The following is a 60,948-nucleotide window of genomic DNA, read 5'->3' as shown; positions in this document are numbered from 1 at the left end:
TTGCACTTGTAAATGTGGCTGACAAAGCATTTATAAATAGAAGAGGTATGTAGACATATTGTTTAAAATATCTCTATTTTCGAACTGTTGCCCGGCAGCAAACATTTTGTTTCCATTGGTTTTAAGATTTTAAACTGAATGGATTTTAGGATGCCACATTAACACGTATGATGCCATCAATCAAAAAGCTGTTTACCCTTCAGAGTTTCTCCACACCCTATCCGCATGACTGCCTGCTTCAATAACCTCTCCTCTGTCCTGTTTGAATTTGGTCAATCTCATGAAGTCATGCCACTGTCTGTAAATTCTGTATGAACTATGGAAGCCCCCTCCCCAAAAAAAACTGAACTCAGTTTAGGGCGTCCATAGCATAAAGAATTTATCCATTAAAAAAAGAATGCATTTGGAAACAGTGGTTTCTTGAGGAGAACGCTGAAACAATTCTCTATAGGAAGTTAGTCACTGACCTCACACCTTGTAAACACAATCTAGCTATGCTGTGTTCATGATCAATGTTTGTCTCAAATATTTTCTTTCCAACACAATAGTGATTACTGCACAAAAAATAAATCTTTAAAATAACAAAAGAAAGGGGATATGGCTGGGGATCAAGTCATCTCTCTTCACTAAAGGTCAACCTATGTATTAAATAAAGGCCCTTGTAGTAGGCTATATATTATTATCTGGTACCCTTAAAAATAGTTTAATTGGCTTTATTTTATACAAAGATAGATTGGGCAGTTTATTAAACCCTGAGGAAAATTGGTTACGATTCTTGAGAACAAATTTTGTAGGCTAACAAGTTTAAAGAAAAATACATTTAGTGGAGTATCATCGAAGTAGGCTATAGGCTATTGAATTATTGCATCTTTAGAAACATAACCTATTGTAACCTAATATTAAAGATGTAGGCTACAGTAAAACACCTGTATCCCAAACCTCACTTCAGTTAAAGTAGGCTGCAACATGATATTATAAACGTTAAGACATCCGGCATATTGCAAATGTAATTAAATGCTGTAGGCCTATGTAAAACTATTTTGAGATTAATGTCAAAACCTCGTCCGCCTAATGGAGTAGAAATAGGAAACCTAAAGCCGGTAAAAAAAAAAAAAAAAAAAAAAAAAAAAATCTAGAAAATAAAGGTATATGTACCTTAGAATTGTACATTAAATGTACTTTTCATAACCGGTAACTGGGCTTTGTATGCTTGTGTTTATCCGAGAAAGACTTACCTGTCAATATAACGGTGACGACGGTGATTCCAGTACGAGTTGCCTTCACGGTCCGAGAAGCTGTAATCTCTGAGTTCTGCGGTGTCCTTAAAGGCGTCGTCGGTCCTCGGGATGTTTTGTACCCTCCCTACCCCTTGCTGCCTGCTGCCCAGGCTGCCTGCTCGGGGCTCGGGGATGACGCCACCTCTCGCTCCGCCCCGGCGCAAAAACTCGCTCTTTGCGTTCATTTCATTCCTCTTCTCATTCCGAGCATTCTTCGCATCTCTTGTCAGTGCGCGAAGCGATTCACCTACACCTTCCTGGCTGGCCCAGAAACACCAGAATAACTTGACATAGTATTAAAAAATACCCTGTAACATCCCATTACCAAAAGAAAGGGACATTTTTTATATGAGATATCAATAACGAGGTAAGTTTCAATGGTAGTTGCAGGTATCCAAACTGGTTGTAGACTTCTGTTCACTGGTTTAGTTTACAAATATTGGACAATTTATTAAAAAAAATGTTGGTTTATTTAGGTGTTTTACTCTTTATCCCATGGCGGGAAGTAGCGTTAGGTCGTCTGTTTCCATCGCAGAGGTAGATGGCCGATTCTGATCGCTGTTGCAACAGGGTGCTCACTTTGAACACTCACGGTTGTAGCCTATGGCTCTGACATAGCAGCGAAAATCTTTGACATTTTTCACATTTTTTGAAAAGAAGCCCGATCCTACGCCCCTAATGAAAAGCCTCAGATGCCGTGTTGCCCCCCGTGTTAGATCCGCAGAAACTCCGAGAAGGATTCAGGAGGAACTAACAACATTACTGCACGAATATCATTTTTTTTTTGACAAGATGACGGTTCTAAGCGCTGCTGTTTTGCTCTCCGTAGTTGGCTCAGCCGGGACTTGTTGGACCATTTTCGGACCACCTCGAAGGGGAACACCGTGGAGAGACTTGTTGCTTTAACACGTTTTGACGGTGCCTTTTTTTTTGAAAACGCCGTCGAAGTTAAGAGTAAGTAAAGGTTTTTGCATGTTTCTCTCAGCGGTTCGTGTTGTGTTCTCCATGTTGTTACTGTAACTCTTATCGACTGAACCGGAGGGAAAGGTTAGCCCCAAAAAGACTCCTGCTCCTCCTCAGTGTTCCTTCCAAATTAAAGTCCAAAATAATGCACTTATCATCGTTTTTAACCTACGTTTTTCTTTTAAATTGATACTAAAAGATTCTAGCGTCATCCTGTTTAAACCTAAGTCATTTTAAAATAAAGTAAAATGCATATTTGATGTTTATGGAGCTGCTGTTTTGGGGTGTAGGCTACTTCATTGTTTTTCCTTTACCTTACTCTACTTTGGGAAATGCATGGTCAGCTAAAACTAAACTCCCCCCCTCAACTGTCTGTCCAGCTGTGTGTGTGGGTTTGTGTGTGTGTGTGTGCGTGTGTAGCAGAGTTTCTGCTCCTTACAATGGATTCAGTCACATAACTTTTTTTAGTGAGAAAAAAATAGCAACAGTTAGCAATAGTAAAGTTTGTTTTAAAAGTGGATGCACACCCTGTTGCACCAAAAACTTCAGCATCTGCTCTCTGTGGCAGTCAGTCTTTTGTTGCTCCACTGAATATTTACCTCTGTGATTGTCAGATTTGGTTTGCTCTAGCCCAGCCAGGTCATCAGGCCACAGTTTACAGATCAGATATGCTGCTGTGATTCAATCAAGGTGTCCTTATACTTCACTAATTAAGCAAGGAATTACAAAATAAATCTTGATTCAGCCACGTTCATACTCCTGTGAGCTCTCCAGTCAGCTGCAGTCTCACACTGATCCTGACATGGCATGCTATCAACTGTTTTTCATATTCAGTTTAAGGAAAATAAGTATTCACCTCTCTCTGAAAATGAATTTGGTGAAAGTTGCTGTATTGTAATCAGCTTAGTAGAGGCTCGACATGACTGAGTGGCTCCTAGACCTGAACTTGCTTCAGAAGGAGGCTCTTGAACAAAAATCAATTTTCCGTCCATAATTCTTCAACAATTTTCTTTTTGACTGCAGCTTTTTTTTTTTTTTTTTTTAATGTAAAAGGCACCTGGTTCTGGATTCTTCACAAATGTATCTTACAGTCAAGTGCTGTTTAACATTTGATGTAATTCCCAAGAAAGAATAGACAAAAAAGACGTATGAGACACAACATCTTTGATTCAATTAACATGAAAAGGGATGTTATCATTTCCAGGAAACCGTTTGAATGCAGTCAGGCGTAACTCCAGACAAGTCCCGGTGTAAATCAGCTTGCTGGGAATGAATAACACTTCATAAAAGAATATTGAGCCATTATTTTTTCCAGGTTATGGACCTGTTGGAGGGAAGCCTGCATAACATTTTTGCAAGGATTATGTTGTGTTTGTTAAACTGAATGAGACTTTACCTCTTAAACTAGGAGTCCCCAAACTCCCATGGGCTATAATGCAGCACATTTAGCATGTAGTTTATTAAGAAGACTTCAGCATTGACATGTTTGCAGCTATGATGATACTGAGCATTTGTCTGCCTGTTTAATGATCATTCTTCATACTTCAGTTGAAGTTAATCGTGAGCAAAAGAGAGGGATTGAAATGAAAGCAGAAGCAGTTGAGTATGAGAAAGTGTAGTGCTGGGGTGGATATATTTAACCACAGTCGAAACTTTAAAACATTGTTCCTTCAGGTTCCGTCTCTTGTTAAGGTCAGAGGGCAGCACTACAGAGAGTGAAGTCTATCTGTGGTGAAGTGTAGAAAGAATAATGTGCTTTTGTGAAGCACAGAGTGGACCGTGTTACTTCTTGGAGCGAAGTGAGACTGTTCTTTTCTCCGGTTGTCCACACTGGACGTTGTTCGAGGGGTTGTCAACTCTCAGCAGACCAGGTGATTTTGAAGAAACATTTGTTGGATGTCTTTGCGCGTTATTCTGCGCAACGAAACACGACAAAAATATTGATTCGTTTTGTGTTTGCAAATTCCCCTGTAGCTACAGAGTGTATTGAGCTTGGTATAGGAAAGGACAGTGCATACAACGACACCTTTCAGCACCAAGGCAATTCAAAGTGCTTCATGCAAGACATCAAAAGCATCATGACAAAGAGAGAAAGAAACATGAAGAAAGAAAACTTAAAAATCACATCACATAATTTCACATCACTTTTTTTTAACCAAAGTTATTCATACTGCCCACTGGCTATTTTTGCAGTCACCAATAGCTTAAATGTAAGAATAACGTCAAATAGCAATCATTAATAGGACAGTGAGAATGCACTCTTTGTTTGAGATTTATAACCCACTGCTGGTGTGAGGTACCTGTGTAGTCTGTGTGCGTGTGCAACAGGTGCCATAGAGCAGTGGTGTATTTATTTTCCCTTTTAGAAGAAGCTTGTTCACAAAAACAGAATTTTAATTTACACTTGCATTAATACTATAGTAGTTCATATTATACGTCTGAAACCGATCCAGTCATGCATTCAAATGTAGTTTAAACTGTTACTAAGGTTATCTGAGATAATAGTTCTCAGGTTTACTGACGACTGACTTATTCAGACTCACTGGGAATTTAGAGAAGACCTTTTTTTCAGCAGTAGAATGCTTTCATATAATCCCTTTTTTTTGATCACTAAATGGACAAGACATTCACTTCACAGGGAAAACAGATCTTTAGAATCCTCTGTCTTGAGTTTTGTGTGTAAATTTTACCTTTGTTAACTCTTTTGATTAGTTTCTAGATCTTTAATCAGAAATGTTTTCATTGCTGGATTACATTTTTTTTATTTTGAGGTAAAAGCTGTGGTATCTTTTAGAAAAATTGCTGTATGCGTGTAATCCATTACGCATGGATTACCAGAAAATTGATGTTAAAAATAAAAGCTTTATTTGCCTGAAATAAAGCAAATGTACCGCACGCATATTACAAAGAATGTTTTCTATTTGTAGTACGGGCCTGTGACATTCCTCTTGGGAATGTGAACACATTATGTCCCGTATATAATTAAAATGGTAATTCCCAATAATATTTTTTTGTTATGAAAATCCTGGGCTAGAAAAAGATCTGTGATCTGTAATTGAATCTGGCCGCAGAGTCATTAATCGTGTAACTAGATGTGATGTGTGGCAGAGGGAGAATCACATCAAAACATCAGTGTTCTCCTCGGTCAAAGCCTGCTTTAAAAAAGAGGACACTCCTGCAGGCTTCCAGACTGTGTGTGCCCTGAGGTAAACCCTGGTGTAGAAAGGGAATTTTAGAGTATGCGCTGCTGCTCAGCAGTTTGAGCAGGGCCCACTGAGGCCAGCCGAGAGTGCCACCAAAAAGGAAAAGCTGGCTCAAAGCCACTGACGTCATCTAAGTAAATCTGCTTCAGTGCTGCAGCCATAAAATGACTGCCAGCTACCAAATGCACTTTGGCCCTGTCAACCACCTTAGTCAGAGCAACACATTTCTTTTTTTCCCTCCTTGTGCATATTTTTGGAAGACAGACTGAGTTCAAGTCCCATTTTGCCTGAGAGCGGTAGTAGACATTGTGGTTCAAAAGAAACAAGTCATGTTTGATCCTCTTTACTTTTATTTAAAGCACCATTGATAGAACTTCTCCAATCCCTTGAAGTCATACTACTGTATTATTACAGCCTTATAATTTTTTACCATGTGGCAGTCATGTGGGCTGGGAAAAAAAGCATTTAGACAGCATAATGCCTTAACCACTCATCATTGACATAAACTGCTTCAGAAGTTATTTTGACACTCGGATATGCACTTCTTCTTCCTACTCTTATCTGAATAAAAAGACAAATGAATAAGCTGCTTGTGATCACACAGATGAAATGCAACATGTACACCATGAATCATTTGATGAGTCAGTTTCTGAAACCACTATAAACAATTTGAGTTCTAAACCACAATGAAAGCAGGAAATCTCAGCTTCAACAACTTCCCCTCTCAGTGCTGCCCGGGCCATAGTAGTCGTAGTGATGTTCAGCTTCCCACTAGTGAAAGGAAACCCATGGAACAAAAGGCACACAGTCACTTCATTTACTGAAACTGTGTATAATTTGTGGCTTGTATTCAAATGCGGGTTATTCAGTCTGTCTGGCACCGTGTTCCCCAGTCGTTGCTTGTAATAAATTCCCACAAGACCTTTCATCAATGGTCGCTGTATTGTTATCATGGGCGACACAGATCAGGCAGGCTCTCTCTGCCCTGAAGGTGCCCTGGATTCAGTGGAGGCACAGATAAACTGGAGGGTGAGCTCCCAACATTAATATGCAGGCTGTTCCTGCTAAATTAGTTTGGAATCTGAGCCCAGGACACAGCAATGGAGCATTGTCCAGACTGTTTTTGTCTCTGTTTAGTCTGTTTAATGGACCCAAATAGTACGCATCTTCAACAAGGAGTCTTGTTGGTTTATAATTAAATCATTGGCATGGATTAGCTGTGCTGCCAACCAACAATACATCTTTTATCTTTCCAGTTTTCAGAGTGTCTGTTTTTTTTTTGTTTGTTAAAAAAAGTGTAAGATGTGTTCAATTTGTATTTCTTTAATGTCTCTCAGGGAACTTTAGCTACATACATTTCGGTTACTAAAGTTACGGTGGCCGACCTCTGATTCAAGTGGTGGGCAGTTCTATGCGAACAGAAAAATGTCTTAATTAACTTATGCACCATTAAATATATACTCTTCGTTACAAGTTAAACTATGTAGCAGATCTGTGAATGTACATTTCAGATTTTTCAGTCTCTATAAAGTCACAGTTGAAGACTGTTCAAACAAACTACAGAGCGGTGGCCATGTTGGTGCAAACAGCTGGGATCTGATACATTTGTCAGTCATCTTTGGAATCTTATGTTTTAACACATTCAAGTATTTAAATGTGTAATGCAGCACTCTTGTACCTCAGAATAAATTATTCTTTGATCGTAGTTTGCCACTACAGATCAACCATCCATATTACTGAAGTACTGGCTTAGCTCGCTTGGAACCTGGAAATCAACATGTCAGAAATGCGCATCGATGTAAATATGCTGGAATTAGCATCAAAAATGGCATCCATCTAACTAAGGCAGGTGCTAACAGAAAAAAAACATCAAACAAATTTACAATATATAGTTTTTTTTCAAATGTCCAGTCTACAGGACAGCACACAAAAGAATGCAGCGAGTTTCACATCCAAAATGAACACATTTGTAACACAAGTAATAACAGAAATAACAGGCAGAAACCTCCAGCTAAACTAGACTTGTGTTGAACTGCCGTCTGACGAAACTTATTGAGGTTGAAAGGCGAGAGAGGGAGAGGCAGAAAGAGAGAGACGGAACATAAATGAGTAAAATAGACTTATTACTGTGATGCCAGTAATACTGGTTAAAGTATGTGTCGTATTAGCAGTAACAGCTAAGTAAGGCTGTGGCTCGGTTGGTAGAGTCGTCTCGATCACCAGCTCCTTAAACAACATGACCGATGTGTCCTTGGGCGAGACACTTAACCCCTAATTGCTCCCGCTGCTTTCGTCATCGGCGTATGAATGGGATTAGTAACTTCTGATGGACTCAATACATAGCTACCTCTGCCATCAGTGTGTGAATGTGTGTGAATGGGTAGGTGTGACATGCGGTGTAAAAGTGCTTTTAGTAGTCAGAAGACTAGAAAAGGTCAAGTAATTTACCATTTATTATAATAAACGGATCAGTCTGACATAAGTATTCATCTATAATGTTAATGAAATAGGGAGGACTGATTATGTTAATTATAGAAGTAAAAGTCAAGCAGTTCTAAGATTCACTTAACCATTTTAATAAAAGAAGTAGAAGGAGTAGGGCTGATATTAATAGTTGAAGCTGTTAGATTCACTTAATCATATAATAATGATGATAGACATCAGGCTTACATTAATAGTTGTAGCAGTTGTAGTTGAGGGGGGTGGGGGGGGGGTTGTGTGGACAGAAGCAGGCTGTCCACACCAATGATCCAGAGGCACTTAAGAGAGAGAGAGGAGCTCCATGTGCCAGGTCACCCAGCAGTCTGAGTCAATAGCAGCACACACTTAAACATTTCTTTAAATGTTGTACTTTGCGAACACAAAGTACAACATTTGTTGGGTTCTATTTTCAGCTTCAGTTGAATACACATTTGCTCCCCTTGTGAGTATTAAAGGTCCCATATAATGCTTTTTCTGGTTTTATATGCTCTTTAGTGTGTTTTCCATGTATGCTGTGCATGTTTAGGCACATCTATGTGCAAAAATTCAAAGTCCGCGGAAACGCAGCTTCTCCTACGTCCTCCTGTTAGCTGCAGCATTAGCTGCATGTAACGCTCAGTTCTAGCCCCCCTCGAAATAAATGTGTCAGTGTGACGTCATTGTCAGTGTGAGATCACTGATCTAAGCCCATTGGCTCGTTGTGGCAAGCCCTGCAGCTCATGTTGTATGCCCGTTAACTTCTGTGGCATGCCCACGATATGCCGTAGCCTGCGGTGGCACAGTAGTGCTAAGGTGCTAATGTTTTTGCTCACCGGCCCTCGGAGCCAGAGTGGCTGAGCGACTGACCAATTACGGCAGAGCCGACAGGCCGACCAATCAGATCAGACTTGGCACACGTGGGGACTCTGAACGTGGGCACTTCAGAGCCTTAGAGAGAGTCAGAAGCGAGCCGGTGCATGGAACGGCAGTACATGAAAACAGACACTTTTTTCAAACTTTAGCTATTGTGAACATACTTTAGTTGGTACATAGATTAAATATATGGACCCCAAAAAGGGCATAATGTGGGCTCTTTAAACCTCAGTACTGTGCGTGTGTACGACTTAAAATGAAAGTGCCCATGTTCATCATACAAAAGGAGCATGTCCAGTCCAACTGAGAGGCTGTCACCTATGTCTTAAAGGTGTGTCTTTTACAGTGGAGCTCTATGTAGCACAACAGTCAATGAAAGCTGTCTTAGTGTGTCACAAGAATAGCCAACCTTGGCTTTTCCCTCATTCTTTGACAACCAGAAAATTCCAATAACAGCAGGCTATAGAGGTCAAAATAACGTCACAGCTTGTGTTTGATTTCTTAGTGCACTTATCTAAGCTGATATTGTTTGTGATGGACTAGAGGTGAAACAAAACTGTAAATGTGTAGGGGCTTTGGTTGGGTCAGGCGCCCCATGTACGGAGGCTGTGGTCCTCGAGGCGGGTTCGGATCCGACCTGTGTCTCCTTTCCCGCGTGTCGTTCCCTGATTTCCAACTCTGTCCACTGTCCTGTCTCTGCAATAATGGCATTAAAAAAAGCCCAACAATAAATCTTTAAAAATAAAAGAAATTGTTAATGTGTTACAATTGTGTAATCTTTGTATTCTCTCATCTGTGTTTACTGCTTTCATATGGAGAGACTGTGTCCTAAATTCACCTCCTTCACTTTCCTCTCTTTGCTTCATCTTTAAATTTAAAAGTTTTTTTCTTCAACCAAGAACAACTTAATGACTATAAAAGTAAAACATATTTCCATTCCTGTCTTAATTGCCTAAAAGGAGCAAATTAAGAGAAAGACTAGACAAGAAATGGACGTAGGTTCAATTGAAAAGTCAATATATTTAGCTGTATGGAATCAAAATTATGTTACCAATAATATTATCTGAAAATCATTTGTAAAAATATTTTGTTAATGCAGCCAAATTCCTCCTAAAAACTCACATTATACAGAAATGGTAAGTACTAACAAAAAGACACTATTCATTTTGTCAGTTTCACCAGCTGCTCAGTACGTCTTTAGAGGCAGTTTTATTTATATTAGTGTAGTTCGGTGTGAAATGCAGCGGTTTTCTAAGAGGAAAAGAAAAGCAGAGGCAAAAAAGTACATAAGGGGATAAGATATGGCTGGTGAGGAAGAAGAAAAGAGATGAGCGTCAGTTTGAATTGGCAGAGCTAAATGCAAATGGTGGCCTTCATGCTCATCACTGTGATTTGTTTTTTCATGCCCATCCGCACGCGTCCTGAATGAGCCAGCGGCCAACCCTCGGCCTGCGCTGCTCTCATAACTGTCAGGAGATCCTTTATCTGACGGACCTTTATTTACAGCTTTAATTTCCTGAGCTTTATGTGTTCCGCTCACACTCCACACCACTGTGACAGACTGGCACACGCTGTCTGGAATGCACTGCACATTTTTGATAGGCAAATGTCTCCTGAGCTTTCATTACATTTCATGTTTGAATGGTACACTGTTTTATTTATATTTTTGTATTACCTGCAGGATACGGGCACATTTTTTGTCGCTTAGATACACAGTTAATCTTCCTCTGTTGTTCGGAGTGAAATACCTTTTTAGACATGCATCTTTCTGACCTGCCCACATATCTGACGCTGTCCAGGTCATGTTGTTGCTACCTGTTTCTCAGTCTGCGGCAGGTGGAGAGGGCTGCTTTGACAGAACCTGTAAATCAGTCCCATTCTCTGGTAAACAAAGATTGATCCCACAGTGGTCTGATGGTTACAGGGCACTGGGATCCAGGCCTCACGTTTGAGTGGGATGATATCAGACAGATTCATGGCACCTAAGCCTGTCGGTTCAAAGAGGCATGAAATAAACACCGGGCCATTGCCAATAACAGAGACAGCATAAGTGAGATTTCTAGCCTCTGCAGTGGACCTTAGGAAATTGGTATTGAAAACCTTGTTTATTCATTCGTCTGTACTCCGTATTATTCATGAAACCTAAAGGAAAATTCAATACACAATCAATAGTTTTGTCCTGACATTCTGCCCAAGTTTAATAGTGACTTACTGTGTGAAGTCTATTTGAAAGTGACTGTGGTAATTAAAAATGTTCCTATTACGCTTTTTTATTTTTAAAATGAAATTGCAGTATTTTTTAATAAACTCTGGGCCTCATATTCACTGCTGCACCTGTTTAGTTGTTTTCGATTTATTCTAAACACTGGGCGCATGCATCAACTTTACCTTGAGTGTTAATTTCTTCTAAACAAATTAATTTCAAATAGTTTTTCTATTCCAGATTTTTTCGTTCAATTATATTTTGCACGCTCCCAGCAACCGCCTCTCAAGGCCCTCAAAGACCTGCTGTCAAACACTTCATTCCATAAACATGCTCCTCCAAGGTGATTAATTTGTTTGTGACAGAAACTAAATGGAATTTCAGCAATGTCTGTCATTTTGAATGACCTTAGTTACTTGTTGCTCAAAATGGAATACTTCTGACATCGCTGTTGTAATTATGCAAAGGCCAGAATATGTCTTTACAACATGTGAATGTTGAGTTTTGAAATCACATGGTAATTATAGTTTTACACACTGTGGCCTTAACTACTGTGGGCCATTATGGGGTGCACAAAAGTCATTCACAGAATCATTATTGCACCCTCTGAGATAACGGCACAAAAGAACTCCACATGGAAAATTACATTTGAGACCTCTCATCTGCTATTTCATTACCTTGCTCTGTCTGATGGGTGAAATGGGTTCTCTTAATTTAAGGAGCTGGATTCCAGCTTGGTGAGTGGTTTATGTAATCTCACGGTAAGAGTGATTTCCTATAATGCCATGTAACAGCTACTCTGCTTAGCTACCATATTCACTAATTGCATTGCAGGCCATCTTCATCCTGCATCTCACAAATAAGACCATTTCTATGGTGCCAACCTGCAAAGACAGAAGTATGCACTTATCTTTGAGCCACAAGTGTTTCTACGGGTGACATTCATACCTTCTTTTGACAGACATAATTAGTCCGTAGATTCTACAGTGCTAAGAGACCGTCTTCATTGAAAACACTGCCAGGCCGTCCACATGTTGCACGAGGCAGAAATATCCAAGAGATGTCACAGGCTGCAAAAAAAATCTATTGAGGAAGGGGATGAATTCAATCTTGTGTTATTTACGCAGTCGGAAAATTACAATAGACATATATTCATATTTCAATAATTGAGTAGTTTTTTTTGTCTACCTGTACTTTTTAAGGAGTTTTTAAAATAAGTAATTTTACTTTACTTATGTATATTAAGGGGGAAATATTGTACTTCGATACATTTTGAATAGCATCCCTTACTGAGTAAAAAAGTCAAATGTAAAAAGGCAAAAAAGGAAATCCAAGCATTGTGTCAATTACATACTGTATGAGCCTTCCCACACACAAGGACAATACCAGTATAATCTTTCTTTTTAAACACTGGAATCAAAGCGAGAGTAGTGATGCCACAAAACGTTCAAAATATACCGGTATGTATTATTGCATTACACTTTTTATGAATGGGTTCCTTTAATTAAACAACCTTTTGGAGAGTCATATTGTCTTTTCATATGTGCACTACACCTCCTCAGGTATAAAACTCAGTACTTTAAGTCAAATAAAAAAGAATTATTTTTGACTTTTACTTCTTTAGATTTGTAGACCAGTCATTTTACGTCTACTTAAATCATACTTAATTTGGGTAACTGTACTTTAACTTAAATACAATCGTCTTATATTCTATCTATCCCCTGGTTATTCCAGTGGTTAATTGAGGACAAGTCAACAAATCCCATCTTCAAAATAGGTTTAAGATATCCATTCAAAGACCATTATCATGGATGATATTCTGTTTAGTAATTTGGGTATGTAAGAGTCAAAGATTAGTAGTCACTGTTTACTGTGCACACATGAGTAACCCAACCCCTCACCCTTTTCCTCCGTCTGTCCCAACATTCATTTCCTCCTTTTTTTCCATCACATCCCACATCATAGTGGTAATAATTGGACATGTCATAAACCTTAAGGTAGTTTTTTTTATAGTGCAGCATTTAGGAACACGGATTAGAGGAATGAAAATCAGGGGAATAATAATCACACATACTGTATATTCCAAACAATAAAAGATTTGGACCATTACCGGTACAATATCAATTCTGACATACAATATGTAGCAGGTCAATTCATGACGCACAAGAACTAAAAGTATTTGGACGTCATCAATCAGAACACTGATACATATAATCTATTAAAGAGACAAAGTTAACAATGTATGGTTATTGTATTTGTATTGTTATAACAAAGAAATGTATAAATCTCTCAATAGATTATTTATGAATGCTGGATTGATGCTAGTCTGCAGCCATGATTTATTCACGTTCATATGACTCGTCTGCACATTCTCCACACATCTGTTCTTTGCATCATTTTATTTCTGCACATTGCATCTCAATTTGTTGAAAACGTATCACAAAGTATCCAGTAAAGGTCAAGGATGAAAACACAGTAAAAAATATTCTTATTTATTTTGTTCTTCTTGACTTTACATTTTTTCAACTACTTCTTGAGTATTTTCAGTAATTTTTCCTGTGTTTTTCAAACAAGCCTCAAAATTTTTTACAAGTGATTTAAGAAATCCATAGGTACGAATATGAAGACTTTAAGTAAAAAAAAAACATAGCTGTTTGAGAAATTTCCAGGAGTTTTGTGCAAGTCTAAAAGCTCCAAAATTATCAATCAATTAATCAATCAGTCTTTATTTGTATAGTGCCAATTCATAACAAATGTTATCTCAAGACACTTTGTAAAAAGCAGGTAGAAGACCTTATGCATTGCTTTATTACAAAGTCCCAACATTAATCCATCATGAACACTAAGAAACATTTAGCAAAATTAAAGTGGCAGGGAAACCCTTCCTTTAAGAGGCAGAAATCTTGAGCAAAACCAAGACTTTTTCTATTTTATGAAAGAAAAGCCCCAGGAGAAACATCGTTTATGCTTGTGCTTTTAAAAGTCTTCTTGAGTAGATTATATTTTTAAAGCTTTATTGAATCATACTTTCCCCAACGCTGTTAGAGAAAAAAAATATATAGTTTTTAAGCTTTTAAAAATAGAACTTAAACTCAGCATTTGACTTGAAAAGAATGGAAACAAATAACTTCTTCATCCTCCATCTTGGTATGAAAATGAAAGCTGGAAGTGATCCCAGTTCAGCACAGTTCATCATTTGGTTGGGATGAGAGGAGCACATCTAGAAAGAGTCCCGAGTTGAAATGGAAATTCCCTCCCCTCCCTCATCAGTTTGTGAGTTCATTCTGCAGTGTCAGCAGTCAGCACACAAAAACGGGATTCAGTAAAAGCTCTCTCTGCTCTCTGGGAGTTTTTTCCCCCCCTCCAACAGCTTGCTCCCATCCCCCCCCTTCCCCCCTCACAAACTGACATGCAGGAAGAAACATATGCTGCTATTCCCACTTCCTGACAGCCTGTGCTGCTTGAATGGGATCTTGCTCATGGAGGAAGCAGTTGTCTGGAAAGAGTGCAGAGCTTCAGAAAAAAAAATAAGTGGATGGTTACAAGCGGAAGACAGAAACTTCTCAATCTGTTAAACATACACAGCAGGCATTTTAATAAATGCTGGAGCTACTTAGATATACGTAAGCAAAACATCGTCCTTTGTCATTATGTTAACAGGACGCGTGCAGACAGAGTATACAGTAGCCATGTATTCAGACATATTTGACTGAGATTGCAGAAAGTTACATGTCATGTATTGCAAAATACCGTGACAACTAATACTTTGGGTCGCATGGTACAAGTTACTCAGGAGCAATTCTAATTTCTTGTAGATGTGTGAAACAATATAAAACGCATCTTAAATAATCTAGTATAGATCCACTTGTTGCTTTGTCTCTTCTCAATGAACTGCTCGGAGAACTGGCCTTCAGAAGATGTTCCTTTGCTGTATTCTTCTTTGTTGTTTTGCCTTAGAGAAGGCTTTTTAAAACATCCACCCCCCTGCATAAATTGTTTTTTTTTTTTACCCATAATTAAGACTTTTTTGTCTTACATGCTTTGATGTATCTGTTGTGTCCATTTCCCATGAATGGTAGAAATCAAAACATTAAAGGAGTAATATGTAACTCTGACCCGTAGCATTTAAGTCTTGCTTGCTGAGTTACACCAGTAACACCTGGAAGCTGCCCACTTAAACCATAGTCTGACCTATTGGTCATTAAAAAATGAAGGATCAAAATATTTTGTGAAAGGGCACCTTAGTAGCGGTGTTAGTAGAACACACTTCCCATGGTTGTTTAAATAGCTATTAAAATAAAGCTTAAAGCAACATTACAGGTGATGAGTAATGGTACTGTAGAATACCAGCTTCAAAATGTCAGAGGAGGCTTCAAACCAATATAACCTTAACGTCCACCATGGGTTTGCTTCATAACTTTTTAAACCTGTGCAGTGTTTTGTGGACTCACCTCATTTTTTCAGGCATGGACTTCATACCCCATCTGAGTCCAAAATACCCAGCTTTTCTCAAACAAGTAAAAAATGAAACCATTTATCCTGTGTTCTGTCATTTAATAAGAAGGATGTGCTACAAGTCCATGAGAGAAACTGTGCAATTGTTAAACCCCATAACATCCACTGTAAATCAAGTCAACAACATTCTTGGCAATGTCCAAGCTTGTTTGGCGGCTTCTACTCCATATTGTGCTCTCAACTAACCATGTGTACTGTGTTGTTTTGGAAGCAGATGTCCACTGTTCTGCTGTGTAGAGTAACTGTTTGGTTGTGTTTGTTTATTTGGGAATTCCAGGTCTCTCCCTAGTCTGCTCCAGGCTTCAGCTTGGAGAGCCCAACCGCCACGATTGATCCCAGCAGCTGGAGCGGCAGCGAGAGCCCTGCCGAGGACATGGAGAGGATGAGCGACTCGGCAGACAAGCCTGTAGACAATGATGCAGAAGGGGTGTGGAGCCCTGATATTGAGCAGAGCTTCCAGGAGGCCTTGGCCATCTATCCTCCTTGTGGACGCAGAAAGATCATCCTGTCTGATGAGGGAAAGATGTATGGTGAGTGTAGATGTGTGTCTGTCTAAGCAATATCTGTCTTTCATTAAATATGAAGCTTCAGCCAGGAAGCTGGGTAGCATAGCTTAGCAAAAAACAGAAGGAAACGGCTAGTCTGGCTCTGTCCTAATGGTACAAAGTCGGCCTACCAGCAGATCCAAAGCTTATGAATGAACATTTTTAATCAACGCTGTTTAATAAGCTCGTTGTGTGACTTATTTTTTGCCACTAAAAGTAGCTCTACCTCGCCAAGAAATAAACTTAACATAACTCTACCTGTTATTTTTTTAAATTAGAAGTCTATACAGTATGTCGTCACTGCTGGCTGGACTATGGATCAGTCATTAAAAACAGTGAATACACATGAAAAAAAACTACCAGAACATGGCTCTGCCGGGTAATACAATATTAAATGAAGTGCTCTCTGAGTCTAACTGTACAGCGTTTACTCTGGTTCAAAGTAGTGCAAGTTTGTAAGTAAAGCAGCATGAAGTATAAGTCAGTAGCAGATGGTACTGCGGCTTCCACCAGCTGTGCCCCCTCTCCTCCCTCCATTTCCCCCCAGTTCCTGGCTGGATGATATCATGGAAAGAGGGAAATTTTTTTCTCTCTGTGGTGTTGGACTGTCTCACAGCCTGTCAGTGTCAAGTGAAAGCAGAAAGCCCCTCAGAGCATTCGCCTGCAGCTGTCATGTGACCCCGCCGGCCAAACGAAATGTAAATTCTAGGAGTTGCAGTGAATCCCCTCAGCTGCCACTACAAAGATGTGGGCTCAGACAACAGGACCCTCCCCACTGTCTCTCCCTCCAACTCCCCCCCTCCAAATACAGAGCGAGGCTGCCAGAGGCTGTCCCTCTACTGTGGACTAAAGCATGACAATTCAGTTTTACTAGAGTTATAAATGGGCAGAGCTAAGTGCAGGCTGCAGTGTTACAGACATTAGTAATATGATGCAAATGCTCAGCTTACTGGTTCACTATTGCATTAAGAAATGAAAAATATTCTTTTGAATTTAGTCTTTTTGACAAATTCCAGAGCAAGCAGGAATTCAGTGAGACTTAATCTATTTGATTTATAGCATCAAAAATCACAATGCCAAAAACTCTCTAAATATAGGTTGTAGGTGCTTCTCTGCAAATCTTCGACTCAAACAACATGGCTACATATATTGTGATTAACATGTTTAGCATTAATAGAGGGAAGAAAACCAAAACGACGTCTACCGCATTGCTGTAAGAAATAGGATTTAATACTCAAGTCTGTCAAGACTTGAGTATTAATCAAATTGATTAAGTCTCACTGAATTCCTGCTTGCTCTTTTCCTGAACTCTAAAATATAAAAACCGAAAAATGTAAAGCAGAGAGAATGGTTTACTTTTTTTGGTCTTGTATAAACCTAAAATATCTGCTGAAGAGACAAATGTGGTGTTGAATAAGACTTCATCCTGCCAGATGTGCTCTGTATCTTGTTACATATTGTCTCAATAGCAGACAAATCGCTCTTTTTTAACATATCAGAGTAAGCTAGGTCTGTTTAGCAGAAGACATGATTGTTTTATCATGACAGGACGTTCGTCCTTGCAACCTCACCGTAAATGGATGCTATGGCTTATTACAATGTTTTATGTAAACTCTTGTGTATTGTATGGCACTCAGTTTGGTACTTAATGTATGCATAGGAACCAGGACAATCTAGAAGTACAGTGTAGATATAATAACCCATGCTTTGTTTGAACGCCTGAGTATTATCAATGGACTCTGTGTTGTGAATATTTTGAAGAATGCTTTGAATAGAGTAATTTGATGTTGAGTGTGTTGCCTAAGGACACTGAGACATGTGACTGATCTTCCGACTAAAACACAACCGACTCTACTCCTGAGCCCCAGCCACAACAATGCAAAATATTTAGGTCAGTCCGATGAAACGATAATGATAATTATTGTGATATAACTAATCATTGTGATAGAATTTTTCTCAACATAACAAATGTTTGATAGATTTAAACCTTTAGTTTACACCAGAAGACGTGAGGCTAAAACGTGCAACACCACAAAACCTTTCCACCATTTGAAACAATATCGATGTTAGAACACACTGAAGGGAAAAAATTACCAAACGCTACAAGAGAGTGTTAGTGGACCCTCAGCCTCGGAATCATTATCGATGTTGACTGATATGACATTTCTATCGTCATAACATTTTTTTGTCATGTCTCCCAGCCCTACTAATATTTTTTTATGTTATTATTATTTTGTTTGCACTTCAATGCTCATACCTGTAGATTGAAGTATTTTGCCTCATCTGAGCCACCATGTCCAAAAGGTGGAAAAATACAAACCACATCTTGTACAGTCGTGTGCATAACTGTTAAATATATCATTTTACATGAGTTATATTTCTAATAGGTAGCTTTTTAAGAGAATGACACGATGAATGCCATCAGAAATGATCATTAAAAAAATAAAGTGGTCCTCAATGCTGCTACAAGAGAATAATTTGTCCAGGGGGGAAAAAACAGGGATTTTTCTTTTAGGGGGGGAAGGGTTCATCTTAGCATGCGGAAGCTGATACTGCACTGTAATCCAGGTTCCATAGGGTTTATAACATGCAGATGCACACACACACACATACACACCACACAAAACCTCCTGTGGCATCTGAGATGAAAGTTGGCTACAAGGAGGACAGGTATTTTGTAGTTGAGAGACCCTGGGGATGGCATAGTGTTCCATCCACAGAGCTCAACACAAGAGGAGCCGCCCTGAGTGCCCTTAAGCCCTTTGTTATCCTGGGGTAGAGTGCAGTTAATTAGCAACAGTCTCTATAGCAACTGTGCTGCAGCACAAAACAATTTCTAATTTCTGCTTCTTAGCTTATTGTGGTGTTTACCTGAAGTGTTTCGGATGTGCTGAGACCAGCGTTGGCTGGCATTGTGCCCCTCCTCTCAGGCGAAGGAAGACACCACATCTGCATAGGCTGCATCACTGGCCACTTTCCACGGCCCCGGAGTTTACTTAGAAGAATATTTTAAAAACTAAAGTGAGATGGAGGCCACTGGCCCCCAACTAAAGGCCTAAGCCTCTGGACTTGCATAATTCACCTGCTGTGCAAGGCTGCATTCATTTAACCCAGAAATAGAGTTGATAAATGAAACAACACGCTTCACCCAAATTGTATGTTTATTCATTGAGTTATGTATTTGCACTTGCCCTGCAAGCTAAGTGACTTGGGTGAATTTTTCTCAGTTGCTGCTGAAAAAAGAGAAAATTTAAAATGTATTACATTTACTCACAAATAAATATGTAAATACATGCTTTACTTGTAGGCTATACCACAACCATTATATTGTCTTGTTACTGTGGCAGAAAGGGCAAGGCGCCAGGTGTGTAATTTAACATTTTCTTTAAATATTTTTTGTGGTAACACAGTCACCTTTCAAGATAATTCTACAGTACTTTTTCTGCCTTTGTTAGTGTGTATATTTTATATTTGGTTACTCCAAACAGTATTAACTAAAATAAGCTTTGATTGCTGGCTTTTATCCCAAAAGCAAGTGTGACTTAACTGCCATCATAAACAGGTGAACTATCCCCATATGTTGTGAAATTCACCTGCTGGTAAAACCATACCTCTGTCTACATTTGTCTTTTGATATAAAGCTTTTCCTATTACCACACTGCTGTTTGCTCTGCCACCTCGTCAGTGATCTAGCTCAGACCCCTCCTGCGGGAACTAAGTGGCACTTGGTTTGCAGAGATGCCAAGGATGAGTTAGATATAATGAGCAGACCTGGCTTGCCCCCAATGGCCCAGCGCTGTGCTCCTCTGGGGCTCGTCTCACCGGGCCGAGCATGCTCCGAGACAGAGCGAGCGGACCTGATCCTCCCTGCTGGGTGGATAATGAGGAATTCTGGGATCAGCTCAGGCTCCCTGAGTCACCTACATTCACTCAGAATGGAGTGTGAGGAACTTCAATGCAGGAGAGGCATCACACACCTCCAGAATAATCCCTCATTTGTTCCCCTGCCATTGTCAGTGTAAGACTACCGTGTTTTCACACACATGGTAGTGAAAAAAGTCCAATTATTTTATGTCTTCTTCAAAAGGAGTAAGTGTCGAGGGTGTAAATTGTATTGATGCAGGTATGATGAGGGAAAGAGGAAGTCATTTTGAATTAAGAGTGAAGAGTTTAGGGTTGTGACAAACTGGTTATATAGTCATTGTAGGTAGCTATGGAGATATCTCGCAATTTATCCAGAGCCAGGGGTCAAACATGTGAACGGATCAGCGAGTGCAAATTAGGGGCAGACCGATACGGGATGTTTGGGGCTAATATGGGATGTTTTGGGCCGATACCTTTATTGATATTGGAAAAAAAATATATTGGCACATATCTGCGATAAGATTGGCTGAGACTAATAACCACTGGATAAGCTAATATCAACTGATATAATCGGCTGGCCGATTAATCGGTCAGGCTGTTGTGCAAATTGTTCTGTCCTTTTGTTAAGTCTCATTTAGTTTAGTTTTAATCTGTGTTGGTAGTGAGCTATGTGACCTGATCACAGTAAATTTATTTTTGCTTATTGGGACAACACCATTATATCGCGTGATTACGGTATCATAAGTGATTGCGAATATGAACGCATTAACCCCTATGACCCCCTTCTCCCCCTCAAAGAAGCCTGCAATGTGATACTCACTCATTTCTTTTGTAAGTAGGTGTGTGTGGCAGCTGTTGGCGTGGGCTCAATCTGAGCCGTCGTCTGTAACAAATAGCTATTTAACTCTACATTTATTTACCTGCCACTGTGGCTAGGAGGCTAAACAATTGGTGTTGCCTCATGTGTCCACTTGAGCCAAATGCCATCTGATGATGACATTATTGCAAAATTTCATGTCGAGCTTGAACGCAATACCGGTGCTGGTTTACCGCCCACTCCTATGTAAGTCTTCCAATTACAAGAGATGGGTATGGAGTAGCCTCGCATTAATGGTGTATCAGTTTATAAACCATCCCTGCCTTAAATTTAGTTTCTTCAGCTGATGACCCGTGTGTGTTTCTGTGGCTCTGAATTTGAAATGAATGAGACTCAGCCCCAAAATGGATTCACATTTTTACTCTGTTGCTGAGCAGCAGAATTGATTTCGAAGTGCATATTATTTCATGACACTCTGTTCAGGGGGCAAATTTCAGCTCTGACTTGTTCCCATGTTGTGGTAAACAAGGATGGCATATTGTGTTGTGACTCGTGCTTGTGATATTCCTGTCTCCTGCCCACTGCCTCATGTTTTATGGGGGTTTACATTGACAGGGCTTCTTACCAGAAAAACAGTAGGGATGGGGCTCAAAACCCGGTTCTGCATTTTTTTAGAACCTGAAAATCCATAGCGTTTTCAGCTTATTGATACTGCTATTGAGTCTTGTGGGTCCTGTAATGTTGAGTAATGACCTTAATGTAACATAATCCTAGGTAAAGTCACGTCATTTAAATCAAAGGAAGAAGAGAAATGCAATTTCTATTTCAAAATAATATCTTGCAAGGGGGGGGTTACACAACCTCCACGGTCGAGTCCACCAAATTCAGGTTGAAGCGAGAAACTTGAATAAATATTGTTTTTTGGAGGAAATGTGTTTTTTTCCCCTCCAACCAGTGGTCATAGATGTGTTAGCAGTAGTAATACCAACTGTACTGTGATGGGATGTTAAAGGGAAAGGATCAAAAGAGTATCTGTATTTAGTTTATGTATTGGATATCAATCAAAGACCAGTAGCAGAAATTACTTTTTCAATTAAACAGTTTACTCTAACACACTAAAAACGTTACTGAGTGTAAATCTGTTGCCCAAATTGAAATTCAAAATTATAATTTAGAATTTAGAAATGTTTTTGCAGCTTGTATTTCCAGCAGCTAGAGAAAATGCTCAGTGTGATTTCCTGTCTCTCAGTTTGGAAGTGTTTGCACTGCCTTGTTGGAAAGCAGGCTGTGGCTCTCTGCCTGCCTGAATCAGGAGCACATGGGGTGTGTCCCTGCTCTGAGGTCTGTGTGAGGCCCTCTGAGGCGGGCCTTTGGTTTCAGGTTGCATGTTCCCAATTGGCTGCTTTTGTTTGACTAAAACACAGCGGTGACTCTCTGTGCTTCTTAAAGATGCAGTGTCACTTTCACGCTCTCGTCAAGAAATCATCTGTTTGATGCTGATTACATCATACTCTATTGATGAAACACTTTTATTCTGATGAGATCATCTCACACTGATGGGACCATTCTGTGTAATCAACATGAATGGAATCTGAATGCCAGTGTTATTCTCCCACTGCACTCCACTGCAAGTAGAGACGCTCATCTGTTCCTCTGCTGTTTGTGAAATACGGAAAGGTCTCTCAACACTGAACAGCTACCCTGGAAACAAAGGGGCACTGTTTCCACAGCCACACAATTATCATACTCATTGCTGTGTTATGGTCTGACCCCGATATCATATGTGACCAATCCTATATCTCTATAACTATCTTTGTTTTGTTTTTCCCCTACAAATACCTTAAAGTTCCCGTGAGGAAGCTTTAAGTAATGAAAATCTAAGCCTGCTTTCTCTTAAAGGTCAAACTAACGCTTGTAAAATAGCATGTACCTTTTTATTATGTCTGGACTATCAGGGGTAATTACATGCATTTTGAATCCTTCTGGACCTCTTTCCTAACTTGGATTAATTTACAACTTTGTGTCGAGCCTCCCAAAGCTTATCAATTGAAAATAATGTGAGACAGAAGAGCAACTGATGACACAAAAGTTAACTTTTTATTTATTCATATTTGTCATAGCCAGCATGTCTTTCTTTGTACTCACATGCTGAATTGATCCAGAGAGATTGAAAATATTGATTTGACTCAGTGTCTTACTTTGTTGTTGAAATGGGTGGGGGTGTGTGGAGGGGGGGGGGGGGGGGGGCACCTGCCTGACTGTTAGTGCCATGTTCACACATTGGACTTGCCACACAGTCGGTTCCTCGAGAGACTCATAATTACAGCTGTCCTTTCAGATTAGTCCAGAAGCCTGTCCAACTGTGGCTTCCCTCCCTGGTCATTTATTTCATCCCTTTCTCTCTCCAGAGAGGCACACCTCAGCACAATGACCAGGCCAGCCTCTACAATAATGTATGTGATGATAAACACAGTGGCTCCTAATTGATAGAATGATTCAGACAAGGGCTGCCTGTGCAAATTGGTCCCCTGTGAGTTCCATGCACAGAGTTGGGACTCGCAGGTTTCAGTTCGAGCGGAGAGAGAGAGAGAGAGAGGAAATAGAAAAGGCTGGACCTGCTGAGTGATAAAGAGGCTGTCTTTGCCTCCTCAGCCCCTGTCTGAATACAGGCACAGTTCAGCAGAGGTTGGCTGCTGTAATCCTCTCAGTGTCTCCAGGAAGGCTCAGGTTAGTGACCTGCTGCTTTGTGATGTCTTGTAAGATTTTCAGAGAACACCTCACCTTTAATCCCCCACTGTTCAACTAACACATTAGCTCAACCGCTCCTGACCCAGCCCCTGCAATAAAGCCTTTTATCCAGCTCAATAAGGTCATTTCAAGTTAAGTATTGATTTCCTTGGTGTCCAGAGAAAAAATGGATTTTTAAAGAGCTGTTAATTACAGCTGCACACTGCATTATATAGAGAACTGAATTTCTGATTTGGCTGGACGTTTAAACCTGGGCTCGTGGTCACAGGTAGGTTTTACATCTACCTGTTTTCATGCACATTTTTAGTTGTGCATAAAAACATACAGAGTTGAAACAACACTTAAGAGAAGTTTTAAAATTTGCAAAGATGGAAATGTTATCAGCAAGGAAAGTATGAGAAAACAACACAAGTCATTTAGTACAAAGAGAATGTGATGCAAGATGTCCACTGGCATTTCTCTGCCCTGAAATCAAAAAAGAAAAGATTTGGGTGAACTATAAAGACACTTTAAAAGTTCTTGCAAAATCGGGCCGCCTGTGGCGTGGTGGTTGGTGCGGACGCCATTTGTACGGAGGTTATAGTGCTCCGGGCGGACACCCCGGGTTCGAGTACGACCTGTGGCTCCTTTCCTGCGGAACGTTCCCCGCTCTCTCTCTCTGCCTGGTTTCTGACTCTGTCCACTGTCCTGTCTTTTGGGACACAAAAAAATAATAATAATAATAATTTGTAGTTTCTTTTGATACAATTTCTGTAATATCTTCCTAATTTTGATACATATATTTATACTTCAAGATGGATGTTTCAAAATTAGAGAAAGCTCTTTCTCCACTTCTGCTGCCTTTACAAGATTGTCATGTTTGACCAAAAACCATTGCCCTCTTGTCTAAATTAAAGGACACATGATAAAGAAGAAATACTAAGCAGCAGTGTCATTGTCCTAATTTCAAGACAGGTTTTAAGATCACAGTGTGTGGCATATGTTTTCGTCAAAGTGATTAAAGAGTCACACCAAGTACTTAAGTACTTATAAACAAACTGACTGAGAGCCTTGTTAACAGGTTTGGGTGCAGATATTAATGTGCAACTAGCCTTCACTAAAGTAGCCTAAATCTGCCAATTGGGCCTTTTTCAATATTTGTTCAAGACAGCACTTGGTCATTCTGTAACAAATGACTACAGGTTGCCACTCCTGACTGTAAAATATTTGCTATCTAAAGTATCAGGAGTAACTTCCTTTTTGTTTTTGTTCTGTTGGTTTGTTTCTTTTTTGGAGGTGTGTTTTAGTTTGTTTTGACTTTGCGAGATATACCTGTAGACCATTATTTCAAGTATTTAAATAGATTGATTCTATACCAACATACATTACAGGCCCGAATAGGAGATGCCTAATGTTGTTGAGTTCTTATGTTGCAACAATTACTGTGGTTGCTATAAAGTATTATACTTATAAAAATGAAGCTCCTCTTTCTATTATTAGGAATAAAAACTCAGTTCCCTGACAGCAAACTACTCTGAATATTGAGGGGGTCCAACGGGAGTCTTTGGTGTTGTGTGTCTAATGCCATCACCAAATTACTTAGGGTATTGCTCCCAAAGCATGGGGTTGCGTGTATCTTTTCTGTTAAGGGGTGGTCAAAAGTTGATAAATACAATGCCACATCCAGTAATGAGTAGAGATAGTACAATACATCTCATGACTTGGAAAGTCAGAGGGATAAAGCAAGCCTATTCAAAGAAACAAAACACTGAATTTTGCTAAAAGTAAAAATTGTCAAATATTATTTCTGCAGGAAACTCATATTCTCTAACAAGAAGCTATGAAACTCAGAAGGGAATGGGTTGGCCAAGTTTCATCCAGCACAAATAATACCAAAAGTAGAGGGTTGGTAACTCTTTTTCACAAAAAACTGAACTTTATCATCACACAAAATATAAGTGACGCTTATGGGAGGTATGTCATTACTGTTGGTTCCCTTAAGGGATACTTCACCCGTTGAAACATGTATCTGTATTGACATTGGATCATATATGTAGTAGAAATGTGAAATAAATTTTGAAGTTGGTGCCTTCTTGGCTGAGAAAAGGCAGAAAGTTTCTTTTTGGCTCATGTGGATGGAAGACCCCAAATCCCAGAATGCACAGCACCGCAGGCTACTCCCACTAAGGTCCTCACTTTCAGAATCAGAAATACTTTATTTCTTCCCCCTTCCCCCTCTCCGATCCGGCATTTTTGCCTGACTTGAGTGCATTTAACATTTCTGTTCCTCAACATGGCATTACATATCTAGGCATTTCATTTCCACAGGATATAAAGAACATAACAAAATTAAACTTTGGACACACACTTGAGGAAATGAAAAAACAACTCGGGAGGTGGAAGGGACTGAACCTTTTGCTTTGGGGTAAAATATCCTCCATAAAAATGATGGTCTTCCCCAAACTATTTTATTTACTAAACATGCTGCCAATCCAAATACCTGATAATATATACAAACAAGTTAATAAACACATACATCATTTTTTATGGAGTGGATGCAAGGCACGATTTAGCCTAACAACTTTACAAACACCCAAAGAAAAGGGAGGGTTTAATCTGCCTCATCTCCAACTATATCATTGGGCTTTCACTCTTAATAAGTTTATAATGACAGTTAGATCTCTCTTACCCGAACCATCCTGGGCTAATATCGAGCAGCACTTCATCCTACCCGCTCAGTTGAAAGATGCTATACATATTAAACAGCAAGGTGTAGTAGAACAACACCCTTTAAGTATGTGTATGCATGTGTGTGTGTGAGTGTGGGTATATTTATGAGGAAGTGCATGTATATATATGTGTATATGTATTTATTTAGAGACATATATAAACAGGCAGGAATTTATAAAATACTGTATTTTCTAACTAACAATGTATACAGGTAAAACAATCGCTCTTTAAATGTGGAACATTGACAACATATCATGTCACAAGTAGGTTTACACCAGACAAACCCTTTTAAATATTTGTGAATATTTTCCATGTGCACCTATGTTATCTATGGCACCGATAAGGGGCTTGTCAGTCCATAGTCTATTTTTGACAACATGAACATATTTTAGGACAACATGGATGCATGAATTGTATTCTTCATTTTTGTTGTTGTTTTTTATTTTATTTATTATTAATATTAATCAATTATTATTGATTGATATGTATGTGTATAGGTTTGTGTGGATATATGTATGTACGAAACTGGGAACATGCGTGGGGGGGGGGGGGGAACTTGCAGGCAGGCTTGGGAACATATAGCTTCTGAATAATTTTACATTTAGAGTTGTTTCTTGTACTTTTTATCCCATTGCCTGTATCTGTTTAAAATTAAAAAACCCTTCAAAGTGATTAAAGAGTCACACCACACATAAATCCCAGCTGATTGTCTTGTCCTTTGTCCATCTTCAGTTCGGAAATCCTCAGGCTCTTACATGAACAGCTTTTAATTGTAGGCCTGGTTGTTTTATGTCCCTGCTTTTCTTGTCTGAATGAGGCCTACATAAAGTTGTTTCCTGTGGATGGGCGGAACTCCATTGTATACACGTGAGGCTAGAACTATAGTGCCTGTGGGAATTTAACAAGAGATTAAAAAGACTGCGTAGAGTAAGTTAGGAAATAACCATAATAATACCCTGCCACTAAATCTGAAAAAATTGTAGCTGCTCTACCAAGTTAGAGGCCAAATACATACACACAATACACACCACATGTGCTACAACAATGAAGTTCTGTATTTGTATATAAAATATACTTCTGTTATTTTTAGGGAATAGTACAACAACTACATGTTACATAAATACAGAGCAAGTTTAAATAGAATATACCATAAATGGTTTTGAACTTGCATAACTGCCAGTCAGTGGGATGGTTTATTAGTGTGTGTGTGTGTGTGTGGGGGGGTGTGTGGGTGTGTGTGTGTGTGTGTTGGGTGTGGGAGGAAGGCACTTTCATTGTGTCTCAGAGAATACCTTTGGTGTGTGTGTTCACCGTTGCGTCAATGCCTGACCTTGAAGTCTTTTTTATGTACTCACAGAAGCGCCAACAATACATGATGTTAAAGCATTTTTTTAACATGCAGATGGTGTACTGGAGTTAAAAGTTAAGATCAGCAGACATTATCCTTTGACTTCCATTGGTGATTTCTCTGCTTAAGAGGTCTGAGCACTCAGTAACTGAGCATAGAGACCAACCTTCCACACAGACATATGAGTGCCTCACCACGGGGAAACCCCTGCAGGGTCTGGCCAGCTAAAAAACACGAGAAAAATACTCCTTTAAAGAGGTGTGAATTAAGGGCCCTTTTCAAGTGGTAATTGTTTATGCTTACATAACTGGCATTGTGTTGCAATTTGTTCCTATTTGGCGACTGAGGTTACTACCAATCAGGTAACTAGTTTTAAGCTAGAGCTTACACAGTGCTAAACTGAAAGCATGGAGTTTTCCCTCCAAACGGGGCACTGTCAATTTCCTCCAAGACACAAGTCACAGGTTCTCCTCCGATTGGCAGGCAGAGGCCTCCCATTGATATAACAGGTATAAAGGGTTCCTGCCCCTGCCTGCTATTCCCAAAACCTGGGACTAATGCCTTCATATTGTTGGTCTATCCTATTGTGATGCTAATGTCTGCTTGAGACCCTTAAGTCATCTATCACGGATGACAGGAAAGCTGGGGCCATTGTGTTGGCTAACGACACACTATACACATGTGCACACAGGCACTGACACAAACATACTGGGCTGCTGTCCACATGACTTTCAAAGGGAAGACACAAAGAAGAGACGCTTCAGACAACATTTATAAAGCTAGGGAAATGTCCTGTACTGAAGTTTTTTGTGGTTATTGTGAACAGTGATTCAGTAATGGCTGTCTTGAACAATCAATTTATTTGTTGACCATTCTTTTTTTGAAGGAATGGAAAGTCTAGGAAGGGCACATTTTACGAGCTGGATCTAGGTCTGCCCGACATGAGAAAAATGTGCACCAACATTGATCAATAATGTGATAATGATGTGAACATAATAAAGAATACATATTAGTCATTACTCATAGTTTCTAAGTTAGTATGGTTTTTTTTTATGCTTTACACAACACATTTGTTTTCCCCAAATCCAAAAAGCATCTTTTTTTTAAACACATGACTAGCACCAATTAGTTTGAGGGTAGCAGACAGCTAGCTCAGGCTTCATGGGACTGCATTAAAAGGATGTGAAAGAATGGTCATTATACCGAAGGCATGGAGGAGGTAAAAATGGATGCAGCTGAGTGAGAAGGCATTAGCTCGTTTTGCGTTAAAACTGTGAATGCTCATGTTTTGGTAACGATACAATTGTGATTATGTAGCCCTGACCTGAACCAGATATTTAGTATCTCTGCTTAATAACAAAATATAAGATTAACCATTGTCAAAATGGTATTTGTTCATTTTATCTCAGTCAACGTATTGTTACAACTAGTGTTAAGTATCACAATACTTCTTTCAAATCATGCTTTCCAAAATAGCTTGAAAGCATCTGGAATGTTAGAGGAAAAAAAGGATTTGAATACTAAGATATCCAGAAGTTGAAGCAAAGAGGCGGCCACATTATGTTTCAATAAAAAAATACTGCATTGAATGAAGGGTTAATGATAGATGTGTCCTGACAGTCCGGGCTGCACCACATGTGTACTCTCTGTTCTGTGAGGCTGCCTTCTCAGCGCTTGCACAGACACACAGCTACACACATGCAGGCAATCTGCCGACTGATTCTCAGCCAGGCCCAGCGCCGTCTCATGGCAGAGTGCTGGGCCAGATGTGACTGTGGTTGTGCCTACATTAGAAAAAGTGCTGTTACAGGAAATGGACGCTTTTAAAAAGAGGAAAAACAGCTAGATCAGAGCAGTATTGTTCTTGATACGCTGAGGACCCAATAAGGCTAGTTAAATTGTTTTGTTTTTTTAGCCATTACTTGAATTATAGTGGTGAACAGATAAACCAATCTAAATCAGTGACTGAACTTAATGTTAAAGATCCTATAGTAAATCGGTCCACGGTGGTCTGGATCGGTAAAAAATATGAACCGGTTCACTGAGGCTATGCTTCCTATTCTGCATACTTTGTTTAGCATCTTTAATCTAGCGAGCATTTCAATTTGACCTTGCCTTACCTGGCTTGTCAGTTAGCGTAAGTTTGTTCACAGCGAGAAAAAACGGCAAGATTTGAAGTTGCTTCACATAATAATGAGACAATGTTTGTTTGTTTGGTAGGGCTATTCTCTTGTCTCTTGGAAAAGTGATAAGAACAAGCACATGTTATTTTGAAATGCGTCAAAAATTGCTTTGGATTCAGTCATCAATCGAATCAATTGTGCCGAATCAAATTGCATTGAATAGTTCTGTAGAGGATCCGATCAAAACAGATCCAATCTTATTGTAATGGGGAGATTCACACCGCTATAGAATTACAACATTGTATAAGTTTTGCAGGTTCATAAAGGATGCTAGTTATTAAGATAACATGCCATTGTGTTTGAATGAAGTGTGCTTTACTTTGGATTACCACTGTTCAATTATCACGTCAGGTAAGAAATAAAAAGGTCAAGATATTGAGATGAATCAGTGGCATTGATTTGTCTAGTTATAATATTTGCTACATGTTGACCATAATTGAGGGTGTTTTTTAAATAGGATTAATACTGGATTTGATTTTGTGTACGATGAGTCTTACATACTCTACAGAAGCTTGTTTTTTATTTTAGCATATTCATCATGATACATCTCTTCTTAAGTCCTTGTTATGGTTGTAGAGTTTTTCATAAAAAGTCGATTTTGACACTGAATGATTTATGGGAGGGAAGCTATGGGAAGTTATTTCTGGGTGTGGTATCTGTGAGGTTGGTCCACACTGCACTGTGACAATACTCTTCATTGTTATTCACACAGAGGCCGCCAGTCCCAGGTTCCTCAGAGAAAGGCTGCTGTGGGCCAAATTGGATTTCTGGCTGAATGAGGAGTTTTCTTGGGGATGGTCTAGAGAAAGTTGAGCCACCATGTCTTTGTGCGGCTGCTGCTGGAGTGCCATTCATATGTCCCAGATCCTCCAGAGTCATTGAGATTCTGAGGAGAATTCACTGTGGCCAGGTGGAGAACTCCTCCAGCTGCTTAACAGCACAGATCTACTCAGGGGTCACACTATAAATATTTAATCCTTTTCCCACTGCTTTGAGTGACAGGAACACCACATAAAGAGTTAATTTCCTCTGCCTTCTCCCGGCCTGGCTACATCTCAAAGCTTCAGCATTCAGACTTGGGACTCAGTTGATGCTGTGTAGTTTAACAAGAAAACTAAAACAACACACCAGAAATGGGTTTTGTTGAAAACTCTGTCAAGGCAAAAGTTGAAGTGACCACTATAATACCGAATTTAGGATTTGTCATTTCGGCTGTTTGTCATGTGCTCATAGATAGACAAATAAGCCCTTTTATATGTTCTTTCCAAGCTCCAGTGTTGAAAAATAACCCAATGTGGAAATGCAAAAACCTGCAGTTCCTTCAGTGTCCACTTGAGGCTGGCTGTAGAAGCCCTGGAAGTTACATACACACTTCAAATAAACATGTTTACAGCCTGGTTCAAATGAAGAATTTGGCCTGATTGGCTCATGTCTTTTGTTTTTTTTTAAAGATTTATTTTTGGGCCTTTTTTTAATGGAGAGATAGGACAGTGGATAGAGTTGGAAATCAGGGAGAGAGAGAGGGGAAAGACATGCGGGAAAGAAGCCACGGGTGGGATGTGAACCAGGCCACCCGCTTGAGACGACAGCCTCCATACATGGGGCGTGCGCACTAACCACTGCGCCACCAGCGCCCCAGGCTCATGTCTTTATCAGCACACACTATATGAGTGGTCATTTTTTTAGATAACTTGTCTGTTTTGATTGTATGAAGATTAAGAGTTATTCATAATGCCATGTAAGGCTGACCTGACGGTGCGGTGTTGTTGTTCAGGAGGCTAAAGACCTGCCTCAGCTCCAGCTATCTGCCAGTTGTTAGCTATCGACAAGCTTCAAAATTTCCCTTCATTAACTAACTGATGACATAACTGAGACTGTGTCCATGTTTATATACGGTCTATTGGTATTTCAGACATTTTAAGTGACATATTATGATTTAATATTTCTGTTGAGGCTTTTTTAATGAAAGTACTGACAATGTACTATAGCTTTTGTTAATGAAAATATTATATTAATTATATATTATACATATATATTAATAATTACATTGTTTTTCTCATTTTTTAAATGTTAATTGTTGTATTTTTAAGTTTGATCATTTGCTTTAGATCATTTAAGTTGACAACTGTCTCTCTCATGTCTCTAACTGTAAAAATACAAATCGAGTAGTTTACACAGACAGTTACTAAATGTCAAGGCTTTTATTTGTGCTCATCATAACCAAAGACTTTTCTCCAGAGCTCAGTATTTATGTATGATGTTTGGAGCTTTACCTCAGTGCAGAAAATAGACTTGTTTTCTTTGTTCAGTTTATTGAATAGCAAACAGCCTGCAAACAAACAACAAACAAACATACAGTAAGAACAGTTTCAAATGTTAGCAGTGTGGCTCACACTGAAGTGTCACTTCACAGGAAGTCTCTGCTCAATATAATTCTTCGTAAAATGCTTCAACTTATACATGTCATAGGGGTTTTGTTAACAGTTGTTGTTTAGCAGGGAAACCACAGGGAAAAAAAGCATTCAGGCTATCCCGGACAGCCTGGTGTAAAGAATGAATTATTCAGCAGTAAGCAAGCTTTCAGCTGGCTGTTGTGTGCTTTGATCTGGGAATCAGGAGTTTGCATGAATGCCTGTATTGTCATGTTATGTTTCCACAGTGAGTGAATAATTGAAAATGATGCAGGTCCACGCTTCATGCAGTAAAGTTTACACTGCAGGTGCAGTGTTTAGGTAGACTGGAGTTGTAAATCTCCAGATATTGTTTATTTGTCCTGCAGGGTCATGTGACTGAGTTCACTGAGGCCGGCCTCTCCCACGTGTTCAGTGTGAAAAGAGTTTCGGGGTCAACCTTTGACAAACTACAGCTCAACAACAGAGCCCAGCCCCCATTCTTTTTAGAGGCACAACAAAGAGTGTAGGTGTGGCACAAAGCTAGGTGCTGCAGGTATCAAAGATTGTCTGTGTTTGTTTTCACTTTCAGAACTTTGATAAAGGCTAGGATCTAACTTTTGAACTTTAATTGTATTAGACTTATAAATACTTAACTAAACTTTGACTTTGAGTGCTGACTGGCTTGGGCAAAATGACTGGTTAATGCATTTCATTTAATTCTACTGTTTTATAAAATGATAGGGTTAGATTATGTTTTTTTTACAATTAATAAAATATTTAATAGATATTTTTATGATCATACAGTTCCCAGTAGTCTTAAAATCAATAAAATACAAATGACACTTCAATTCCTATAGGCATACATTAATAATGTTAATTGCATCACATGCCTCTTTTTTGTGTGTTCCTGCCTAACCATTACTCAATAAAACTGCCTGTTTGCTGCTGACGTCCTGCAGTAGTACCTCCACTTCAGAGCTGCTAAAGTTTCTTCATTGTAAGGAGTCCGGTTCTCCGCCGGTGCAATCTTCGGCGCTCCGATATGCATCTCTATAACCTTATTATTTGCTACCAGCGTGTGTCTCTGTGTCTGCAGGGCCCTGCACTCATGCCCTTTTATGGGCATTTACCTATGCTAATTGGGGACAACATGCATGTGCTTTCAATTTAACAAACACAAGGAGATAAGAACACAGCTGTCAATCTTTTTGTTATTTAAGTACCCCCCCTTACACATATAGAGCAATTTATTACGTAACAGTCACAGGGAGGCAGAAGTGCGGAAAGCCAACTTTGGTAATCTAACAACATTAAGCACAGGTATGGAGTGTTTGGAAATTGAGGTCGTGGTGTTGTGGGTTAGAGCGTGCGCCCAATGTATTGGGTTCAAATTCGACCTCTGCACTTTGCTGTGTTTTATCCCCCACTCTCACTTCCCAACATTTCATGTCTCTCTTTTGCTGTCCTATCGTATAAAGGCAAGAGTAAACTGAGGTGGTGGGCGCTGAACAAGCTGTGAGTGGACACGGATCCTAATTTCACAACTTAATTACTCATAACTCAACTTTATTAAAGCAGCCTCAGGTTTTTTTCTTTTCTCAAGCCAGTTTAGATAATTTCTTAAGATTATCATTTTTATAATAAATTCTTATTAAAACAGCATTTTTTATATGGAAACACAAAAACAAGAAATTGGAGAGAGTCCGTAATCTGAGAGGTTAATATTTTCAATATTTGCTATTTTTTATGGCCCCAACAAGTGAACAGTGATTAATTGTTATTGTTTTTGTTTCTGTATGGAGAGAATTCATGTTGTTGATAGTGATTTTATTTGCTATACTCTGACCAACACGTTCTTTAATTAATCACAGTTGAGCAGCACACACAAGCCGTGAGTAGATGATTCTTTGCACTATCTATCCTGTATATTTTCAAATACAAGCAACATCAGATAACCAAACCACTATCAGCGTTCTCTGGTAGTCTCTCGATTTATTCAACACGTGTCTTATATCCTCTGCTTTCATGCGTCTGAGATGTACTCTTGTTTTAGGTCCCATTCATAGAAAATGCATTTTCTTCTGATCACCTACGATACGGCTTATTAGCACACGTGTGGTACGCTGCAGTCCTATTGTGTCATTACAAAAGTGAGGCCCTTAATTGATAATGATGTGAATGTAGAAAAATGTGTCATGGTGATGAAGGTTTGGTGCATTTCATGGAGGAGTTGAGCAGATCCATGGCATTGGTCGGCTACAGCTGGACACATAATTAGAGTGCCTCCTTACCTATAATTTGTGTAATAGTTTTGGTTGGCGGCATGTTATTACCATATGAAAGGGCTAAGCAGGGGTCATGTGCATTGCTACAGCAAATAGAGCAGAGCCGAGGGCAGAAGAATGTTTGGAGCCGTTGTTAATTGGAAATCTGTATAAAGCCATGCTTTAATTATAATTTAGTCAGAGCTGCACTGTTTTAAGCCCAATATATTCAGTTGCCATTATCTTCTGTAATAGTATGAACAGCTAGGTCTGTTTCCTTTCAAAGCGTTGTGCTTTGAAGAGAATGAGATTGAATTAGATTAATTTGAAAGCCTGTGCTGCTGTGAGGTTGTTTTTTTTTTCATGCTAATGTGACATGGTGTTTTCACAGGCAGACTGGATCTGGTTTGTTTAAGAGATATACACATAACTGATAACTGATTTGCATGCACTTGAAATATGATTATAGAGCTTATAATTTAGAGCTTTCTGTGTTATTCCATGACTACTTCCTGGAAAGGTTTTTGAACAAATACATCATGAAAAAAAGAAAAGTGCAAAAACAACCGTTGTTTACTGAAAATATTCGGTGTCACTGTTATATTGTCGGATATTTGTGGACTGAAATAAATCAACATCAAATCCACTTCATATTTTTTTTAACAAAAACTATTCATTTACCTTTCTCGGGAATTAACAGCAGTTGTTAACTATTGATTAATGTATTCTTTTTGCACTCATTCATGCTTTAGAGAAAGGCTAAACTGCATATATAGACGTGCTATAAAATGTTAGATACAGTGACAGAAGGGTCCAGAACAGTTTGTGACGGGTTACAAAGAAAAGTCATTTTCTTAACATTGTGTCGCCGTCTTTGTTGATTGATTCATTAGTAGAACATTTTGGTCCAATTAGAAAATATTAGAAAATATTCTAATTTGAGCACACAATACAACCACTAACAACCGTAGTGAACAGAATAAGCCATGACTCGAAGAAACAAGAAGAATCAAAGACACTTTTTTACTACAGCTACAAACCTGAAGTCATGATTTAGTTCTTCAACTGACAATATTTCTTGCAAAATTTCCACTCCTCCTTATTCTGAATTCATCTCTTAATGTTTTTTGTTGTTGACATTTTTCACTGATTTCTCCTTTTCCTGTTTTTCGGCAGGTCGAAATGAGCTGATAGCCAGATACATCAAACTGCGGACTGGGAAGACGAGGACTCGTAAGCAAGTAAGACCAGAGACAGTGTTGTAGTCAAGTCACCAAACCTCAAGTCCAAGTTGAGTCTCGAGTCCCCAGTGCTCAAGTCCATGTTGAGTCACCATTAACCGAGTCCAAGAACTCAAGTTTGAGAATGAGACAAGTTCCAAGATGGACTCCAGTGTTTCACTTAATCACATGAACGTGTTAATTTGATGATATTTAATGCTCCTATTCCGAGCTTTAACGCTCAATTATCTTTGAGTCTTTATGTTTAATCCATACCTCAGTATTAGAGGAAGTGACATTACTAAAACGCAGAGCCAAATTATAATTTTATTATTGTAAAGTATGTTGAGCGGTTCAAGTTTCAGGGATCCCTTTATTGTGTCGTACTTATTTGTATGAATGTCTCCTTCAGCTATTTACTTTAAAAGATGAAAGAAGCTGTTTACAGCAGCTGTAAACAAGACGGCAAGTGAAGTATGTGCAGGTGAACACACGTGTCAGCCTTTCTTGAAACTGAATAAATACATAGGGCCTTAAAAAAACCTAAACACAGTTAGACAGTAGATAAATCGGAGTCCTCCTCTACTTCTTCTGAATACAGATGCAGTAAATGCTCGAATTCGAGTTGTAGTGCGCAAGTCACACGTCCTGAAAAATTAGGGCTCAAGTTGCATCAAGTCTGAGTCCTGGACTCGAGTACTACAGCACTGATGAGATGTCTCAGCTGCATGGGTGTTCAATGGCATTCGCATGTGTATGTGTGCAGATTGTTGTATTTGTTTGTGCAAGAGATAAACAAAGCAATACAGAAAAACACAATGCTTATCTTTGATGTGTCTTCTGTCGTACTTGGAACATATAGTCTTCATTAAGTACAATGAGGGAGCTATTTACAGTAACTATAAAAGCATTTTTTGCCTCTTAAATTTAATGGTGCCAGTATTCTCCCCTCACATGTTCTTAGCCTGAGTAAAAGGTGAAGGCCTCTTTAGATAGCTATCTTCTCTGATCTGAAAAGAGAACATCTGCTGTAGTCAGTGTTGAAGACTGCATCCTGTTTTCTACAGAACATAACTCTCACCACAGAGCTGGGATCAGATTTCAGAATCAAACTGTAATGTATTATTAGAAAAGGGCCCCTTTTTAAAACAACAAATAACTTCAGTTCATTTGTAGTTACGTTTCTACAGCTGCAACCTTCTCTGTGTCACGGTCTAAGTGAGTGATACGCCACCTGCACACGAGTGGGAGTGGATGGAGACGACAGGAGGAGAGGCACCTGCAAAAACTCAAATCTTAGCGAGCCTATTCACCTCATATTGAGTCAAAAATATCTCTTTACCCTTGTTATAATCCACTTTCACCTGGCAAAACCAGATAAACATCAAGATATAAAAAGCGTTGTCAGGTGAATGTGGCTTTTAAAAAGTGAAATGACATCTTTGACGAGAAATTAAATGAACCAACTTGTTCAGATTTTAGTTTTTTTTTTTTGCTTTGTGGTGCTTTGAAAACTGAAATGTGTGTCACATTTATTTAAATCAAAAAAACAGAGCTCTTTTAATTTGTGATGATTTTTCATTGAACATTATGGTCTTGGTCTTGTCTCGGTCTCGCCCTGCCTTGATCTTGGTCTTGACTTTGTCTCAACCCCTAAATGGTCTAGGAGCACTCTGGTCTCGGGCATGTCTTGGTCTCGATTAGTGTGGTCTTGACTACAACACTAGTCTGTGCTGTAATAAGTCATTTAAATGTAATAAATCAAACATATTTAGATCTTTCTGTTGTGTTCCTCTCGTAGGATTTATAGTACTTAGATGAATGAAAGGATACTGGTTATTAAATGAATAACTCTGATGGTACTTCAGTTATCCACTGGCCGATGCTCCTCCTCATCATGACTTGAATGACCGTGGTTTAACAAGCCAGTGTCTACACAGAAACATTCGATCTCTGTGTGTGAATTGATCAGTCAGGACCAGAGAGGCTGTGTGGTTTCTCTCTCTCTCACTCTCTTCTCCTTAAAATACAGAATCAGAATGAAAGCTTTGTTACACCGGGCAACATGTGCTTATTCCTCAGGCTGCTTTTAAATCTGCCTGTCTGCCCATTTATCTGTGCATTTCTCTTTTTTGACATGTTTAAAGAAAATATTTTTACAAAGATACATTTTTTCCTGCAGAGGAAGCCCTACATCTCTCTCATACATCATCTTTTTTTTTTTTTTTTTTTTTTTCACAAACCCATAGACCCTAAGCCTGTCATCAACAGCCATTACTTCTGTTTAAATCTGCTGCATGTTTCATGTGAGAATTGTTGAACCCTTTCAAACAGTTTGAACGTCAGGTGTAAACTTGGCCGGTGAAATGCCTCGCCTTGCTCCCTGAAGATCACTAGACCAGTCGATTGTCATTCAGCACACAGCGGATCACATCTGGGTTCTCTTAATGGGAGCTAAAGGGGCCTGCATCCTCCTTAATCAGTTCACTTAAGTGACGACAACACACAACATAACGCATTATTGGCTGTTAATCTGATGTGTGGTTTGGAGATGCTTTTGCTGTGCTCCTTATCACATTCAAGTGGGTTTTTTTTGTAAACAAAGAAATGTATTAATTTGTGCATTTTTTGCTTCTACTTGTTTTTTTATTTTCCATTTTCTCTTTTTTTTTAATCGAGGTGTCTAGTCACATACAGGTCTTAGCAAGAAAGAAAGTTCGAGAAATCCAAGCTGCCATTAAGGTACGTCTGGCTTTGCCCAGTTGCAGGGGGCTTTTCATTGCCATGGTTACAGGCTCTTCCTTTGTTTTCCTCCCCTCCCTTCCCCCGCAGGTGTCTAGTCACATACAGGTTCTTGCCAGAAGGAAATCTCGTGAGTTTCATTCCAAGCTAAAGGTATGCGCTTTTCTGCTTTTGGGCTTGTTGGTTGCTGTGTGTCCTAACTGACTGTTTCCCGGGGTAACAGAGTGAATGCCTGTTGCTCTGATTCACCCTAACCCAAAACATTCCTCTGTTGACTGTAGTCTACTCTGTACACTCCCCCAATCTTCTCAGACCTTCTCTCACCTATCCTCTGACATGTTGTCACTGTCCTGTCTACTTGGTTTCATCTCCTTTTGTTTACTTTTTCATTACCGGCAAATTCACGACTTAGTATAAATAAAGTCAAAACATTTTCTTAATTTCCATTAAAAATTGGATTCTTATTAAACAAACAGCAAATGTTATGTAAGTTCATGTTTGTTTGCTATTTTAACAACATACTGACAAATACCAAGGACTTGGATTAAATCTAAGAACCATACTGTATATTGGCTAATAACACATAACAGACAGAAAAATGAAAAAGTATCTTTTAAATGACTTTTTATTAGTTGTGTTTTTTGTGTGTGTATTTTCTCATGGCCAAGATATAAAATACATTATACAGAATCTATAGTCGTGCTAGCAGTGCTCTGAAGCAGTTGTACAGTAGTGCATTAAGCTGTGTGCTAGCATCAGCATGCTAACATAAGATGTTAAGCAGATTTTAAATAACGAACATATTTAATTATTAAGTTATCCAAAGAGTACAGATGTGAGGAAGCATGTTGGCATTGGCTGTTGGTGTGATTGGCTGAGAGCAGAAGGTTCAAGGATGTCGGTGGGATGGCGGCTGGCTGTCCTCTGAAATGCCCTCTTTGCTTTCCTTCAATCCGTTGATAACTCCAGAGTCTCACCAAGTCGGAACTGTCAGTCGCTTTTCTTCCTCCCAGTTCAGATGTCGTCATTTCAGAGTATTCTTGCCATTTATTTCAGCAATAAGGAAATGTTCAATTCACAGTAGAAACCTTTTCAGATTTGCAGATTAAAATGAAAGATTGTGAAAGGAGTTATCCTGAATATTAACTGACCTGTTATTTAAGGTATTTTCTGATGTAATCTTTCTCTACCAAGTAAAGGATTCTCCATCCCTGTGATATTGTCCTCTGGAGAGTCGACTATACATTTTGACTTTCACACTTTGCCCCACTCCCAGTATTCAACACAAATTAATGACCCCCTCATTAATCTGTGTGGCAGAGTTTGTTTTTGTGAGAAACTGAAAGAGTCAAACAGGCAGACACATGAATGTGGGTTGTTTTGGGTTTTTTTTAAGGGGAAAAGGCAGCTTTCTGAAGAAAAACAGACAGAATCCCTGTCTTTTGTCACTTAAAGCAAATGAGAGTTTGTTGGCAAAGAGAAGCAGGAGTGTGCCATTCATTGAAAGGGGTATCAATGAAAACCTGCTGTTCCTGGTCTTGTCTGTGGCAGTGAAATAACAGTCATTATGTTTCTATTCTGTAGTAAAGACTTTTGATCAGAGTGTATCAAATTATAGAGAGCAAGACATCCTCAGGGACCAAAGATCATTTGAAAGAAAAAAACATTCATAATCTTTTTTTTTTTTTTTTCATGACACATCTGTGTTGTACTTTGTATGGAATATAACGTTTTTTATTGACTCCGAGTTTAACAGCTAAAATGTATATGTTGAATGAGTCAAAATAAATGAAATAACCATTTACAATGAAACCATGTTTGTTTGCATTTAGGTCACAAGTATGGTAAGTATTTTTCTTCTCTTTCTGCTATCATTCTTGGTTGCCTCGTCATTCAGCGTGTAGTTTTCCTATGTGCTCCTACCTTAGTGACGCATGAGCTGCTGTCCCATCTTTTCCAGTTTAATGGTGTCTCTTTATGCCATTACACTGTTGATGTATGTATATTGTAGCTTAACTCTGCTCCACCAACATCAGCTGCCAGCATGCTTACATTTAACGTCTGCCACCAGTCAGTGTGCATGGGATTGCTAGTGTGAACTCTGCCGCAGTACTTACAGAGAAAGAATGCATAGTAACAGTTCTGTCCACATCAGCATGCATTTCTGCTACGCTTTTCTGATACAATAATTAACATCTCTTTTTTGCCAAATAATTGCACAAACATTAAAAAAAAGGATCCTAAACTTTAAACACTTACCCAAGTGGGATTAGTGTCCTTCATATTTTCTGGAGAAATTGTCTGTATAGATATGTTTTGACATGCAGGCAAGTGCAGCCTTGGTAAAAGTGCTGCTGAATTAGTTTTTGCTAAGTGCATACCTCTGCTAAGCAATGTGTGTTGGAATTCAGTTGTAATTGTTTGGTACATTCCTTTAAAAAGAAGCCTACACTTAATAGCAAAGTAGAAATGCATCTTCTTTTAACCTGCTTTCTGTTTACTGTTGTGTGAGATGTCAGTGGTGCTTTCAGCGTGTTGTTTGGAGTGTGCTTGTTGCTACATCTGCAACACAGCCCCCCTCCCCTCTCGCCCATTCTGTGTGAGTGCTAAGCCTTTTGTGACTGCTGTTAAAGGACCAGGCAGTGAAGGACAAAGCCCTCCAGAGCATGGCCTCCATGTCCTCGGCTCAGATTGTCTCTGCCACGGCTATTCACAACAAGCTGGGACTGCCAGGCATCCCGCGCCCAGCCTTCCCTGGAGCAGGGGTAAGATCCTCGTCGGCACCCCGCTATTGATCCCTCCTGTCCAGCGTCACCCAGGGCAGCCATGGGGCCAAACACCCTGGCACCCGGGCCAAATCACATTACACACCACAGCTTCGCGCAAATGCCACCATCAGATAAGCACATGATCAAAAGGAGTGGTAGTCAAGATAACTATGTGCATGGATCATGGAGCTAGGAGACAGTTTGATCTTGTTGCCAACAGCTGCTCACAATTGGATGCATTTTGTTGTTTGTTCTTTGTTGTTTATTTAAACATCTAATTCTCCAGTTATGGCAGGGTATGTTATCAGCCGGTCAGCCTGGATCCTCACAAGAGTAAGTACAATACTTTAGGTGCTGGAAAAACACCATTGGAACTCTTTTGAAGCAGTGAACTCATAATAATGTTTGTGCTAACACTTTGTAATTCTCTGTTCCAGTATTAAGCCTTTCACCCAGCAAGCCTACCCAATCCAGCCAGCAGTCACAACAGCCATTTCAAGTGAGTGTTTATCTTATTCAGTGGGAATAAGCAGATTGGTTTATTCTGAAACAAAAGTGTTTATAGAGATGAAAATGTGCCTGGAGTTAGTGCAATAACAAATAAATAAATAGGTTGTAATACTTTGTACCCACTTATATTTCCTTCAGAGATCCTTATTTGCAGAGTAGATCCAAGAGAGGGGAGTAGTGTTCATGTTGGAATGTGAAGATCAGTTTTACCCAAATGAACCTAGTTAAAAGCACAGTATCCAGATGTTAAAATTCATGGTGTAGTGTAGTGTAAAAGATAGGATGGATCTTTGATTATGTGCTGTCACTGCAGGTTACGAGCCCACAGCAGCTCCAACGGCACCGGCATGGCAGGGACGCTCCATCGGTACATCGAAACTCCGGCTCGTTGAGTTCTCCGCTTTCTTAGAGCAGCAGAGAGACCCAGACTCAGTGAGTAAAGATTTATACAATAGCATGAAAAATCATTATCTCATTTGTTCATTCCTACATCTTATCTGTTCCTTTCCTGTGTGAATACACTAGGACATTTTCCCAGGCACAGAGTCAGTTGAGAGGAGGCCAAAACAAGCTGAGAGGAAGAGGCCTGGCCTGTAGGGACACAAAGCATGAAAACCTGCAGGAATAATGGAGTGTTTATTAATCGCTTTCTTAAAATGCAAGCCAAAGGAGATTTTTGCAGTTAAGACAGACTCACTGAATGTGAGTTTAAAAATAATCAAATCCCAAATATCTTGTTTGCTCTAGCTTTTTAGAAATGTTTGTCCACATTTCCTTTTGGTAAAAATACTTTGTGACAACAGCCATTAGTCTTACATTCAGCCTAATGGTTAAAATTGTTGCATTTGCCCTAAAGGCTATGTGCTTGAGAGGCTGCTCTGTGAGCTTTTAAACTCACAGTGTGCAGCACCACAAGACAGTTTCAAACAGCACGACTAGGAGACCAAACCTCTGAAAATCAAATGTTCTCTGATGTTCCTGCTCTCCTTTTTGCTTTCTGCTATGCATCATGGATTTGAGTTTTTAAAAAACGAACCTTCTCAGTTAAAAAATTTAAGAAATACAACATACTTCTGTCTTTTTTTTCTAATAGTACAGCAATAATCTTTTGGAGGTCCAGGCTGAGGGTTCTTGTTTTGAAGCAGCAGTAGTTCTTTTATGTTAGGAAATACAAAATAATGCTCAGCGGCTATTAAAAACTACAAATTGTGTTAACCAAGCGTTTTGCAAAAATGAATACTTGAAATATATATATTTTCAAAAGTATTAGTAGTTGTAAAGCATTCTGGCTATAAAATTAAACAAGTAAAGCAGCAATCAACAGGCCCTTGCACCTTTTCTGCATGTTGGGGTTTGTCACAGCCACAGGGTGTGCTGCAGCTGTGACTGTGTGTACCAGTGGGTGGTGCCATGGCCATGACCCAAATTAGATCCATTCAGACTGAGACTGTCTGCATCTGTGAAAGTTTGAGCTGATTGAACATGAAATGCAGGACTGGCTTTTAAGAGTAGGGGGGCTTTGACTATGATCACATTTTAACCACAGACATGTTCACGTCAATATATTTATCAAAAGTGCTTTTCTTTATCAAATTTTGAGTGAATGGAAACTTTTGAATGGAAAAGTTTTATGTTATAGTTCATCCTTCCTCATTCCACAGGATGATACTTTGATGTTTTTATTTCGGGGTGGGTTTATTTTTCGTGAATTTCAAAGAAGAAATCCAAAAAGATTGAAAAACATATTTGGGAATTTTCAGGAAATTTTCAGGCCTTTTCAAAAAACAAATTCAATTGAAAATTTGGGTCATTTCAGGAAATTTTGGAAATGGAAAATTAGAGGGATTTTCAATGGAACTGTCGGGGTTGTATCAAGTCAACTTTGGTTATATTCTTTAATAATTATACTTAATTATTAATAATATAAATAAAATCTCGTTTTGGGGCACCAACCTGTAATCAGGTAAATATAACCAAAATATCACTCAAATCAGTCTCAAATTAGTTATTTAATTACTAATATTATTAATAATGAATAACTATATTTAATAAATTGAAGGCGTGAAATCCGTACACAAAGCCTTCGCACCCAGCTTATATCACAATGCAAATACACCAGTAACCACAAACAACTGCTCTCTTAAATTATAACAGAATTTATTTAAGCAAAGCAACATCAATCCCAAATCAATGAATTTAATTAAACAAATAACTATTATAAACTAATCTAAGCAACAAACATTATCAAGCAAAGGCTTGTGGAAGGGGTGTGAATGTGTGTGTGTGTGTGTGAGGCGCAAACCTAACAAAGACCTGGGTGCGTGCGTGCGTGTGTGGATGAAAGGGAGAGAAAAGGGGGGGGGAAGATTACTTCGTCCCACGTGGTCGCCCTTCCGATGGCGCACACCTAACAAAGGCCTAATGTGGCCTTAAGGTCTAAAAGAGACCAAGTTCGGCCCTTCACGATCTGTGTCTCTGAGGCGTCTGGATAGCCGCGAGTGTATAGATCTCTGTGCGTAATGGCGCGGTGGTGGAGTTGGTCTACAGATGTACGTTTACACGGGAATATGTGTGTGTGTGTATGTTTGTAGAAGGGGAAATAAAAGAGGATAAAAGAGAATAAAAGAGAAATGCGTGCCTGAAGAGGCCGGATCACAGTCCGACTCCCGCGCCACAACTCGGAGTAATTCCCTTCATTCACAGAAACAAACCAATGGCCGAATTCAAGTTAATACAGCTTACACTGGCCTTTCTGATCAGAAGAGTAATACCCAGTTATAAAGCTGTTATGCTGAACACATATAGGACGCAGCGGTCCGAAACAACAACAAGAGTTTTAAACACTTAAAACTCAGGACGCAGCGGTCCAACAAAGATAAAAATTACAGTTTCTGCTTCGATCAACAATTGTTAAAAACACTCTCTAAAGCTAATTCTGCCCAGACCTAATTAAGCCTCACTTGTGAATCGCTTTGTCCACGATTGGTGAAAGGAAAAGAGTCCAGCGATGGAGCAGATCTTCTGTCCGTCCTGGTGCAGAGGCGTCTGATGGCGGCGAGGGTCCCTTACGGCGAGAGCGGCTTCGTTTGTTCTCCGTCGAGTGGAAAGATGTCCTTTGATGTCCTTTCGTTGCAGGACGGAATAAGACCATTATCTTTCTGATAATCTGTTATAGTCTGACGCTCTCCGAGAAACTGAGATGCGTTCACTGGACAATCCGAGCTCGGAATTTAGAACACTGCCGGCCGCGGATTACCTGCGCGCCAAAAAAACTTAAAACAAAGGAAGATTGTTGCAGAAACAGGAGGTGAGCTTGTGTCTCCGAGCACTAGAAGTCAGCGCGTGGAAAGAGAAAGAACAATGGAAGTCTTTGAGTTTTTGTAGCCTGGCCTGCTCCATGGGGGGTCTACCTCAGGTCCCCTCCAATGAGGAGAGAGAGGTTCCGGTCCCCCCCTTACTTCACGCGTAGGTGTGAAGTACCGCAGGGGATTCTGGGATTAAGAGTCATTTTAGGCCTCTTTGTGATCTCAGTGAATAATTCAAATGAGGCTTTTACAGAGGTGCAGGCCCAAGTCCATTGTTTGACTGTCCTAAGCCTGCGTGGCCCAACAGAACTTTCTAGGAATATTTTATTAGAAATTTTGGAGATTCAAACATTTCCGCTGGATATTTTCTGAGACTTTCTTAATAAGTATTTTCCTTTTGAAATTGTCAGAAATATTTGATAAAAAATGTCGAAAGTTATATGAGAACTTTAATGAATGTTTAAAAGAATATTGAAGAAAATTGTTCAGAATATTTTATAATTTTTCAAGAAATGTCACCTCTTGACAATTTCATCTGAATTATACATTTTCCATTGAGAATTCCCAAAAGTTTGTGATGTAAATTCCTGAAAGTTCCAAAAAATATCATTGATTATCATTGTAATTATCATTAGAATTCAGTATAAGTTTATGACATTTTTCATTTGCCATTATGTCACTTTAAATATTCCCAAAAGATTTCAAATATTTGCACTGACATTTTTCAAGTTAACATCATTTTCAGTTAAAATAAAATCCCCTTGAATTTGAAAATGTTGTCAAAATGTCCATTGAAAATTTCTGAAAACTCCTGAAATTGTAAACATCAAACTTTGATACCTAGCCATGGCCATGTTCTTTGGGGCGGCTCAATCTTTTAATAACATTCATATGAGTGTTGACAACAACCTGACCATATTTTGAGAGGATATGTTGAAGTCACTTGGAGGGGTTAGATCAAATATGAACACTGTAAATGGCAAAAAAAAAAGGGGATTATTCTGAAATGAATCAATCTTGTTTTGGGTAGTGTGATAGGTGAAGATTTTTTAGGTATTGACATCCTTAAAATGGAAATCAAGAGTAATTCCTGTTGGTGGAAGTAACCTCTATGGAGACCTCTTTTTGGAAAATTCTGGGGGTTTAATCCAAATCAGGACGAAATTGTTTTTGGCTTTAGTGAAGCAGAATGATGTCATCTAATTTGTCCGTCATAAAATAAAATCAGATACCTACAAACACGCAGACAGCCTAATAAAAAGCAGCGTTGCATGGGGCTATTTCTCATCATCAGAGTGTAATGTGACCAGTATAATTTCAGCTTCCACATGCTATTGTAGTGGGTTTTTTTCTTTTCAGAATTGGCTTATTTTGTCTCAGTGAACCTCTCTTTCAAGATAATGATATTCAATGCTGCTCTGAATCATTTTTACGTTGTTATTTGTGAGGTTATTATATTTTCAGACAGGATCGAGTTTTATTTTATTTGAAAGGTATTTTGTCAAAGGTAAAACATGAAATGCATCTCTGTATTTTGAAATGTGCTTCTATTTCTGTTTATTTCCTCTTACAGTACAACAAGCACCTCTTTGTACACATCGGTCAGACAAATCATTCCTACAGTGACGCCCTGCTGGAGTCGGTGGACATTCGTCAGATTTATGACAAATTCCCAGAAAAGAAAGGAGGACTGAAGGAGCTGTATGGAAAAGGTCCCCAGAACTCCTTTTTCCTCATAAAATTCTGGGTGAGTGAACTTTTTTAGTTGCATCGTTAAGAACTGAAGTGTGATATAATATAGTAAGGAAGTGACAGCTTGATGACGTGTCTTAATATCATTGTAGCCCTGTGCACATTGATGCAGACTCCTGTCTGTTCAGGTTGCTCTTTAATGATTGGCTGTAATTATTCCACACAGAGAAGATTGCTCTCTTAATGTTTGCAGAATGCACTCGGCTGTATTTGGACTTGCATAGCTGGAGAGCTTTTGATCAAAGCACTCACTAATTCAATGTAATATCTCCAAACAATGGAGTGACCTGGTTGCACTCCTAATGGCTGTTTAAACATTGCATGTATTTCATCCCTGATGCAAAATGCTAACTAGCGGCAGGCAACAAAGTAGGTCCGTATGCACTTGGACCAAGTCCCCTCAAATTCCTTTTGAAGTGACCGGCCAATCTAAATTTCAAATGAAAGGCAAAATCTGCACAATAATGAAAGTATAACTGCTTTGCTTAATGAAGGAGGGGAATGCTGTAGGAGGATGTCTCCTCTTTTTAGAACCATAATGAACAGGATGTTTGGGGCATAGAAAGGCTGCCCTCCAGGAGCAGACCCTGTTCAACCTTGTAAATCAGTCTTTTGACGCAACTTCATTTAATCCTCTTTAGAATCTCGTTTCCATTATGGACACATTAACATGCTTATTCGGATGTGGCCAAGATTTTCAAATTTGATATGCGACGAATATGTTCCATCCAGACATCGCTCAGACAGTTACAAAGATATTCTTAATGCTGAGTTCAATTTAACATTTCAGACTTTGTAATCAAATTCTAATTTCCTACAGCAAACAAGTTCTTATGTGTAACTTTTCAGAATGTGTTCAGTTTTTACTTATGTCTACTAAATGTTTCAAGGTGCCATTTGTCCTGAAAATAATCAAGGAATCAGTAAACTCCTCATTGCTATTTTATACCAACTAAGAAAATACATCACAATATTGTTTTTTTTTAAATAATCTGTGTTCTAAATATCATCTTTATTAAATAAGATTATCTCAAAGGTATCACATATCTAATTCTAATGTGAAATTGTGGGAGTTGACTACACTGGATTCTACTGCTGTCTTCAGCTTGATATGTTCTGGATAATATTTCACCTGTTGGGGAAGACTCGATGTTACAGTTTCAAATAGGAAACATTAAGCGACTAAAGAGCTGTTATTATTCTCATCAGAGCTGTAAGAGAGTGAATATCTGTGTTCCATTAATGTCATATACAAAACCAGGTTCTGGTTTAAACTGCTCCCCTGGAACCACTGGACGTTAAAATGAGTATAACTATGTGTTTTAAACGTTGTCCTATCAACTCACTGTAACTGGTGATGACATATTCATGCTTAAGTCATTTTACTGCCCCCAAGTGTCCCAAAACGTGGAATCAGTTATTGTAGAGTCTTTTCTTTTCTTTTTGTCATTGTTTAAGGATTTGTTTCACAACCATTCACTCTTAGCTTCACTTTTCAGCTGGTAGCTGCTGCAGGAATGTCTTAAAGCACTGCACTGTTGTATCATGTTATCTCATTTATCTAAACTCCCATAGAACATCTGGGGTTGAAAACGCCGACACTCAAATGACACAATAGGATCAATGATACTGTTCAAAAAGTATTTTTGAAATGACACAATATGAAATTCTGAATCCTTAAATAGTTCAACCCAAAATCTGTGAAACCCATTTGGATTATTTTATTGCAGCAAACCGAGCATTCAATTCAAATATTACTTGCCTGTAAATTTTCCCATTTTTCTCTCAGGCTGACTTGAACTGCAACGTTCAAGATGATTCTGGATCTTTCTATGGAGTCACCAGTCAGTACGAGAGCTCGGAAAACATGACTATCACGTGTTCAACAAAGGTCTGCTCCTTTGGCAAGCAGGTGGTGGAGAAAGTTGAGGTATGAACCTGATCTCTCTTTTCCTGTGAAGTGGAAGAATATCTAAAAAGGTGACAGTAACTATATGTATGTGTTTTTTCAAGTTCCTGTTTTTTTTTTTTATCCCTCCTTTTTTTCCTCAGACTGAATATGCACGCTTTGAGAACGGACGCTTTGTCTACCGGATAAGCCGGTCTCCCATGTGTGAATACATGATCAACTTCATCCATAAGCTAAAACATCTGCCAGAGAAATACATGATGAACAGTGTGCTGGAGAACTTCACTATCTTATTGGTAATCACCTCTGTGACCTGAGTGGGCAACCTCCCTCTTCAGGACTCTCATTCTACTTCTTCTTCTTCTTCTCTTTGACGTCAGGCTGTGTCTGTGGCTTTTATAAAAACAGGGTTTGGGAGGTGGACTGAACGTTCAGATGAGCTCCTCTTGCTGTTGCTACATTGCTGTCATTCCACAGGGGATGAAAGTCAGTGTGAGAAGCCTCATTATCTGCAGGGGGAAAGGGAGGATAAGAGGGGGCAGGGGCCGCTGTTATTAGCGTCACATGGGGTCTTAAAGTATTATTCAGCACCACTTAGGACGTAAAAAGGCATGTTAAGACTTACTTGTTATAGAAACAGTTTTCTATACTTTTTACGCTAATGTTTTGTTTCACAGAAGTATCGTGATTAAAGATGAAGAAAATATTGTAGGACTGTCTGAAGAAGCTCTGAGATCTGCAGGAGGAGATAGTTTAAGTGAAGTTCTGTTTAGGTTATTTAACAGATCCGATGATTACAGCACTTGTTTGTCAGTTTGTAAGTAAAGGATGTTCACCTGCTGCCTAATAATATATTAATTTGTGAGTGAAATGCCACTTATCTTAATTTTCTGTGTCCCCTCTTTGTTTTTCTTGGTGTGTGAGCTGTGTGCTCTGAGAGCTCTAATACAGAAATATAATAGGCAATCCTTTTATCACTGCTTCACTGTAATGCGTAATGAAGAGTGGATATCCTTAGCAGCAGCTAATTAAGTGTACGTTTTAAACTTCAGCTGTATCATGTGTTCAAAGAATTCAATGATATCCTTTACCACTAATGTGTTTTTTTATGGATAGCATGGCCTTGTAATGTTAAGCAAGCCAAGTTACTTTGAAGTTTATTCAATGTTTTCTTCAGTAGAAAACAGTGCATCAACTCAATGTAACATCCTTCTTAGGGGAAAATGAGGTCACATTTAGAACAATTAAAAAAACACTTACAAACACCGCTCAGTTTTCTAGATTATAAAGAATCAGCACCAACTTCTAGTAATCCTTAGCTTCTATTTGATGTTTCTAAAACCCGGGGACTCTTCATTTTCAGTAACACAAAGTATTCTTCTGCTGGAGAGTGACCGTGTGTTCTCTTGCAGGTGGTGACAAACAGGGACACACAGGAGACGCTGCTATGTATGGCGTGTGTTTTTGAGGTTTCAAACAGCGAGCACGGCGCCCAACATCATATCTACAGACTGGTAAAGGAATGAGACCCCGACCCAAGCCTTCAACCTCCCCTCTTTTTAATAGACTTATCAACCTCAAAAAAAAAAAAAAAAAAAGAAGTGGCAGTGCCTCTACCTGAAAGTCACACCCACAATGCTTTTTGGTCATGATATTGGGTGACATCAGTTGTTTCAAATATTGTTTTAATATAAAGTGTTTGTTATATGACTGCAGCTGTGAGTTGCGGTACAGATGTTTTTATGTTTAAATATGGGAATTCTTGTTTGAGTTGGTCTCTGTTTGGTATAAATGTGGCTGTGCTTAAAGAATTGACTAGACTCATTTGGTAAATGGTGATGTGTCTGTTGTCTTCTGCTTCTTTATGTAGAGTAAGAAAAAAGCGGATGCTGGCCTTTTTCTATCAGCAGCCTGGTGTGGTGTGTGTAATATGTTTGAGTGTGTTTCTTATGCCTGTACTTCATCATTATCTGAGCATACACACTGTGGATACACAGACGTGTAACCACAGCCAAGAGATTTTCCAAAGAAACAAAGCGAACACATCACTACATAAGCAGTAGTAGGTGCAAGCAAGGTCATGAGTATTGATAAATAAGCTTTTCTTAAAAAAACAAACCTCTAGCTTTCATTGGTATATTTATTCCTGTTAAAGCACTCCAGGTCTTAGACATCAATCAAATGAATGCACTGTGAAACAATCATTGAGTCTGCTTCTGCTCCATTATGTAGAAAGTCTTAGCGTTTATTTGCTGCAAACAGCTCTGTGAAACTAATAGACAAGTTAAAGTACAGCTTGAAATCATTGGAACCAGACTTGTCCAGAAGCAGGTTGTCCCCCTTCCTGCTCTGAGTTTGTTCGTCCTGTTAGATCCGGGGTTTTGGTCAACAGTATGAATAAACATAACTCCATAAATCTCTTGTAGAAAAGCAGGCCTTGTTCAGTTTGCTGCAGCTTTGCCCCCTTTAAAGAGAATACTGCCCCCCTCTGGAATCGCTGTGTAACAACTCCAAACCAGAGTGTTGCTGCCTTCATGTTCACACTATTCACAGGTTTCTGTGGCCTATACACTGATCCCCAGCCTTACTACACGTTAAAGCTGTGTGAACTCCAAAAGATGCCACCAAAACTGTGATCTCTACACGGGAAAGACTATATGTTGTGTAAGAAATTCACAATACCATCTGCCAAAGTGTAGATGTACAGTGCCTTAAAATATAAGAGAACATGATCTCTTTTTTTATTTTAAACAAGTGTTGTGGATAAAAACAGGTAACAAATTATTAAACAACTAACTACAGGTATGGTACATCCTTCATTTTGTGAGATCTTGTTTCTTATCATTGGTACACTCCTAGAAAAATATGTTTTTTGTTTCTGCTCAGAGGCAGTGCACTTTGTTCAATTGAGTTTGCAAATGTTAACAGTTTTTTTTTCTTTCTTAAACATAAACATAGACTGACTGCCTTTCCTGTCAAATACCAAAAATACAGAGATAGAGTCACTCTTTTTTCAAGTCCTGCTTGGTAGCAAGGAAGTGCCTTCGGTTATAAATTTCAAGCTTAAAACAAATAAAATCAATTAAAAATCAAATGTTGTTAGACCAAAAAATAGACAAATAAAACCGATCACCACATTGCCTTTTTAAAGGATTGTAATAACAGATAGCTGTTTAATGGTCAAATTAAAAATAATATATTCATTTACATTTTATTGTGAAATTAGTTCACAAAAGACATATTTGAGGAATTTCTTGGCTTGAGGTAAAGAGTGAAAGACCTGCTGATAAAGTACAGCCACTGACTGCATGCAGTGTCAACATATTTAAAAAAAAAAACACTGCAGCTTATGCTTTGTGCACACTTGCAGGTTCAAGTGTCTGATTTGATTTATGGAATATGATGGTTTCTCTGTCCCACAAACCACACAATGTAAAAGTTCACCTGAACATCACTATGATACTTTTGATGATGCAGAAGCAGCAGTGATGTTGACTTAAGAGAGAATGGCAAAAGTTGTTTTTATCATTTCTCTTTCAAAAGAAAATGAAGAGAACAAAATTCTGAGAACTGAATTATCTTAAACGTTTTAATGCGGTTTGACCTGAAATTCTTGGTATTTGATCGTGTGGACGAGGCCATCGAAGTTAACATTTTCACCGCAAAGAGCGTAACTACTCAAACCCTTAGAGTTTCTTTCAAAAGTGTATAATCATGTCAAGTATTTTAATGGAAGAAGCTCTGAGTAATTGCAGACAACGTCTCTGGTGGATGCAGAAAAAGTTTGATCATTCAGTATTCTGCCACAATCCTGTGGATACTGTGGAGTTTGAATAGGCTTCTACTTATGTTTACCCTGTGTATCTGTTCACATTTATTGATCACTTAGTCCAATATTCCTGTTTTCTTATTGTACTTGTATACAGTTGTACTTGGTTTTGTGATGACATTGTATGTTAAAAGCCCACTGAGATGGAAAAGATGTTGCTGCTGCACTGCTGGTACATTTGGACACATGGTTTTAATAACACTTAAGACAGCAGGACTGATGCGTCCAACGGCATGATTATGTGGTGAACTGTTAGAAGAGAAGATGGCCATGTTAAAAAAATACAAATAAAAACAGCCACGTTGAGGAATCATGCTACAACCATATCAGCAGTTTAGCTCTTTGTTATTTGTAATTCTGCTGCAGAGTATAGGTACTGGTACCTTTTATGTTTTTTGACCATTTTTCAGACTGCAGCTTGAGAGTGATTTTTCACAGAGCTCACATACAGTCATCAAACACACATTTAGGTTTTGTGTGCACACTCGTTTTTGTAAAAAGGTGCTTTGTATAAAACGATATCCTAGCTTTTCTTGGTACAGATGTGTGATATCTTTCCGTATCCATGACAAAGTCAAATGTTGGCGAAAAAGGTGAGAAAAGAAGCTCTGCGATGTGTCTGTGTTCTGCTTATGGTCTTGTCTTTGCTCCGTAACATTATGATGCCTTCTTGATAATAGTAGATATTTTGTAGCTTTCTAGACACTTTGTATGTATGCAATATTGAAGTTGAATAAATCTTAAAATATTGCCTCCTTTTGTTATTGCTTCAATTAAACATTTCAGAAAATATTGTGTTAACGCAATCAGGACAGTGTGTTTTCACTCAGAAAGTGTGTGTGGGTGCGCGTGCGGACCTCTGGAGAAAACATCCATTTAACCATTTATCTGTAAAAAAGAAACTCAGATCAACACTAGATGGAGCCAATTCCCATTTTAGGTTTAACTGTCCTGATCTATGGTCCTGATCATAGACTGTAAATATTGGTCCTGATACACATGCAAGAGGACATATTTTATACATGACTGCAGTAACAGAATATACCACCAGAGGGAGATATTATAAATTTAGATGCAAAAACTTGAGATAAACCAACAGGTACCAGCAAAATAATACAAGTTATGTAATGAAAGTGCAGACAGGTACAACTTTGTCTAATAAAAATATTTTACTGAGAGCAGAAAAAAGGCTACAACTGAAAGACCCGAGGTTTCAGTAATCTTTGACAGTCAGTAAAAGCTCTTTCTTAAATTTAGTTCACAAAGGGAACTGTTGGGCAGAAGATTGTGTTTGTCAGAGTAGTTCTCTTACAAAACTGCTGCTAAAAATAAGGTATGTGAGAGGATTTAAGACTGTACGTCTTTCTGCAGGATATCTGAATATGTCCATTCACTTAAACAATGTTTTTATTTTTTTTGCATAGCCCCACCATGTGGCCATTTAAAAAGCACCTTAAACAGAAGCTCGTGAAGGGGTTCAAGAAGTTCAATCTGGAGTGTGTAGGTCAGCTAGTGGCATGACATAAGACAGAGTTAACTCTGTGCCGGAGAGTGGAGAGAACAGTTTGAGAAAGGCCAGTCGTTTTTAAGCCAAGTGATGGCTCGACTCTCAACCTATAGCAGCTACAACATGCCTACTTGCAGTCACATCAATCAAGCATACGTATATGCAAATACCACCAGGCTGGAAACCTGTTTATTTCTGTTGTAACAATAGGCATTTCAACATGGCTGTGTATGTGACTTCTGGGGCTTTTGCAGCCAGCCTCAAGTGGACACTGGAGGAACTGCAGTTTTTAGCACTGGCTCTACGGGCTTCCTATTTTACACACTAAAATGACTGAGTGATTAACATCTTTATTTCGATCATGTTTAAAAAGGAACAGTTGGAAAAAAAGTAATAAATGATAATGAGGTGAACCTAAACAACAATTTCAGCAAGCATATTCAACACAAAGCAAACAATACATGTTAAAAAAGGAGTAGGATGAAGTTTACACTTATTGTATTCTACCTCTTAAGTTTCAAGAACTATAATATTGAATTTTAGAATTGTAATATATTTTATGTTCATGTCATCTTCATTACTTAAAGACATTTTTTCCCTACTGTGTTTGTGTTCATGATTACAGTATGCTACAAATAAAAAAGCCAATGTGTTTTTATACTTAAGAGTATTTCATTCGAAAATAGAAGATAAAGGTCCTATATGTTACTTGTTGTGTATAAATGTATAAATGTATATATCATATATAAATCTTTTTTTTTATCGCCCATTAGTAAGCGAACGGTTAACTGATTTGATGTTCACTGTCTATCTGTATAAACTTTTTACTCAGGTTGAATTTTCAGCCAAAGCTCCAGGTGTTATATGCGCGTTCTCGGCGTCCTCCTCACTCCGCTTCGCTTACAGAGATCAACAGTAGTGCCTGCCGAGACTGTCGTTTGTAGGATGGAGAATGAGTTTGATATGGAATCTGTAAGTATAAATAAACAACCGGCCTCAAGCACAGCACAGACTCCTTCACAGACTTTGACATGTGTATGACCGCTTACCTCCTCTGTAAACATTATGCCAGTAAATATCCAGTGTTTCGCGGCCGATGATGAACGAGCACGCCAGTGAGAGCTAGCAACAGGTCACTGGTGCAGTTTGCCTAATGGCCATGCGGTGTCACTACAAACGCAGTATTTTTGAAAGTTACATATAGCTCCTTTAAGTGTTGTAAATTTAACAACGCTGTGTCCAGTTTGCTGTGGAAAGATGCATTCATTAAGTGTCTGCGTGCAAGATTTGAAGCTTAATTTTGCTAAAGAGTTTACTTGATTTGGAAGATTTGTGTATGTGGACAAAAAAAGTCCTAGTTTCAGAAACTTTTTTTTTTTTCAATAGTGAAAAACTGTAATGCATACAGAGGTTGGTGTTTGGGAAAGAAGAGTGATGAAGAAAATGTATTAAACAAGAATGACACATATACTGAGGACCTGAAGATCCAGGTAAGAAAAACTGTAAACTGGGCATGGATTTACAAACGCCCTTTCAAGGTTTTTCTTACCTAAGCTTGCGGGGCACCATAGACATCTGAAGTCTTTGGTGCCCTTTGTTATTTTAAACTGGTGAGTGATGTCATTGAGTTTAAAAATGATTTGTGTCTAGACACTTTTAGAGGTGGTGTTAAAGAAGAAGAGTAATGTTAAACATCTGGATGGATATGATGTGGGGGCAGGACCTCTGATGAGTATCAGTGTGATTCTGAATGGTGGTAAACCTTGTGGAAGAGGATTGGAGGGATTTTGCTTGAATGACAATGGCAGCAGCAGAGAGGAAGGTCTTCTAACAGCAATGAGATGTTGACAAAAAAAAAAAGAGTTAAACACCCACTGTCAGACTGTAAATACTGAAGGAGCATAACGATGGTCAGTTGTCTTGATTGAACTTCCACTAAGCTTTATTTTAATCATGACAGACTTAAGCTTAAAGAGTCCATCCATTCATTTTCTTTAGTTTATCCAGGGCCTGCAAGCGTCTGGTCACTGGGTCAGGACCCACGGCTCACTGGGTCCATCCTAAAAGAATCACATGTGGGCAGGCAGATGAGAAAGTGTGATGAAGCTAATGTTTGAAATGCAAACGTTTGATGAACCAGTAAACATGCTTATTATACATATTGCATGGTTTAATTGGCTTAATTAATGTCAGCCATTGTTTATTTTTTATTTGTGATTATGTTTTAAGCACTCAGGTTAATTTCAGTAAATGTATAAAATGTATTTTGATTACAATATATTCAAACACTGAAGTTTTGACAGTTTGGCAGTGAAAAGACACAACTCTTTCTAAATGAATAACAACTATCACAAAATGCCTCGGGAAACAACAGCTGGTGATGAACTTAGTGCTGAATCCATCATCTCAACTCAAAATCACTTCTCACATAAAGTCTTCATAATGATGCATGCCAGTGCTTGTCACATGAGGGCGCAGCATCAACACACCAGAAGAGTTTCCTGGATTTGGCTTCATAAAAGTGCACAGAGGGACACATGGATCGCCAAAGCCCCCCTCTAACTTCTCACATTGGTCTCCGGCGCAGAAGAAGACTTGAGTTATGACATAACCGCGCCTTTCTTCAGACATGCAGATTTAACGACTTTTTCTAATGTTGAAGTAAAGTCGAGCAGACATTCACGATGGAGTCGGAGGAGAGTAAGATTTCAGTGTGGGTTTGTCGGGAGGAAAAGCTCGTCTTCGGATTGTCGAAGCGCACAACCTGCGCGGATGTTGTCAAAGTGCTTCTGGAGGACCAGGACTCTCAGCGTGGCCTCTCCACATCGCTCCCCGGCTGCTCACGTCCTTACTGCATCGTGGAGAAGTGGAGAGGCTTTGAGAGGATTTTGCCAAATAAAACCAAGATCTTTCGGCTCTGGGTCGCGTGGGGTGAGGAGCAGAGGAACGTGAAGTTTGTGTTGGTGAAAAGCGAAGTGTCTCTGGCAAACCACGGAGCCCGGAGCGCGGAGGCGCGCGTGGTGCCCAGCAAACACGGCCCCCGTGTTACAAAGGGGACCACACGTTCTCCCATGGGTGGCATTTCACCCGAGAAACAGCGTCGGGTTGTGAGGAAAGCTTTCAGAAAGTTGGAAAAGATCAATAAAAAAAGGGCAAGGGCGGTGCACAAGGATGTGTCCTCCGCTGAACAGATGGAAACTTTGGTTCATCTGGTGATTTCTCAGGATCATACAATTCGCCAGCAGATTCAGAGAATTACAGAGCTGGATTCAGAGATCGAGAGGCGCGAGGCGAAAGTGCATTTTGACAGAATGAAGAGACATGGGGTCAATTATGTGCAGGACACCTATTTGGAGGATGCTGCCTCTTGTGAGCTGGAGGGACACAAACTGTGCTCAGCCGAGACTCTTGTGAAGTTTGAGGAGTATGTCCGGCAGTGTGAGGAGGTGGTCAGACTGCAAGAGGAGCTGTGGGAGCAGGAGGCTCTTATAGACATAATCACACAGAATATGCAGGAGGAGCTGAATCAGCGTTGGATGCAGCGAAGGACGGAGGAGATGCTGAGCGGAGACGCAGAGCTCGGAGATGACACAGCGTCCCTCTACTGCACAGAGGCGGACACAGAAAACGAGCTGCTTCTGAGTGGAGAAAACGCAGAAAACGAGCTGCTATTGAGAGGAGAGAGGATCAGGACGCAGCTAGATGTAAGTTTATACATCGGCCTGCGCCTCAACACGGATTTGGAAGCTATTTGGAGCAATTTAGAGCTGACCGATGAGATTTGCGCGGCGAGGGAGGAGGAAATGAGGGATTTGCTGGATAAAGTGAACACTTTGGACATAGAGGAGGGAACACACAGAGAGGAGAGATATCAGCACGGGGCTGATGAGACGGAGATGATGAGCACTTTGGAGAGGAAGAGTGAGTGGGTGGAGCAGGCCAGGGGTTTGTCAAAAGCTCACAGTGTGAACGATGACGACTCAGACACTGGTTTAAGTTCTCTGCACAGTCAGGACTCTGACAGCCAGCCTGTGTGGGAGTCTCTGGTTTAGAGTTTTACATCCATTTCATTATTTTCTTACTGGTTTATTAACTTCAGTCTCGGGGATCACAATGCTCTGAAATATATGGCATTCACTCTTATATTAAGAGTAATAGTGAATTTAAACGGATCCTTTGTCAGTGATAATCCCCACATGGAACTTTTTACATCGTTCTTAATCTGGGTTTAGAGCTCTTTTTTTCTGGGGATAAAGTATTAATCTCTTCCAAGAAAGTTGCTATTTTAAAATATACATCAAACTGGTTCTGAATATTGAGTTCATTTGTTACCTCTTCACTCTTTACAATGACCCACAAACTGTAAATTGTTGCTGTTTGACTCTTAACAAGTTTGTGGGTTGTGGCTGATCTTCTTCAACTTCTGCTACACTTACACACACCTCAGCTACAGCAGCCAAAACATAGAGGTGTAAAATGTGAAGGATTATTCTGTAGATTATGAACAACACCATCCAGAGTAACTCAGACACTGAGTGATTAAGAAAACATCTATAGACATAATAATGTGGGAAGTCAAAACAGAGACACAGAGTGAGGCTCTGCTATCCTAGACAGAAACAAACTCTAGATGATCGCCACGGTTATCAGACTGTCTGCTAGAGCGTGAGTTCTTTATTCTTTATTTTTTTTATTCTTAATGCAGAATGATCTTTGGTAAACATTGTCAACTGAAAAACATCCAAGATCTGAACCTGGTCAGGATATTTAACATTAAGCACCAAGCTTCATCAGCCAGCTGCTTAAAATGAAAATAAAGTCCCATTAAAGCAAAAGTGTAGGGAATAACATTTGTAAAGACAATTCTCATGTCAGGTTATTGTTTACGTCAGGTCAGTAAGAAAAAGTTCTCCTATATGTTCTTTATCTTCTTAATGAAGTCCACCTTAATTGCAATAAACTCTGTTTTCCCAAGTGTGTGTAGTGTGTTTGAATTATTGTTGATCTAAGTTGAGCAAACCTTGAAGGAAACATTTTCTCTTTGCTACTCCTTAGCAAGGAATTATTGATTGATTGGTGGTTCCCTGCTGTGCAGTAAAGTTTTCTGAAGTCCTTTTTAACATATTCAAATAAAATCTTTAGCACATTTTCAAAGTTTAAACAATGACACATAAAGCTGTGAACAAACATTTGAGTTTCCACCCTGATTCCATGTTGCTGAACAGAATCAAATTGTCAAGAAAATGTTAAGACAACTTTAAAAAGGTTCACAGTGATCCAGGTCATGGGAAATTGAAGCTTGATCCAAACAGGCAACTGGACTAGGTTGAAGATCTAAAAGACGTTTCACTTCTACTCTGAAAGTCGTCTTTACTTCTAAACTAACTGGTTGCAAGATAATAAGCATGTTTCCATCAATTAGTTTGAGTCAATACACAAGGCTAGTTACAAAGAAAAATGATTCAATAAATCATGATGCTCTGAACATCTTCTGGTTGAAAAAACAGCTGATATGCCAAAAGACTAAAATGCTCAACAGCTTTTTTGATGCAATACTGCAAATGCAAATACAGTACATTTATTGAAATATGACCAACGTCAAGCTTGGAATTTTAACTGGTCCTCCTGATAATAGGAATACGCACACACCTAGAGGCCTCCTTAAGTTTCCTTGTTCTTTGAATCTATCAAACAAGGGGAAGTACTGCATTACATGCCCTGTGAACAGCAGCCTTCCTGCCCTTGAACACCCTCTCTCATATGTCTCTTTTCATGTGCCACTTTGTTCCATGGAGGAACATAAATTAGCCTGACCTGATAGATAGATCCTTTATCTCACATTCAAAAAGTGCAAATGTAAAACCACGAACATTATTCTCAGAGGAAAACATGAGCACATTCCTCGTCTTTTGTTTCAGAGGTGGAGTCTCAGTCTTTGTGGAGTGTTTCCCACAACGCTGAATGGGGGTTGCATTAATGTCAAGATTGGATTATTTGGAGAGTCCCCAGAAGTCTTGAGCCACTTGAGAGGAAATGTAGGAATTTGAAGAGTCCTTCTTCACAGCTGTTTGCTAAGCTGGTTTTATTAGAGAGACAAAGGGTATGGGGGAATGTCGGTCATAGTTAAAGCATATTTTTAAGGAATGTCGGTCATAGTTAAAGCATATTTCACTCTGGTATGCAGTCACAGTTTCCTTGTAGCCAGTCTGATAGCTTTTGTGTCTCTGTTATCATGACTTACATTAAACTTCTGTCTCTCATTACAACTTTGTTGTGCTACTGAAATATGCACAACTCAATTCCCTGTGCATGCAAAAAAAAAAAAAAACCTGCCAGAACACAACAAAGAATATGTCACAGTCTTTGTTCTAGGGTCACGGCAGGGTTCACAGGTCATGTTTTTGGAGGTTAAAGTTTCTGAAGCATCGCTGCCATCTGACTCACTCTGCCGGGGGTCATGAAGGTGATCAGTAGGGGAGCACGACCTGATAAAGGAAGCACACTTTAAGCAGCAGGACTCCCAAACTCTGGCTCTTGGTTGGCAAAGTTTATTATGTTGTGCATGAGCACTGGGGGATCAGAGGTCTCTGCACTGCCACTTAATCATCATGCCGCTTCAATTAACTTCATAAAGAGCTGTGAGACTATTTCCATGCATCAGCTCTTTCTGAATGAGGAAATGACTCTCTCAGAGGAGGCTCTCACATGTCAGCAGGTGGTGTGTTTACTTAAATTGTGATAATTCAGCCCAATATTGGCAATGATCAAATTGGTTATTCCTCTGCAAACAAGAGACCAAGAGCAGGTAGAGGACAAAAATGATTTTTTTACCATTGGCTGGTGAGTGCTAACAGATGTACAAAGGCTGATGTTTCTATAAAACTAATTTGATAAAAATGACTAATGCATGCAAATATAGGCTTGGTTTGTGTCTTTGAGACTTATAACTGGTAACAAATACATTATCTAAAATGACAGTTACTTTTAAAACAATGCTCTTGTTATTGCCATGCTAATTCAAAATCGACTTATGTTTGAGAC

At 39.2% G+C, this 60,948-nt stretch overlaps 2 protein-coding genes across 9 annotated transcripts; both read left to right on the top strand.

Annotated features, from left to right (window-relative positions):
- Positions 1-1,459: 1,459 nt before the first annotated feature.
- tead1b (TEA domain family member 1b) lies at positions 1,460-53,151 on the top strand. Of its 8 annotated transcripts, XM_065952941.1 has the most exons (15): positions 1,462-1,644; positions 2,107-2,231; positions 15,772-16,024; positions 35,542-35,606; positions 38,265-38,327; positions 38,418-38,480; positions 40,160-40,171; positions 40,961-41,092; positions 41,382-41,428; positions 41,533-41,594; positions 41,919-42,037; positions 46,484-46,657; positions 48,452-48,592; positions 48,715-48,867; positions 49,984-53,151. In XM_065952941.1, exons 3-15 carry the CDS (start codon positions 15,868-15,870, stop codon positions 50,095-50,097), a joined length of 1,302 nt encoding a protein of 433 aa, XP_065809013.1. In that variant the 5' UTR covers positions 1,462-1,644; positions 2,107-2,231; positions 15,772-15,867; the 3' UTR covers positions 50,098-53,151. The 8 variants fall into 8 exon arrangements, with proteins under 8 accessions (XP_065809010.1, XP_065809012.1, XP_065809013.1 ...); XM_065952938.1 differs by having other exon boundaries at positions 1,460-1,644; positions 38,265-38,480; XM_065952942.1 differs by lacking the exon at positions 40,160-40,171.
- Positions 53,152-56,230: 3,079 nt separating this feature from the next.
- On the top strand, positions 56,231-58,876 carry rassf10b (Ras association domain family member 10b). Its single transcript, XM_020660977.3, has one exon. The coding sequence runs from the start codon at positions 56,592-56,594 to the stop codon at positions 57,957-57,959; it is 1,368 nt and encodes a 455-aa protein (XP_020516633.2). The 5' UTR covers positions 56,231-56,591; the 3' UTR covers positions 57,960-58,876.
- Positions 58,877-60,948: the final 2,072 nt, after the last annotated feature.

This window comes from Labrus bergylta, chromosome 3 (genome assembly GCF_963930695.1).
Source record: "Labrus bergylta chromosome 3, fLabBer1.1, whole genome shotgun sequence".
Taxonomy (NCBI): domain Eukaryota; kingdom Metazoa; phylum Chordata; class Actinopteri; order Labriformes; family Labridae; genus Labrus; species Labrus bergylta.
The sequence above is the reverse complement of the archived record's forward strand: the minus strand, read 5'-3'. Positions and strand labels throughout refer to the sequence as shown.

Bases quoted from the DNA above. Each gene is read 5' to 3' on its own strand.
- tead1b (XM_065952938.1), top strand. From the start codon at position 15,868: ATGGAGAGGATGAGCGACTCGGCAGACAAGCCTGTAGACAATGATGCA. The intron at 41,595-41,918 runs GTGAGTGTTTAT...CTGTCACTGCAG, and splicing joins AGTCACAACAGCCATTTCAA to GTTACGAGCCCACAGCAGCT. The intron at 48,593-48,714 runs GTATGAACCTGA...TTTTTTCCTCAG, and splicing joins AGGTGGTGGAGAAAGTTGAG to ACTGAATATGCACGCTTTGA.
- rassf10b (XM_020660977.3), top strand. From the start codon at position 56,592: ATGGAGTCGGAGGAGAGTAAGATTTCAGTGTGGGTTTGTCGGGAGGAA.